The sequence below is a fragment of the Lathyrus oleraceus genome, chromosome 6 (genome assembly GCF_024323335.1).
Source record: "Lathyrus oleraceus cultivar Zhongwan6 chromosome 6, CAAS_Psat_ZW6_1.0, whole genome shotgun sequence".
Taxonomy (NCBI): domain Eukaryota; kingdom Viridiplantae; phylum Streptophyta; class Magnoliopsida; order Fabales; family Fabaceae; genus Lathyrus; species Lathyrus oleraceus.
In genome coordinates this window covers 96,042,141-96,114,229 of record NC_066584.1, presented here as the reverse complement: position 1 = coordinate 96,114,229, position 72,089 = coordinate 96,042,141, and the positions used below count along the sequence as shown (strand labels likewise).

General features: G+C 35.1%; 1 protein-coding gene across 2 annotated transcripts; it reads left to right on the top strand.

Moving 5' to 3' along the window:
- Positions 1-40,604: 40,604 nt before the first annotated feature.
- On the top strand, positions 40,605-46,482 carry LOC127091728 (uncharacterized). 2 transcript variants are annotated; one of them, XM_051030416.1, is made up of 5 exons: positions 40,605-41,062; positions 41,791-41,879; positions 42,068-44,032; positions 44,758-44,941; positions 45,743-46,482. In XM_051030416.1, exons 1-5 carry the CDS (start codon positions 41,011-41,013, stop codon positions 46,357-46,359), a joined length of 2,907 nt encoding a protein of 968 aa, XP_050886373.1. In that variant the 5' UTR covers positions 40,605-41,010; the 3' UTR covers positions 46,360-46,482. The 2 variants fall into 2 exon arrangements, with proteins under 2 accessions (XP_050886373.1, XP_050886374.1); XM_051030417.1 differs by lacking the exon at positions 40,605-41,062 and adding an exon at positions 41,178-41,683.
- Positions 46,483-72,089: the final 25,607 nt, after the last annotated feature.

The window sequence follows — 72,089 nt, the reverse complement described above, 5'->3', positions numbered from 1 at the left end:
TATCACAACGGTTACTTTAAACGACCGTTCTTGTATGTCTTTTAATAAAATATAAAAGTGAAGTTGTACAACAACAACAACAACAGTAGCAAGAACAAGAAGAACAAAAATAAGAACAACAATAACTATAACAATAACAACAAGAAAAAGAACAACAACAAAAACAAGAAGAAGAAGAAGAAGAAGAAGAAGAAGAAGAAGAAGAAGAAGAAGAAGAAGAAGAAGAACAACAACAACATTAACAACAACAACATTAACAACAAGAAGAACAATAATAAGTATAACATCAAGAACAACAAGAGTAAAAATAAGAAAAACAACAACAACAATAAAAAGAATAACAAGAAAAAAGATAACTAACATTGCTAACTTGAATCCATGTTTTCCTTGTCTCATTCAAGTTGGAGAAGAGGTGATGGAGTTCTGAAATTTATTAATGAAAGAAATGATGTTTTTGAGTTTTGTTTATGGAAGAAATGGTGTTCTTGAGCTTGGTTTAGTGGAGAAATAGAGTGTCGTAAATGGAAGAAGATGTTTGGAGGTAGAAGATGAAGTTTGTCTAAGTTGGAAGTTCATCTGAGTTTTAGGTTTCATGCGGATCACTAATGGTAGTGTCTTGAGCATTGATACTCACTAAATAGATGCAAAGATTTGTTTAAGAACGGTGAAGAAACTCAATAAACACGCTTACTTTAATAAATAAAATATAATAAAAAATTGTACCTATCACAGCGATTACTTTAAACAACCGTTGTTGTGTGTCTTTTAATAAATAAATAAAAATAAAGTTGTAGGTGCTAGGATTCGAGCTCATGACCATGCGCCACTTTTCACGGCGGTTGGAAGTTCTAACCATGGTGAAAATGGCTTATAAATAAATAAAAAACAAAACTGTAGGTGCTACAATTTGAACTCATGACTAGATGCCACTTTTCACCACGGTTGGAACCTACGTCTGTTGTAAAATTTCTTTTAGTAAATACAAAGAAAAAGCGCCTAACAAGAATTATTACCACGGTTAACAAAAATGTTGTTGTAAAGTGGATGTTACAAAAGGTCTATTTTTTAGTAGTGCACCTTTGGAACGTTGTTGGCGCATTACATAGTCCGAAAGACATCCTTCGATACGCAAAAACTCTGAATGGGCATGTGAATACGGTTTTCTCTTGATCAGTGGGATCTATAATAATTTGGTTGTATCCCGAATATCCATCCAGAAAATAGAAGTAGGTTTGTCCGGCTAATCTTTCAAGCATTTGATCCATAAATGGTAATGAAAAATGATCCTTATATGTAGATAGATTTAACCTTCAATATTCAATACACATTATCCATCCCATAATAGTACATGTTATGATTAATTCATTTTTTTCATTACAAATAACAGTGGTGCCCCCTTTTTTTGAAACTACCAGAAATAGGATAAATCACACATGCTTCAAGTAACTTAAGGACTTCTTTTCTTATCACTTCTTTCATTATTGGATTTAAGAGTCGTTGAGGTTGAACAACCAGTTTAAATTCTTCCTCCAGTTTGATTTTATGCATGCAGTATGTTGGACTAATCCCTTCAAATCTACTACATTCCACCCCAATGCTTCTTTATTTTCTTTTAGTACTAGTAACAACTTTTCTTCATCAATTTTTGACAAAGTACTACTAATAATTGCAGGGTGTCTATTTCCTTGACTTAGAAAAATATATTTCAAATGCTCAGGGAGTTCTTTTAGTTCGGGTTCCATCGGTTTCTCCTTACTACTTCCTCTTAATTCTTCAAATTATTTATAAGCACGATCGAGTTGTGCTGCTTGCAATTGTAGAACCAACTCATTTACCTCAATATCATCATCATCTTCTCCTGTTTCCTCAATAGATTATACTAAAACCTTTTCTATTGGAGATGAAGGATTTTCTTCTTGCGAAACATTTTCTATCAATTCGTCAATCAAATTAATTTGATAGCATTGCAAATCCTCACGAGCGTGTTTCATGGCTTGAAACACATTAAATATTAACTGCTCTTTATTGAATTGGTGGATCAATTATCCTCTTTCCACATTGTCATACCCTAATTTTACCCCTAAGCGTCCACCTATCATATCATTTGCATTTCCACCAAGATCACAAGCATTATATCCTAATAACTATCACCTCTTTGGGTTTACCTTTAAGGGAAATCATCAAGCACCCTTTGTGTTTTATTTTTACCTTTTACTTACTTTCCTTCTAACTTTGCTAATCTTCTTCAAAATATAAAAATATGTGTTGTTTCTTTTTTTCTTGTTGTACAAGGTAGGGACTTGCAATCAAAGGATCAAGCTTGTTTTCTAAATTAGGGTTGTGATTCCCAAGGTCAAGGTTTGGTCAACAAGTGGTGCACAATAGCTTTCACTTCAAGGCATGACCTATAATCTTAGGTCACATTCATGTCAAGCTTCATTCAACATCATTTGATCAAGAGACGTTCAAATTTGGTGCATGTGTTTCAAAGTTGATTCAAGTTTGGTTCATGTGTTTATTTCCAAGCCATATTCATCCAATTTTCAAGAAATTATCAAGATTATTCAAGGGACAATAAAGTTTCCTTCATTTAGTATTCAAGTGTTCATCATTGGGCCTTTGGATGCAAGCAATGTCAATAAATCACAAGTTAGCACATGTTTGGTTGACCTAAAATCAAGTATGGCATATCACTTGGTCCAAACACCATAAGTCTCTCATTTCCCAAAAAATTTGGAACTACTTCTAGCCAAATGTCACATTTGAACTCCTCTACAAGTTTTCTTCAATGGTCAAACATCAATTTTGCCTCTAAGTCCATCAATTTTGGAATTGGCCAAGATGCCCATGTGTGCACAAAAGTAGGCCCAAGACCTGGTCGACCTAATGTTTGGCCTAGAATTTCAGGTCACGACCCCAACTTTCCATCCATGCCATTTTCAACTCAAGCATCATTTCAAAGTGATTCTTTATGCATCTGATTCTTCACCATGAGGAGAGAATTTGGTACAAAGAACATCTCAAAATGCATGAGTGGATTTGATTTGGCCTAAGCTCCAACATGGTACCATGGACTCTGCTTCTTGCGTAAGTTTCAGGTCACGAATTCCATGCCATGTTCAATTTGGGACCACCTGCATATGTGTAATCTCTTTTGGAAAATTAAAACACGTCTGAACAAGTGAAAAACAACTTGTTTTCATCATCAATTCACGCATTTCATGTTCCATTTCACACGATTGGCAAACCCTCAAAGTTCTGACCTAATTGACACGAATTTGCTTTCATTTCACACGTACCATGATATCATTTCATTCCCTATAAATAGAGGAAGAATTTGCCTTCATTTCCAAGCTTTGATAGCCAAAGAAATTCTGAAACCATTTGAACCTAATACCTCAAAAAACAAGTTAACCACTTCTTTGATTCAAGCTCTTTTAGCTTCATTTCTTCACCCAGAATCACTCATCGACACCTTCTAAAGCCAAATGAAGCGTTTTCGTGGCTTGGAACTCCTTGGAACTTGACTTCCAAATCCACCATTGTTGACCTCTGATGCTTCAACGAGAAAGGTATATATGAGTTACATTTCTGAGTTAATAAGTTACTAGTGTGTTCTTCGTAATTCATTGATCAAAATCCCTCAATTACCTCTGATTTATTTTTCGTATTCATCATTTAATTTTACTTTGAAGAACTAGGGTTCTTTGTGTTCTTGAGAAAATTCTCTTTACTCAGAGCTAATTAATGGTTCTGAAGCAAGGAGCCATGGACGATGATAGATGTTGAGGTTGAATCCTTGTTTGATTCATGCTAAAATCACCTAGTTTGTGATTCGCATAAATTGAATCAAAGTTGAAGATGAAGTGTACATGCATGCATTTTTTCAAATAACTAGTTGTTGGCGCCCTAATTCAAACATTTTATTTTCATTTTTTACTTACGTTATAATTTTATTTTGATTGATCTTTAATTCATTTTGATCCAACTTTTTACAGAAAATCCATAAAAATATTTTGTATCTCATACATTTTTTTCATAAGTTTTAAAATAATTTTAGCATTTATTAATATTTTTGCTTCATTTTTCAATTTATTTTTAAACCATTTTTAAATATTTTTGCATCCAACTTTTTAGGTTCAATTATTCATATTTTTCTTAACCTCAATTTTCTTAACCATTTCTTTTTTGTTTTGGTGCTTGATTTGAATTTTCTCTTTATTTTTCATTAAAAATCATTTTAGTTTGCCATTTAATTCACTTTTTGCTTGATTTATTGTTTGACTTTTGTTTGACTTGAGTTGTTAACTTGGTTGATAAATGTTTCTACATTTTCAATCATCCATAGATGGTCTCTTATGTTAATTCAATCTTCTCTAATTCAATATATTGATAGATGATCACCTGATCATATTTTTGAAACTTTGAGTTAGTGACAGATGATCCCTAAGTTATCAGCTTGACTTGTTTGGGTCCCTTGACTTGTTTGATAGTGGATCCTAAGTCAAACACTTGAGTTTGCTTTTCATTTTACCCTTTGTTCTCTTCTTTCTTCTTTGAATTTTGAACAATTGTGCTTCATGCCTTGAGAGTTTGATTTTTGTATCAACACTCTAACATGATTGCCACATACATTGCTTGCCTCATGATCACTAAGTTGTTACATCTAACCTCATAACATTTACATTATTCTCTTTACATTTATGCTTTTTACATTTATGTCATTTACATTCATGTCATTGACATTCTTGCCTTTTACTTTTTGCTTATTTTACTTTCATATTTCAAAAGAACAAAAACATGATAAACTGGCCAAGACCCTAAAAGCTTTAACCTAATTTGTGTTACTATCCCTTGCTTGAGGAGTATTTTGGACTTTAGACCTATGGACTTAGTGTTTTCCCTTGCTTGTAGTATGTCTGATACTTTGTGATCCCTCTGATCCTCAATTCAAGACTTGGATGTTTCCCTGTGGCTTTGTAGCTTTGTTTGTTCATTTGAACCCTATGATATTCATCTGATCATGTGCTTATTCATCTTGTGGCTTAATCCAAAGGTAAAGTAATGCTTGTTTTGACTAATGTCAAATGCTTGCTCCATCTGGTGGTTAGCACACTTGCACACACAAAGGTTTTCTCTTGGGATACCTTACAATGAGACCTTTTATTTCATGTCATTTACTTTGTGCTTTATATAGTCTCTTCTTCTCCCTCTTACTTCTTCAATTTTTAAAACTTCTCCCTATTTCAAAAAACTTCTTGTTTTCAACTTCACGCCTTTTCTTAATAAACCTTGAATTTGTCAAGTGATCTAGAAAATCTTTTTCTCAATAAATTCTAAAACACTTAAGCATACTTAAACTCCTTTCAAACTTCTAAAAAAAACAAACCTCGTCAAACTTCTTTTTATGTCCTTGTGCATTTTTCTTTAAGAGACTTTTTTTAAAAGATTGGATATTATTCTATTCTTATAGTGATGCAAACCACTATACTTCTACAATATGTTTAGAAGTGACTTACATTTTCCACTTGAATGTTGAGACGTGCTTGTGAGAAAGTCCAAGTAAAAGTTATCCATATCAAGATGATGCAAATGCTCATTTCCTCATACTTGTGGGTAGTAAGTTGAGTTTTCCACTCGAATATGATAAAATGTTTTTTCAAATTAAAATCAATCAACAAACAACCCAACTTTTTCATAAACACAAAGTTGCAAGTGGTTCCTATGGAGTACCATAGATGTGAGAGGTGTCAATACCTTTCCCATGTATAACCAACCCCTATATCCAGATTTCTCTTTTACTTTACCTTCTTGTGGGTTTTGTTCGACCTTTTTCCCATTCCTTTTGGAAACAATAAAGTTCGATGGAGACTCTTGCTTTTTTCTGAGTTGAGTTAATCAATAGCTTAATCTATAAAAAAATCGGATGCGATAGCTAGCGAATCTGCTGGGGATAAGTCTCTAAGATGATTAAGCCTAGCTTATTTATCTGTGTTTATGTTATTGCTTTTTATTTGCTATTTTTGTGGGTGCTTGGTGATCTTTGTGTGGTGAGACAAATCCCCTACCCGGACTTGAGTGCACTTAAGCTAGGATGGTGGTATAGTCATGTTGACCTTATTGGGGTTAGCCTTGTTAGGTTGGAATGAGAACCCCGCTCAAATGATACCCCTTTGGATGTATTAATATCTTACGATTAGTCGTAATGCCGTTATTATTTTTGACCTGGGAGTCCAACATTTTGAGAGACCTTAGAATACTTTAACCCGTCTTAGCCTTTTAGGATGTAGTGTGGTGACCTTTTCGGTGTAGGCCTGGTCTGGTTGATACACGATAATATACTCATACAAGGTTCTCTTGAGAATATTATTGGTCTACGAACAAGTCGTTAAACGGGTAATACCCGAAAGATGGATTTTCGACTCTGGGAACTTTTTTAGAACCTGGTTACTGTTTGAGACATACAAAGCTATAGAACATGCCCTACGGGATGGTTGTCACCCTGTCCACCTGACCCCATGCTCGTGTTGTTAAACCTTTAAACCCCCCCCCCCCCCCCCTCCCCCTATTTGTGATTGTGGCATAATCATGCATTCATGCATTCATAAACATCTCTTTTTCATCCGGTTTTCAAGGAACTTAGGAACTTTATTTGCAAACATCGTAGGTAATTTAAATATGGACTCTGGAAGGAGAAACACTCATTAGTCCCGTTTTAAACATCCTGAATTGAAAGAGTTAAGGAAGTCGGGATCTTTGGTGGCTTGTCCTCCTGATTTCAAAGACCGGTATGGAAGACTTCTGACTGTGTTTAATATTGATGTAGAATACAGAGTTCTGAACACCTTGGTCCAGTTCTATGATTCAGCGTATATGTGTTTCATTTTCCTTGATTATCAGCTTGCACCTACTTTGGAGGAGTGTTCCTATTACATGGGTTTGCCTATATCATATCAAATACCATTCAGTGGTTTATATGAGATTCCTAGGTCTCATGTCATTGGAGAGGTTGTGCATTTGAGAAAAGGGGAGATTGATGCTAATCTTGTGACTTAATGAGGTAATCTTGGTCTACCTGCTAAGTTCTTGATGGAGAAGGTTGATGCTCTTGCTAGTGCTGGAAGTATGATTGCATTTGAAGCTTTTGTCACTTTGCTTATCTATGGCATAGTCTTGTTTCCTAATATTGACAACCTCATGGACATAAATGTTATTTGTATCTATCTGACTCGGAGTCCAGTTCCTGCTTTGCTCGTAGATACCTACTATTATATCCATCACATAACAAAGAAGAATGGAGGAACTGTTATGTGTTATGCATCTTCACTGTACAAGTGGTTTATTTCGCACTTATCGTAGTCCAACTTATTCAAGGATAAAAAGAATTGTTCGAGGTGATCTCAAAGGATCATGTCTCTCACCAACACATATGTGACTTGGTGTTCTAGAATTTATGATGACGTGAAGATTATTTACAGTTGTGATGAATTTCCTAATGTAACTTTTCTTGGTACAAAAGGAGGTATCAAATACAATCCGATTTTGGCTCAACGTCATCTTGGGATGCTATGAAGGATAAACCATGCAATATTCTTGTGGAAGGGTTCTTCATTCAAGAAGGTGTTGATGACAAAGGATTGAAGGAGAAGATAGTTTATGCCTGGCGTAAGATTCACAAAAAAAGGAAAGGATGAATTAGGAAATAAATATTATGTTGCCTTGGAGCCTTAGACTCGGTGGGTGTGTAGTGGTAAATTCATGATCATCAAGCTATGGATAAGTTTAACATCAATAAAACCAGAGTCGTCGCCGCACTTTTATTGTTTCCAAAAGAAAAGGGAAAAATACGAACAAAACCCAAAGATGAGAAGTTTTCAAATTAAAACTAATAAAATACCAGATATTACAGGTAAGGGGGTTGGTTACACAGAGGGAAGGTGTTTGCACCCAAAGTGTCCTAAGTACTCCTAGGGAGCCCTTTTTTATGTGTGCATGTGTTTTTGGTATAAATGATATTTGAGAAAAAATAGAGTGTAGGGATGAGAAAAGAGTTCATTGATTATATTTTTATGTTTGACAAGACCTTCAGACTTGTGCCTACGTACCAACATAAAAATAAGGGATCAAAACCTCGTAGTTCGTGGTAACAATTTCAAAGTTGGTGAATTGCTTTTAACAAAAGTTTAAAGGGCGCAAAAGGGCCAAAAATTTGAATGGGGTTGTTAGTTCTTTTTGTCTTTTTTTTTTGAAATTTTAAGTCAATATAATTAAGTTTATTTACAAATTTGATTTAAGAAAGAGTTTGAAAATCCATTGGCATAAGGCCAAAGTTTCTATTTAAAATAAGGTCTAAGTTTGAAATCATAAGCAAAGAAAGTTTTTGAAAGGAGGGAGAGATTTTGAAATTTAAGAAGTGGGAGGAGATGAAAAGACTATCCTAGCATAAATTAAAAGTTAAGAGTTGAAAAGATCTGACCAATGGGATGCAATCCAACAGACAAGAATGTCATATAGAAAATGCATTTTCCCTTTGGACTTTGGATCAAGCAATCATCAAGGAGCAATTAGCAATATCCAAACATCATGAAGATCAAGGCATCAAATAAAGATAGCCACATCCAAGCAAGCAACTCCAATAGCTAGCAATCTTCATTTTATTCCAATGTATCAGATGAAACATTCCTTGATCAACTCAGAACAAAGCATCCGACACAAGATCAAAATAACAATTAGTACAAAGACAAGATTGCAGATGAATTCAAACATAGTCCAAGGCTTGCATCAGATAAAGACTTAGTTCATAATAACTTGATCTCAAAATGTTGGCATTGGCCAAGTCCTTTAAAGCATAGGTAATGTTGCCTAATTCTAAGTTCAAGAGTTCAGATCAAGCTTAACAGTCCACCAGACATTTTTTAGGGTTTTTGTTATTATTAAGTATTTTAAGGTCTTAAGACCACAAACAAAATCAAAATGCATAAACAATGTATATACAATCACAAGATATAGCTCAAATGAGCAAATTGAAAATGACATAAACATAAACAAGTTAAATGGAATGTAAACTGCAATGAATGATAAATGACTGAAATTTAAATTGCATAAAGTAAATGACTTGAAAGTAAAGCAATATTAGCAAGAGTTAGTTAAATGTTAGTCAATGGTTAGTCAAGTGTTAGTGATGATTTTTTTTATTGATTAAGTCATTCTTTGGAGAACACTCAACCATTCTTTCACAAGCATGAATCCTTAAACCAAGACATCTTCCATGAGAAGGGCTCCAACTTGGATAATTCAACAAGTATGCCACTAACTCTCATGAAAGGAAAAAAAGGTCAAGTTTCCATACAATACCATGAAAAATGGGAGACTTGCAATCTCACTTACTAGAATGATATGCCTTTAGGATCAAATTTAGTTCTATGTTAAACAATCGTAATTGGACTTATGTAGAAGTCACAACTATATAAGGTCGGGCAATAAAAATTTAGGTGTTAATGTATGTCATAGATTTGGTATGAAGAACCAAACTCCTAATACATACCACACACTAAAAGAAAAGATCAAGAGGGGGGGACCTATCTCAGTCATACTTGTATTGGTTCATCTGACACAAGGTCATTGATGAACCAATTAGCCTTAAGACATTAGAGATTTCATTGGTCAAATGAAGGAATGAGAAAGAATGGGGATGAATATGAAGAGGGAGGGGAAGATAGAAACACAAATTGACCAAGGGAGGATTTTATCAAATCAAAATCATTCATTCATTTTGGGAGATGAAATGTACATTTCATCAATCCCCTAAATCCAATGGTTTTGATCCAACAAAAGTCAAATCAACCTTGACCAAGGCCCAAACAAATAGTCAAACATCACAAGACCATAAAAATGGCTCAACATAATTTTTACATATTTAATCAATTAAAAATCAATTTAAAAATGAATTAAAATGCATTTTAATTTGTTCAAAACCTAAAATTTCTTCAAAACACCAAATAAATGGCCAAGAGATTTATCCTAGGTCAAACAAGATCAAAGCACCTTAGATAAAAAATTTCATGATTTAAAAAGTTAGAAGTATTTTTAAACAATTAAAAATATGCAAAAAAACATTTAATTCATGAAAAATATCAAAATTAATCCAAAAAATAATTTTAATTTAGAATATGAAAGATAAAAATATTTAAATATTTTTGGTGAAAGTCCCACATTTTTTGGATTAAAAATGAAATTAATATGAATTAAACAAAATAAAATGATTAAATATAAAATTAAAAATTAAAATAAAAATGGAAAAAACAAGGGCCGTCAGATCTCCCTTATTAATTAAGGTGGAAGATCTGATGGCTACACATGCGTGTTCCATGGTGGTCATCAGTCAAAGAGATGTACGCGTGGTAATCAAAAGTAATGGTCCAGATTATAACATATAATCATGATCAGATGGCTAGGAGGTGTGCTAACACACCACCGGAGCTAGGGCTCCGGTCATCTTTTCCGGTGACCTCCACCGGACTGGTACAACTTCATCTCAGTGGAAAATGAAAAACAAGGACACTATTTCAAAGAGAAAATACTCAGGATCACGAATTTTGCCTCAATTTTCTCCAATTCCAAGTATATTTAAAGATACAGGGATTTGAATTTTGAGGATCATGAACTGAGTTGCTTCGATTTGACCTCAAAGAAACTCAATCTTGTTGCCTACATTGGCAGGACTTCGGCCAACCAAAAATCACAAAGAATGGTGAAGAATTGAGAGAGAATCAAAGAGATGAAAATTCTGGAAAATCACCTTCGAGTGAGCTTAAAACTTGCTTGATCTTGCTTCCAATTGGCCTTGGCTTGACTTCAGGAGCTTGCAAGAGTTGAATTGGATCAAGGAAAGGCTTGGATTCTTGGAGTTTCAATCTCAAACCAGAAGGAGATTTGAAACTCGATTTTCAAATAAAAACTTTCAAGATTATCCTCTAATGGTGAGGGTTTGGATTGCAGGTTCAAAGTTTAGGCAAGATGTCCTCAATTCTGAGCAATGAGGGTCTCATTTATAGGCAAGGCAATTGCTTTCTACACATTTCCAAAATTGGCCAAAAATTGCAATCTCTCTTGCATGCTTTCATGGGCATGTGATAGGCCCATGAAATGATGTGATAAGGTCCAAAGTCCCTCATGTGCAATGCTGAAAACATGTCATGTGATCATGCAATGGAAATTGAAATGTGAATGTGAATTTCATCCAAATGAAACCTTGAAGAGAAACAATGTGCAAGTCCTCCAATTCTTGGCCAAATGAGATGATCTTGACTTTTTGGAAAGGAGAGATTAAGCGAAACAAATTTCATGTTTAACACTTTTCCATTTGAATCTTGGATCATGATGAATTTTGAGGTGGAAGTTTGGAAAATCAAACATATTTGAAAATTTTCGAAGTACCAAGTCAAATGTTCACTTCTTCCACCTACAATAACTTTTGCTATGGCCTTCAAATGGAAAACGTTCCTTCAATAAGTTGTATATCTTTCAAACCTCTTCAATTGTGTCACAAATTTTACCTCATTTGGATTTGGCATGAAGGAGTTATGTATTTTAGAAGTTGAGGAAAATCACTTGTTCAGTGGTAATGACCCAAAATGACCTATAATATTTCCTCTTGGCACATGCACTTGCAAGTTGAATTTGAATTTCTTCAAACAATAAAAGTTGGAGAGGACATCTTGAATTTGATAATGGAACTTGAATGGCTTTCATCTCATAAACATTATGCAAGATATGGTCCTTGGAAATTGACCTGCTAACTAGGGTTCAGACAAAATGACCTATAATCGTTTACCATAATAAATGCCTTTCCAAGCAAAACTAGCTCTTGACTTCAATATTAAAGTTGTTTGGAATGTATTAAGGAGTAAGTTTCATCTTGGAATCATTTTCATATGACAAAAATTGTAGGAGATAGGGTCTAGGGAACCCCAGTTTTGAAGAGTTGGCTTTCTCTGGTCAACCACCATGAACCAACTTGCAAACTTGAAGTTATATTGATATTTTGGACTCATGGAGGATCATATATGCATAATATGATGTAATATGAAGCATCCCTTGAAATATTTGATTAAATGGTGAAGAAACGTGTTGAGGAAGTCACACAAGATACCCAGATGAATTAAGGCTTCCAAGGCAAACAAGCTTCAAACTCTTGATGATTTCTTGATCAAAATGATATGTGAAGACCATGGGCATCCATATATTATATCTATAGTCAATGTGAACCATCTATTGATTAGTCTCCTTGCATTGAAGGTCTCAAACCCTAGATATGAGCTTGATGGAGCATGGGTGAACACACACTTCCTAAAAAAGAAACAAAGTTATACATAGACATATTTTTGGTATTTTAGTTAGTAAATAATAAAAAAAAAGTATGATACAATCAAATGTGCTTAGTGATCTCTCCCAATGCAAACCCAATGAATGAGGGGTAAGGAGGATGCCAAGGTGTGATCCCAAAGACAATGCATATGATGAGATAGCATGAGGGATCTTAGGGTCAAAATTAGGGTCTTATAGCTGCCCCTATTTAAGGACATTCTAACTGAGGAGGTGAAGGTTAAAATCTTCGTATCAACTCAGTAGAATGTACTTAATAACAACAATATAAACAAATTTTGGTCCCTAAGAGACCTCATGATGCATATGATATGAATGTTAATATAATCTTTGTGGGGAATATTTTGCCACAAAGAAAAATAATCTAGAGAGACTGAAAGTCCACAGGAGCATAATGCATTCTATAAGGAACACTCACTGGGGAGACAGAGGCTCTGGGGGATAAAAGTTATGCGTAGGCCAGGCTACAACTTGAAAACTGCTGGAGACGCAAGGGGAATTTCCATGAAAATAAATCAATGAAAGGACTCGGTTGGGGATAAAGGAAAATCTGTAGGGGAAACAGGTAGATCAGAACAAAGCTGAAATACCTGAATCAAACTCAACTGGGGAAGAATGAACTTCATCACAGGAGTACCAGAAATATATTATCCAGTACCGGTTAATGGGCAGGAAGATAATATACTCTGACAAAGGGACATCCGTTTCTGGTTAGGGTAAACATATCAAGGATGACTCGCTGAGGAAAAAGAGGTGTATTATTTGCCTGTTACTGGGTAAGAATAGTCTGCTAAGGAAAAGATCAAATAGGATTTACAACTACCAGTTACTGGGTAGAAGACCAAAGAGAGATTATTTGTCACTTAATTAAAGTGAACATATCAAGGATAAACTCAAAGGAAGAATATCCTTCATCGGTTAGGTTGAACATATCAAGGATGGACTGCCGGGGAGAAAATAGGAATTATATCTACCAGTTACTGGATAGAATACCAAAGAGAGAATATTCATCACCAGTTAGGATGAACATATCAAGGATAGACTCGGAGGTGAAAGTAGGATTTACAACTACCGGTTACTGGGTAGAATACCAAAAAGGGAGAGAAAATATGTCACCGGTTAAAGTAAAAATATCAAGGATAGACTCTCTAGGGAAAGTAGGGATTGCAACTACCTTTTTACTAGATAGTAAACCACAAAGTAAGAATACTCCTCATCGGTTAGGATGAACATATAAGGGTAGACTGCTTGGGGAAACGTGAAAACGAATTCGCTGGGGAAAGTAAAGGAAGTAAATTACATTTACCAAGTATTGGGCAAAAGTAAAGTACTCAAAAATTGAGAAGAATATTACCAGTTACTGGGTAATAGACTCTCAGGGGACCAAAATATTCATCTAGGTAGTAACTAGAAAGAAACGGTCAGACAAAGACTCAACCCAATGAGGATATAACTCAAGGGGAGTGGTTCCATCCAAATAGTTAACTGGGGAGGAAACTGAAATAATGATCGTCCACGAGGAAATAAATCAGTAGGGAAATGAGAAAGGTTAAACTCTTTCTACTTAAGGGGGTCGACGCTCTACAAGTGAAGGAGGATAGACACACCAAACCTGCATGGGGGAAATAATATCACCGTAGCAGAGGATTAGAATAAGGGAATCAAATGCAATAAAAATGCATAATGAAATATATGATGTTGTGTTTTATGCATGAATATGCATATACATGATCATAATGCTGACAAAACAACACCAAGGATACAAATATCACAGATTTGAATCATCACTGCAACACTCGACTAATCTCAACAAGATGGAAACACCAACTGGAGAAAATGTTGGGGATGAACATAAGTCATCTAGCTCTGAATAACTCAACCATGACAAGGGAAAGAGAAAAAGATCTGTTGAGGATTCAAATTGTCAACGCTGCGGAGAATTTTAGATTAACACCATATCAAATGGGAGACAACACTGCAGGGGACCAAACCAAATACTGCTCAGAATCCAAAACTGCCAGAAACAAGGGATCTTCAATATCTGAAGATGAACTCTGCTGGGGAATACGAGAGATAAAATTATGCATGGGGATCTAAGCAAGGTCGTTGCATCCCTCAAGAATCATCAAATTCCCTTAGGAAATTACAAAATAAACCAATTCCAAGAAAAATATAACCAAATTTGCTAAGCTGCCAAAGTCATGCAACACAAATATGTGAATGGGAACCAAATAAAGGTTCCAGACCATCGAAGTCACAAACTGGATGATATCAAAAAGGGGTACTGCAGATGTGGGATATAGACTGATCACCAGCTCAACTCTACTGGGGATGTAAATCTACAACTCGACTGGGGATACCTGACGAACTGTTGGGGAAAAAAATACTAAACCAACTGCTTGGGGAAGACCAACAAGGCTTCTCACTTCAAGACTTACCTGTTCTCAGACTGCTATTGATATTCCTTGCTGAAACCGATTATTCTTAAAGTAATTGTTCTTATTATTTTTAAGAAAAATATTTTTTATTCATTAATTTATTTCAAATTTATCATCATAAAAATTCAATTTTATTTAGCATAAACAAATAAGAGTAGAAACAATTGGATAAAAAGCTCAACTTTATTTAATAAAATGGTAGTCTGTAAATGACAAGACTCCATAAATCTTTACAAAGTTGAAAATGGTAATTTACATGGAAAAGGGCTACATTGAATACAATGATCACTACTCTTCCTACCAACTTCAATATCCATTGTGCTTTTGTTTTCAGTTGAGAATGATGAATCAGACCCAAATGACTTGCTTAAAACTGCCTCTATGACTAGGACCAGCCGAATGCATTTACTTGCCATAATCCCTAATTTTGCCTAGATTGCCCCAAGGTGGGGTACTCAATCTACCAGAATAATTTTTCTGTTTTATGTCTCTAACTTTTTCCTGGATCGCCCTTGCGGGTTTTCAATCCACCGAGATGCTCATTTTTGCCTAAGCCTCCCTTTCAGGTTTTCAACTTAGCGAGTTATTCTTTTCTTTTTAGGCGAAGTATTTCTTGATTGCATCGACATTCACAGGACGAGTGAACTCTTCACCATCCATAGTTGTAAGAATCAAAGCACCGTCTGAGAAGGCTCTTTTCACAATATATTGGCCTTCATAATTAGGAGTTCATTTACCCCTAGCATCAGGTTTGAAAGATAGAATCTTTATGAGCACGAGGTCACCTTCTCTAAACATACGAGGCCTGACCTTCTTATCAAATGCCTTCTTCATTCTTTGCTGATATAACTGACCATGACACATGGCAGTCAATCTTTTCTCTTAAATCAAATTCAATTGATCATATCTGGTCTGGCACTATTTAGCTTCTGTCAACTTGGCTTCCATCAAGACACACAATTATGGGATCTCAGCCTCTACTGGGATCATAACTTTCATGCCATAAACAAGTGAGAAAGGGGTTGCCCCTGTTGAAGTGCGGATGGATGTACGGTACCCATGCAAAGCAAATGGGAGCATCTCATGCCAATCTTTGTATGTCATAACCATCTCCTGAATGATCTTCTTGATGTTCTTATTCACAGCTTCAACAACCTCATTCATCTTGGGTCTGTAGGGAGAAGAATTATGATGTGCAATCTTGAAGTCTTTACAAAGAGCTTCCATCATGTTATTGTTCAAGTTCGATCCATTATCAGTAATGATCTTATTTGGCATACCATACTGGCATATAATATTGTTCTTGATAAACCTTACAACAACTTGCTTGGTTACATTTTCATACAATGCCGCTTCAACCCACTTTGTGAAGTAGTCAATAGCCACCAGAATGAAACGATGTTTGTTCAAAGCTTTAGGCTCAATCATGTCAATCATATAGATTCCCCATATGGAGAAGGGCCATGGAGAGGAAATGTTCAACAGTGTCAGAGGAATATGAATCTTATCTGCATAAATTTGACACTTGTGGCATTTCTTCACAAACTTGTAACAGTCAGATTCCATTGTCAGCCAATAGTAACTTTCTCTCAACATCTTCTTTTCCATAGCATGTCCATTGGAATGAGTATCAAAGGAACCTTCATGGACTTTAATCATTAATAAGTCTTCTTCGTGTCTATCCATGCATCTGAGCAGAACCATATCAAAGTTTATCTTATAAAGCATATCACCATTCAGGTAGAAGTTGCTAGCTAATCTCCTTAAAGTATTCTTATCTTTCAAAGATGCCCTAGACGGGTAAATCTGACTTTGGAGGAAACACTTGATATCAAAATACCATGGTTTTTCATCTTTGATTTATTTAATAGCAAATACATGAGCTGGCCTATCAACACATCACAGTCAAATTAGGAACTTCTATCCAAAATTTCTCCATAATCATTGAAGCCAACGTTGTAAGAGCATCTACCATCCGGTTTTCATCTCGAGGGATATGATGAAACTTAACCTTTGTAAAGAAAGTTGAAACCCCTATCGCATAATCTCTATATGGTATCAATCCAGGTTGATTCGTCTCCCATTCACTTTTGATCTGATTCACAACCAAAGTTGAATCTCCATAGACGTCCAGATATTTGATTCTGAGATCAATGGCCTCTTCAAGCCCCATAATGCAAGCTTCATACTCATCCATATTATTTGTACACTTGAAAGTCAATCTAGATGTAAACGGAAAATGAGTGTCGTGAGGAGTAATAATCACTACCCAAATATCGTTACCATACGAATTAACAGCTCCATTAAATACCATGCCTCAATGGGAACTAGGTTCTGGCCCTTCTTCAAGCAATGGTTCATCAGAATCTTTAATCTTCAAGTACAAAATCTCTTCTTCAGGAAAATCATATTGCACTGACTGATATTCTTCAATCGGTTGGTGAGCCAAAGGGTCAACCAAGACACTACCCTTGATGGATTTTTGAGATCGGTATTCAATATCATACTCAGATAACAACATCTGTCAACGGGAAATCCTCTCAGCTAAAGTAGGCTTCTCAAAAATGTACTTGATTGGATCCATTTTGGATATCAACCAAGTAGTATGATTTAACATATACTGGCGCAGACGCTTAGCAGCCCAAGCCAATGCACAACATGTCTTTTCAAGCATAGAATATCGAGTCTCACAGTCGGTGAACTTCTTACTGGGGTAGTAAATTGCATACTCTTTCTTTCCAGATTCATCTTGCTGACCGAGAACACAACCCATACTTTCATCAAGCACAGCCAAATACATGATCAAGGGTCTTCCTTCAACAGACGGAGACAGAATCGGAGGCTTAAGCAGATATTCTTTGATACTGTCAAAAGCTTTTTGGTAATCCTCGGTCCAATCACAAGACTGATCTTTCCAAAGAAGCTTGAATATAGGCGCACATGTAGCAATCATATGCGATATAAATCTTGAGATATAGTTCAAGCGGCCGAGAAAACCTCTAACTTGTTTCTCAGTTTTGGGAGCAGGCATCTCTCATATTGCTTTGACCTTGACATGATCAACTTCAATACTCTTCTCGCTGACAATAAAGCCCAACAACTTACTAGAACGAACACCAAAAGTACATTTTGTATTTTCTCAAACGCTGGAATAACTTCAACAAATGCTCAACATGTTCTTATTCATCACTTGATTTGGCAATCATATCATCGACATAAACTTCAATCTCTTTATGCATCATATCATGAAAAAGAGTGGTCATGGCTCTCTGGTATATCGCACCAGCATTCTTTAAATCGAAAGGCATCACTCTATAACAGAATGTTCCCTAGGGTGTAATGAATATGGTCTTCTCCATATCTTCAGGTGCCATCTTGATCTGATTATAACCGGAAAATCTGTCCATAAAACAAAAGACTTTGAATTTAGTTGTATTGTCTACCAACATATCAATGCGTGGTAGAGGAAAATCATCTTTTGGACTAGCTTTATTCAAATATCTATAATCAACACACATGTGGACTTTTCCATCTTTCTTTGGAACAGGCACAATATTGGCCACCCACTGCGGATACTCGGAGGTTACAAGAAAACCAGCATCAATCTGCTTCTGCACTTCCTCTTTGATCTTAACTGCCATATCAGGATGAGTTCTCCTCAACTTTTGCTTGACCGGCGGGCATTCTGGCTTCAACGACAACCTATGCTTCACAATCTCAGAATCCAACCCAGGCATGTCTTGATAGGAACAAGCAAACACATAAGAGTAATCTTGAAGAAGATCAATCAACCCATTCTTAGCTTCTGGACCCAGTTGAGACCCAATTTTGACTTCCTTCACATCATCCTCGGAACCCAAGTTGACTAGTTCAATCTGCTCTTCGAACGGCTGAATAGCTTTTTCCTTGTGCTCAAGTAAACGAGATAATTCATCGGATACTTCTTCGTCATCAATCTCTTCCTCAGCTTCAAACACAGGGAAATCAACGTTTGGAGTGGGAGTAGGATCATTGTATTCAATGGGTTTGAAAACCAACCTGCATAATGATTTGATATTTTGATTTTAGAGAAGTGGAATGCATCCAAATATTATACAAATGGAAGATTATTATTTATTTCTGTTTTTTGTGATTACCATTTTCAGAAAAGCAAAAAGTAAAAATAAAACATCTTAGATGTGGATGAATAAAATTGTATTTTATTGATGAAAATGATAAAAGTGCCCAACAATGTTCACTTCTCCCTTAGGCATAGGAGAAGGATTTTTATTTAAAAAAATGAAAACAAATTACTTAGAGTGATGAATAACAGTAGGAACATCAACGACAATCCAATTGCTGCAAGTTTATGTGAATTCATGTGCTTGCAGGTATCTAGTCTACATTAATCTATTTGGTTTTTATGTTTATAATGCTTTTAAGAGAAGTCTTCATCATCCCTGTTGTTCAAGGCTTGTGGGTTCAGATAATATCATCTGATATATTGATCAATTAATGGTGTTTGATATATTGTTGATCAAGTGATGATGCTTGATATATGGATCAAGTGATGATGCCTAATATGTTGATAAAGTGATGGTGCTTGACATGTTGACCAAGTGATGATGCTTGAATATCAAAATATGTTGATGAAGATATGTTGATCAAGATGAAGCATGAAGATTATCTGATGTAGTGATCACGTGGATATGCATGAATATCAAGTTGTGTTAATCAAGTTATTTGTGCATATATATAGATACAACACCTTATATCAAGAGGTTTTCAGTGAAGTCGGCGAAGATCTCTAATCAAGCAGTTTGTCGAATGATGGAGGTTATTATGAAGAGTTATCTCAAGCCTCATCAGAAAAATATTCAAGGTTTCAATTAAGGGCTAAAGTCAAAGATAATGTGGCAAGGAACCAGAAGTTTTAGAGTTATGAGAGATATAAGTGTGAAAGTCCCCCTATCAGTGTCGAGTGATTTGTATCAATAAAGGTATAATACTAAATCTCGAATTTACTAAGGAAAATCACACACACAAACACATACACACACACACACACAAACACACTTTCAACCCTTCTAAAAGCCTTTCTTATTTTATAAAAATCACCTAAAAATATTTTAAAAGTCTAGCTAATTGATTAGGAAAACTGCCTAATCAATTAGAAGCATGTTTTATAAAAGGATAATTGATTGTTCCTATTGGATGGTCAATTATTTAACTTTGTAATGCCTATGATAAATTGAAGGAGTCTCTTAATGATTGGAAATTTCTAGAAATCAAAACATTCCATTTTGGGGTGTAGTAATCGATTATACATTTGGGCTAATCAATTATCAACATTGCAAAGTCCATGTACTGTTTCCATATTTGAGCCACCTTTTCCCCTATAAATAAATGGCTCCTTTTCATTTCTCACACACCAGAAAATGTAATTGAGATACCTCTCTCTCTCTCTCTCTTAATCTTCTCTCTCTCTCTCCCTCTCTCTCTCTCTCTGTGTGTGTGTGTGTGTGTGTGTGTGTGTATGTGTATGTGTGAGGTAGTCTTATCTGGTATAATGACATAATTGTAATTTCTCATTAGGAGAAAATTTGTTTTGGTTGTGAGCGAAACCAATAAAAAATCTCTTGTGTGGTTGTTGAGGTGAACCAAGTAAAATCTCTATTTGGTTGGGGGAGGCATCCATTATTAAAACTCTCAGTCGGTTCGCGAGCTTAACCAACTATTAAAAAGCTCTCAGTCGATTCATGAGCTTAGTCTGCTATTAAAAAACTCTTAAGCGGTTCATGAGCATTTCCAACTATGAAAAATCTCTTTGTTGGTTTGTGGGCTTAGCCTATAGTTAAAAAACTCTCAATTGGTTTTGGAGGTTTTCGTATTTAAATCTTCTTATTGGTTGAGAAGTTAGTCATTGAAAAACTCCAATCCTTGTATAAGGAGATTCGTGGCCATATCCTGTTAAAAAATCTCAACATATTAGAAACTCTCAAGAAGTAATTCTTGGGGATAGGATTATGTCACTTCATTAGACTGAACCTCTAAAATTATGGTGCCTTTCTCTTAACTTTTTAATTTCCAGTCATTTATTTCCGCTACAATTTTGTTTTCTTATTTTTGCTGCTTTTACACTGTTTGTTTTACAAAAGCTTTTTAAAATTAGATTTTGTAAATAAAAAAAATTGAAAATGGATTTTCAATCCCACACAATTTACCTCTTCTTATGTTTGAAGTCTCATGTCCAACAGTTTGTTGTAAAACTTAATAATAAAGAAAGCTTGTCGGGGTTATATTTCATCATTCTATCCTCATGTACTATCGGGATCAATAATATGCATTTCTAATCAGCAATTAATATTACCACATATCACGTTCTTTCGTTTTTTATTTCTAAATCAACAAGGTGAAATCAATCATATTGCCTAATAGAAGATATCTCAGTATATTAACCAATATGATAGCATTAAGATTCGATAGCATTTGTGAATGCTAAATGTAAATCTATCTTTAGAGTTTAGCATCTAGCTGATGAAAATCTTTGATCAAGGAAAGAAAAGTACTTCTCAATATTGATTCAAAACCATGAAAACATGTTCTAGTTTTATATTATAAAATAAGCAATAAGAATGAATATGATCATCAATATTAAAGCATAGCTAAAATTACATATAAAAAAATCATGATCAAGATTGATCCATGAGTATTCAGACGACTAACCCCAACAAAAGAGAAATTATCTACCCTTACTCATAGTAGTTCTACGATGATGATCTAGAAGTAAGAATTGGAATAACATCTGCGTCGATTTCTTAGACAACACTTCCACTTTCAATCTTCCCTATTCCTTTCTCTCATGTTGTGTTTATGAGTTTTTGGTGTAACACAGTGGTAAAATGGTAACAAAACTTATTGTTCATATGAATGGTTGTGACTACTATTTATAGATTTTTATTGAGGTATTCTTTATTTATGAAACCTTTAGCAAGCCTACTTTTCCTCACCTATAAGTCATGTCAAGCTCATCCTCAAGGGGCCTTTTGGCCGCCATACTTTACTTAACGAGTTACTCTTTCTTGCCTAGTGAGAAAAACTTTCCTTCACTCTAAAGTAACTTAGCCAAGAAGTATTGAACCATTTTACCTCACTTAACAAGGTTGAAACTTTCTCTAGCGAGCCAACCCTTGCTTCCTCATGAAGTAACTTGGCCTTGAAGCAATCTTGAATTGCCTTGCTTCACCTAGTGAGGTTGTTGTCTCGCCTAGCAAGTGTCTTTCTTCACTATGAAGTAACTTGACCTTGAAGTAATCTATGAGCTGCCATAACTCACTTAGCGAGATCATGTTTTTGCTTAGCGATAAAGTCTCTAGATTATCTTCCTTGCTTTTTTCTTGTACTTGGCTGGGCGAGCCCGTGCTTCGCCTAGAGAGGCATCTTCTATCTAGTTTTGATATTTTGTGATTTCATATGTTCTTTGTACTTGTACTTTTGAATAACACAATTAAGATATTTGCACAAATGTTTTAGTGTCTTTTTATAAAAAAAAATTAAGGGGGGGGGGGGGTGTCATACGAGTACTTGTGAAGTAAATAAGTTCTTATGCACTTTAAGTAAATTTGGCACTTAACATTTTGCCATATGACAAACATCATAAGGTATATGATCCAAAATAGAGTAATTATATCTCTTACTCTAACATTTTATTCTATCATGAGACAAGTGGCCTAATCTCAAATGCCAAAGTTTATTATCATCATATTTCCCAATATTTTAAAAACCGGACCGGAGATCGAACTGGTAAAACTTACGGTTTAAGATTCAATTGGTTCAACCGGTTCAATCTACGGTCGAACCGTTTATTAAATAAACTAATAATATAAAATTAAACTTCATAAATATATCACACATAATCATATGTTCACAACTTAATAAAATAAATATTTCAAAAATTCATTACAAATTTAATATAACAATATTGATAATACATATAATAACATAACATAGTTCTACACTTCATTTTTCAACATTCATTTAAGAACAATTTGACCAAATTAAAGAATTATAATAAAAAAATTAAACCAATTCAAATCAAAATTAAAATAATAGAATATAATAACTAAAATAAAGTTCAAATAATTAAGAATATCTAAATTAAATAAGATACAATACCAAAAATAAATAATATAATATACTTTATTAAACAAAAAAAATGAATTTGAATTGAATTACGACAAATAAATTTTAATTGACAACAACAAACAATATTGACTTGAACGACAATCAATATTGAGTTAGATATTGTGACTATGTTTGAAAGAGACGGCGTGATAATAATAAAGTGTGGTTGAAAAAAAATTATAATGGAGTGATAAAACTTAGAAGTTTGTTTGATTGTAAAAAATAATGGAATTTTTTTTTTATGATTGGGAATGTATTTTAAGTTTTGATATTAACATATTCAAATTTATAAAAAAATTTAAAAAATGGCCAATTTGATAAATTTTTTTGAACCGGGCGGTTTTACAAAACTAGCTCCGGTTCTTTGGTTCGAATGGTTTTGGACGGTTCAATCCGTTTTTTCCGATTTTACTCCGGTTTTGATCCACTAATGATTTTGAAAGGTTAACTCAACCGGATTCATCTCCGATTTCCGGTTCAACCGATCGGTTCTATCCGGTTTTTAAAATATTGGTATTTACGTCATGAATACTAACACTCAAATTTATCTTGTTAGGCTTGAAGTAATACAATCCATCAAACTCCTTAGTCAAACCAATCTTCCTTGTAGTTCCTTTTTCCTGTAGAATGCATGAATCATCTTTGAAATATATGCTACAATTACCTATCTTATATAATATTGACACAAATATCATATTGTCATTAAAACCAGGTAGATGTAACACCCTTTATATGATCAACTTTTCATGCAATTTGACTTTACTAACTATATGAGTTTGAATACTATTGTCATTAGGAAAACCAATAGATGTATGAGGAATTACTTCATTACGTGAAAGGAACCAATCTATAGAGTTGAAAATGTGATATGTTGCTCATGTATCTAAGATTTAATTGTAGTTATCGTCCTTAGATTTGAAATCATGGTCAAAGTGTTTACTTGCAATTCTTGCAGAATAACATATGATATTTTCTCTTCTAACCGTATTAGTTATATGCTTGACTCCATCAACATTATTCTTCTCGAACAAGGCAAGAAAGTTATCATATTGATCTTTAGTCAAAGACACATTGCCCTCATATGCAGTTTTCATCTTTAAATCAACAACATCTTCTTGAATGTCAGCTCCTACATTGTTAGCATATGCATCCCCTTTGCAAATCCCAAACTTGGTGGATAGTCAAGATTTCAATATCATACATCAACTATATGATCATTTTTCCCACAATGTGTTAAAACCTTTTATCTAAAAGAGTTGCATCAACCTTTTTCCCCTTGATAACCACCATATCCTTTACCTCGACCAAATCCATGATTGGACCCATCGTTCTTAACAACATTGGCTAATGCACTTATCTCTTCACTTTTGGCCTTTGAGTGTGCATTAACATCATAGTTTTGTTGCCTCTCTTATTATAAGACTATTTATATGACCTTATTGATAGTTGGAAAGGTTTTATCAACAATACTTGAGACCTAACATTTTTATATTGCTCATTCAATCCCATAAGGAATATAATGATTTTATCTTAATTCTTGAACATTCTTGCATTGCGTATAGCATGACATACACATGCATTAGGACATGTACATTAAGCATATGTCTAAATTGACCGAATTCCTCACACATAACACACATTTCAGTGAAGCATTTAAAAAAATTTAAGTCTCCTTGTTTGAAATTCAAGATATCTTGATATGAAGCAGAAATACGAACCATATCTCTTTACAAGTATCTTTCTTTAAGATCATTCCATACGTATACAACAGTTTCGATGTAAACCACACTTTCAACAACTATTGGCTTCATTAAATTGATTAACCATGAACGAACAAGGTTATTGCATATCTCTCATGCAACAAAGTTAAGATCATCTTCTTTTTGAACCGGAATCAAACCATTTACAAGTTTGAACTTGTTCTTGGAGGCAAGAACACATTGCATCCTCTTCGTCAATCCATAATAACTGCTATCTACTTTCGGTTGTGTCGTGATACACACAGATTTTGAATTCTTTTATGATGAAGGTAATACATAATCAAGTGCAGCATCTAGATTTGAGGAAACATTTCCACTATTGTTGTTAGTGCTATTTCTCACCATTAAAATCACATGAAGAAGAGTTAGATGAAAGGAGACTCTATGATAACATAACATAGTTTCTAACTATGTGATCAAGTTTACAGAAAATGTAAAAATGTGATTGAGTGAATGAAAGCATTGGTTCATTAACTTTGCAATGAAAGCAAAAACAAGCTTATATAGAAGTTTGGTACAAGAGCTAGTTAGTTAGAGAACATGGCAGAAAAATAATTGTCTAACAAACTAGTTAAGTGTATGTTTGCTTTATCTTTTGGAATAGTCAAAGCAATTTTAGAGGTATATAATTGATTTTGGAATGATATTGAGGTGTTTGGTTCTTTCAAAATAGATTGATTCTGCTTCTATAATTGATTCTACTTGAAAGTAGAATTTGTAACTTTTGAGTTTAACGTTATTTTTACATTAAAATTTATTATTCAACTCACTTTTACATAAATTTGTTCAAACATAAATCATTTTATATTCAACTCACTTTTAACCAAAATCAATTATACGAAATCAATTTACTCAAAATCAAGCACGCACTAACTTTATAAATTGGGTAACTTGTTGAGCAAGTTACTTACATAACTTTCATTTATACATTGCCATTATATAATAACTTGATGAACAAATTACTTACTTTCATCTTCATCTATTGTTTTTGAGTACTCCAATTTTTTATGAAGCTTCCAAAGATATCCGTGTAAAGAACATTAGTCTATCTCTTGAAGGAAAAAAAAAGAGTACATTAACTTTCAAATCACGGCATAAGCAACTATATACAAATAATACCAAAAAAATAAACCTATATATAAAAACTTGTGAGTTTGTCATGGTCTGTAGAGTAAGCCAATTTACTTTCAAAATTTAAAAGATTCTTTCGTCTACGTGACTTTGTAATCTAGCCACCTTCCTTGTCTTGTTTCTTTATTTTCTTTTCTAAATTTGAATAAACGTGGAGGATCGATGCATCCTGGATTCTTACGGTAATATTAAAATAATAGATTTTGTCCTTGTTAGCTAAAAATAATATAACTTACCCAATTGTCACTTAAAAACCGCAAAGAACACATTGTCTGCTACAACAAATGTAACAATAGTGGAAACGCACGTTTGTATATAAGCGATTAAGCAAAATATCAAAGTAACTCGATTGAATAAATTTTGGTTTAAAAAAGGTGCATAACATACAAAGCATAAAATTCTAATGAAATCCTAAATGATATTAGGAGCATTGGAGCCATGACATGTTTCCCCGATAGATTTGATTATTTTGAACTCTTGAATAAAGATATCATCACATCATTCTTGATCCCATGCAACGATTGATTCACATTCAATTTGACATTGTGAAACTTAATTTTATTCTGCAGAGTCAAACAATATTAATAATGCTAGTAATGACAACGAGAATTAAGTCTTTCGGTTGAGAACTCCATTTTCTTTTAATGATGTAAAGTAAGGTTATAAGAGATGGAAAATTTAGAGACATTTGAATCGAGAGTCGAATTTAGGTATTATACATATTTTTTGTTTCTATTAAATTATATATCTTTCAAATTTAGTCCTTTTAAAATTTGTGCCAATTTGTTGTCATATGTTTTATAAAGACAAATGCGTTTAATTCTTTATAGAGACTTAGTTTAAAATGACTAAAATACTAAAATGGTCCTGGCCTCTATACACAAAAGATCAAACATGCACATGACTTTATCAATATTTTAGTCTCTATTTGAGTAAAGCACTTCTCAATTTGATCGATCTATTAGTTTGTGTAATTTATGTTGAATTGTAATTCCTATTGTCGAAACAGATTGCTCGACAGAAGTAAGGAAATGTTGAATCACGTAGGTGTCGAAGTGTTGAGGAGTTAGCCTCGACATGAATTTGGTTTTAAACCTAATTTTGTAGTGTTGGCAGAATTAGGTATTTTAGGCTTTTGTTTTTGGGTTTTGCTTAAGGAGCAAGCAAGCAAAATCTATAAATAGATAGTAACCCATATTATTGTAAATACTTAAATTTTGCAGTTGCAAAAGGAATAGAGAAGCACAGTTTGTGAGCAGAGAGAAACTCTGCATAATCAATTCATCTTCTTCCTTCTCTCGATAAACCCTAATCATTTTCTTTTCTTATCTTCATCATCATTGTGCAGCGATACAATCTTGCAACCAAGGTTGGTTGATTCACTCGAGTGAAGAGTGAAGAACAAGAGGGAATTCGATTAGTGAGATTGAATATTGTTCATCAAGATTGACTCGAAATTATTCAAAGTTTTGAGTTTAATTCCAACATCTGGTATCTAGAACACTGACTTAGCGATTCTTAAAAGCATAACATGATGAATCATCCGAACGAGCATTTTTCGGTGAGTCTCCCAATTTTGAAGAATCAGAACTACGAGAAATAGTACAAGAAGATAAATATTGTCTTTTGTTATCAAGATCTTTGGGATCTTATGAAGGAGTGAGTGACACCACTTGCAGCAAATGTGACAGATGAAGAAAATGTTGCACACAAAGAATTGAAGAAGAAAGATTATAAAGCTCTCTTAATAATTCATCAATGTGTCGATTCTGACAATTTCGAAAAGGTTAGTGGTGTTGAATCAGCGAAAGAAACATGGAAAGTTTTGGAAAAATCATTTGGAGGCGGAGAAAAGGTGAAAGAGGTGAGGTTACAAACTCACATAAGAACGTACGAATTACTTCAGATGGAAGACAATGAAAGCATAACTGATTTTTTTATTAGGGTTACAAAATTGGTGAATCAAATCAAGGTATGTGGAGAAGTGTTAACATCAAGATAAGTTGTTTCAAAGATCTTGAGGTCATTGACTCTAAAGTTCGACCACGAGGTAGTGGTCATAGAAGAGTCGAAAGATTTGTCAGCATTGATAAAGGAAGAGCTTCAAAGGATGCTTGAATCTCATGAGCAAAGAAATGCTGAAAGAGTTGCAGGCAAGTCGAAGAGTGATGTGGCTTTGCAGGTGCAATCAGCAAGAGAAAAGAAAGGCAAAGAGAAGTGGCTCGACAACAAAGATAAAAAAGGCTACAATAATTCAACTAGTCGAAATCATCAAGAAGGAGGTTGGTCGAATCAGAGAAGACCATCATACCAAAGTGACCAAATAGGTGGTGTTATAGGTAGAGGAAGAGGTGGTGGTCAAAAACCTGAAAAAAGTCATATTCAGTGTTTCAATTGTCATAAGTATGGTCGCTACTCAAACGATTATCCTGAAAAAGAGAAGAATCATGAAACTGATGCAAAGTTTGCAAAGCATGAAGAAAAAGAGATGTTATTGATGGTCACAACAAGAGATGAAGAAAGATCCCAGGACCAATGGTACTTGGACTCATGATGCTCATCACACATGACTGGTAGGAAAGATTGGTTTGTCAACATGAAACCCTCAATGAAGAACATGGTAAAATTTGCAAATGACATTACTCTAGCAGCTGAAGGTATTGGTGATGTTCTGATTATGAGGAAAGATGGCAAGAGGTCAGTAATTTCTAATGTATTGTACATATCAGGCATTAAAAGTAATTTGCTCTGCATATGGAAGTTGGTCGAAAAGAACTATAAAGTGTCGATCAAAGAAAAGATGATAAGAATTCTTGAGTCTGGTGGAAGGTTAATCTTGAAGGCACATGTGTCTTAGAATAGAACCTTCAGGATTGAATTTAATGTGATGGAGCACAAGTGCCTTACAGCTAGCAGGGATGAATGGATATGGCAATATAGACTTGGTCATCTCAATTTCAAAGACATCAAAGATCTGAAGAGAAGGAATATGGTTTCAGGGTTACCATAAATTGACATTCCAAATGCAGTGTGTGAAGATTATGTCCATGCGAAGCAGCACAAGAGCAACTTCAACAAGGATGCAAGAAGCAAGTTGGAGGAAATTCTTGAAGTCGTATACTCTGATATGTGTGGTCCTATCCAAGTGGATTCTATTGGAGGTAACATATACTTTGTCACATTCATAGATGATTTCAGTCAAAAACTGTGGACTTACCTGATCAAGAAGAAAAGTGAAGTGATTGAGGTATTTGTCAAGTTTAAATCTATGGTCGAAAGCTAAAGATTTTGAGGACTGATGGTGGTGGAGAGTATGTGCCAAAATACTTCAACAAGTTATGTGAGAAAGAAGGGATTATGCATAAGGTGGTGCCACCCTACACTCCACAACAGAATGGAACGACGGAAAGGAAGAATAGAACCATCATAAATATGGTGAGAAGTATATTTAAAGGTAAGCATCTACCCAAAGAATTATGGGGAGAAGTTGTATCGACGACAACATATATTTTGAACAGATACCCGACGAAGAAGCTATAAGGAATTACGCTAGAAGAATGTTGGTCTGATGTCAAGCCTAGCTTAGGTCATTTGAAGGTATTTGGATTTATAGCACATAGACATGTGTCTGATTGGTTGAGAAGAAAACTTGATGACAACTCGAGTAAGATGATCCTAATAGGATATCATTCGACTAGAGGTTACAAGTTGTTCGATCCAGTGAACAAGAAAGTAGTGATCAGTAGGGACGTGATCATAGATGATCTTAAGGAATATGATTTAACTGAAAATTTAAAGAAGGATTCAGTGAGAATCTTATGTGAAGAACTAGCAAGTGAAGTCGAATGAGAAGTTCGACAGGAAGAAGTCAGAGGTCAAGCAAGAATAAGCAAACCTCAAAAAACAAGACACATGCCTTCAAGGTTTCAAGAATGTGTGATTACATCAGATGATATGGTCAATGATGAAGGTAAGTTGGTGCATTATGCTTTCTATACAGATGTCAAACCATTCAATGCAACTAAGACACTGAAGGATTCAAAGTGGGTGAAAGCAATGAATGAGGAACTGAAGTCCATCAAAGATAATGTCACTTGGTCACTTGTCGAATTGCCTCAAGGCAAGAAGTAAATCAATGTGAAGTGGGTATACAAGGTGAAGTTGAATCCCAAAGGTGAAGTAACTCTACACAAGGCAAGACTTATGGCGAAAGGATTTCTTCAGAAGGAAGGAATCAACTTTGATGAAGTTTTTGCACCCATTGCTAGGATCAAAACAATCAGGTTGGTTATTGGTCTAGCAAACATGAAAAACTAGCACACATGTCAGATGGATGTGAAATGTGTGTTCCTGAATGGCCAATTAGATGAAGAAGTTTATGTTGCACAACTAGTTGGGTTTGTGAAACAAGGCGAAGAAAGAAAGGTATACATGCTACATAAAGCCCTATATGGACTTAAGAAAGCTCCAAGAGCTTGGAATAAGAAGATAGAAAGTTTCCTAAGGGAAAAGAAATTTATGAAGTGCACAACTGAGCATGGAATATATGTAAGAAGAAGCAATAATGAATTTCTTATACTATGTATTTATGTCGATGATCTGTTAATAACAGGAAGTTGCAAGAAGGAGATCGAAGATTTCAAACATGACCTAAGTGAGGAGGTTGAAATGTTATACTTGGAAAATCTCTTATAATTCCTTGGCATCGAATTCTACAAGAGTAGTAGAGGCTTGATGATGAACCAAAGAAGATATGCGGGCAAAATACTCAAGAGATTTGAGATGCAAGAATGCAACCCAACTTCGACTCCAACTGAGCCTAGATTGCAACTGTCAAAATACATAGATGAAGATGATGTTGATCCAATGCAGTACAGAAGACTCATTGGATCACTTTGATACATTGTTCACACAAGGTCTGATCTAGCATATAGTGTAGGCATGATGAGTAGATTCATACAAAAGCCAAAGGTATCACACCTAGTAGCAACGAAGAGGATACTAAGGTATCTCAAAGGAACTATTGACTATGGAATTTTGTTTCTTGCAGTTGATGAAGGAAAAGAATGCAAACTAGTGGGATACGCCAACTTAAGTTGGTGTAGTGATGCTGAGGATAAAAAATCCACAATTAGATATGTGTTTATACTAGGTGGTGCATCAGTTGCTTGGAGTCCAAGAAAGGAACCAGTAGTGACACTGACGTCGTGTGAAGCTGAGTACATAACTGCTTCTCTTTGTGCATGTCAAGCAACTTGGATGGTGAATTTGGTCGAAGAGATTACATGGAAGAATCATGGAGCGATTACTATGAAGATCGATAACATGTCTGCTATCAATCTGGAGAAGAATCTGATAGCGCATGGACGAAGCAAGTACATCGAAATGAGGTTCCATTAACTTCGAGAGGAGGTAGCAAAAACAAAGTTGAACTTAGAATACTGCAGAACTGAGAATTAGATTGTAGACACCATGACAAAGGGAGTGCAAGTCAAAGTGTTTAAGAAGTTAAGGTCTATGATGAATGTAGATAACTTAGACACAATGAATTAGGCGGTGTATTGAATTGTAAGTCTTTGTGTCGAAGTAGGTTGCTCGACATAATCAAGGAAGTGTTGAATCACCTAGGTGTCGAAGTATTGAGGAGTTAGCCTCGACATGAATTTGGTTTTAAACCTAATTTTGTAGTGTTGGAAGAATTATGTATTTTGGGATTTTGGTTTTGGGATTTGCTTAGGAAGCAAGCAAGGAAAAACTATAAATGGGAAATAACCCCTATTATTGTAAACACTTGAATTTTGCAGTTCCAAAAGGAATAAAGAATCACAGTTTGTGAGCAGAGTGAAACTCTACATAATCAATTCATCTTCTTCCCTCTCTCGATATACCCTAAATTTTTTATTTCCCCGATTCAATTTTCTTTTATTGTTGTCACCATCATTGTGCAGCGACACAATCTTATAACCAAGTTTGGTTGATTCACTCGAGTGAAGAGTGGAGAGCAAGAGGGAATTCAATCGGTGGGATTGAATCTTATTCATCAAGATTGACTCGGAATTACTCAAAATTTTGGGTTTAATTCCAACAATTTAATGGTGCTAGCAATGCTCGTGTGACATGTTAATTATCACATGGCTGACAACTCAATTGTAAAATTGATTTATGTTTCTATAAATTTCTCTAAAACACATTTTTGATTCTATTAAAATTTTAAATTAGTTATTGTTTGTATCCAATGTTTCTCGGATAGATACCTCTATTAGTTTATGCAATTTATCGATGTTAATAGTATTTATGTGACAAGTTAAATGTCACGTGATTGGCATTTTTTATAAAAAAAAAGGTACTAATTCAGTCTTCTTTCAATCATTTTATTATTTATAATTTTCTTCATCATTGTTGAATCTTCTTCTTCATTTTCCTTTTTTTTATATTCTTAGTTTTATTATCCAATTATTTGTGTTGGTTACTATTACTAAATCTTCAATGCAATTATCTTTTAAAGTAACAAGAAACCTAAACCAATTAATGTATTTCCATGGTTGTTCATTAAAGGTGGGAATATAACATGCCAATTAACAAGGGCCTACGACCAAGCCTATATAGTCAAGACCAGATCATATTTTTTTTTAAATAAAAAAGACTTGGGCTTTTTCATAAGTCTATTTAACTAAAAAGATTAAGCCACATGCCATAAAAAATCTCTTAACCCTATCAAGCCGACCTATTTAAATAAACATGAATAACTTTATCATTGCTACATTAAATTTTGTACTTTGAATTAAAATACGAAAAATAAATCTTAATTATCATGAAGAACTTGTGAAAATAACTTTAAAAAAATCTTATGAACAATATTATAATTTGTTGTCAAAAGTTATTTTATAAGTCCTCTCAAACAAATAGTATCACAAAATTTATGCTAATAGGTAAACTCGAATGCGTCAATGAAAATAAACATTAGCCTTATTGATCTTTTAAATTGGTAGTCTATTTTACATTAGTTGAATTGTTTATTTATCAATTTTTAAATGAAGTAGGCTTTTAAGTAGGCTAGAAGGCTAATCAGGCCTCCAAAAAAGCTAGGCTCATGTCTAAAATATAAGTCTATGATAGACTATAGCTCAGACTTAGGCTTTAGATTTTTTCACATGTCAGACTCAAACTTGGCAAAGGCTAACTCGACCCAGCCTATTGTCATCTCTATTGCTCATACATGTATGGACTTATTAAAAAATATATAAAGATAAAGATTAATTTAATAGTATATTGTAGATTCTATGGACTAGTTTGATCGCACATTATAAAATCAAAGAACTAATATATTAATTGACAATGTGTATATTATATTTATCCAATGAGCTAAAATAAGAAACAAACAAGCACATGTAAGATGTTAAGAGAGCCATAAATTAGAACTTCATCATGAGCACAATCCATAAAAATTTTAGATGTTACGTGAGATGATATTTTAAATCTTATTTAAGATAAATCAGGGTGTACATAGGTTGAATTGGATTGATTTTGACCAAACTTATTATTCATCGTCCAAAATGAAAATTTAGAATAAACACCAGACCAAACTAACTAGTTCATTTATGAGTCGAGTTGAGTTGGATCGGGATTGAGAGTTGAGTTGCAAATAAAAAATACTAATATTTTTTCATGAATTTATTTCAACTTTAAAAGAAAAATCACTATTGCAAAAATCATTTTTTCACAACGGTTGAGATAGAGATTTAACCACAGAAGATGGTCTATGATAACAAAAGGTGTGATAGTAAGTGAACTATTTTCCACCACAGACTATTGAAAGTAGTAAAAAATTGGATAGCGCGTTACTTTTCACCACAATTGAAATATCCAACCATGGTGAAAAAGTAGAAAGATAATTGATTTGATACCCAACAACATCATTTTTGGATTTTCTTTAAATTGGATGGCGTGCTACATATAACCACGGTTGAAAACAACTGTCCATGGTAAAATATTTTATTTATTTTTTAATTATATATTTTTTAATTTTACAAAAAACTCATTATTATAACTTGTATTTTTGTGAATCTGAAAAAATCAGAAACATCAAAATAATACATTTGTGAATCAAAACTAAATTGACAACTACTATGAACAAAAAATATGCACCAAAACGATATGCATTTTACACAATATTATATCAAACAAAAAAAAATAACCAACATAAAATATTATTATGCAACCGAATTAACCTTTCTTAACAATTTGTTTTTTAATTGTTGTATTTAACAATATATATTTAAATATCTATTGTTTTTATAATTAAATACAACATTAATTATTGGTTTATCAATAATATTTTTGCTTATTTATTATAGAAAGAGAAAGAGATGAAATAAAATTATAAATAATTACATAGGGTTATACATGGGTTGGTTTGGGTTGAGTATGACCAAACTCAATATTTAATTTATATAAGACACTCTATTTAGATGAGGTAAAATAACACCCGTAATACCAATACCAATGAGTCGGTTTGCATAAATCCACTATTTTTGGGTTGGGTTAGGTTGACTTTGAGTTGTGGGTTGCCACATAATTTTTCTATTTTATTAATATTAAATGACTAAATGATGAGTCATCATATTTTTTCATAAAAAATATTCAATATTCTTATCTCTTTAAACAAAATTAAATATCTTATTTTTATTATTTTTTAACATCATAAAATAATAAATGATAACATCAACTAATAAAAAATATCATAAAATACTAGCAGTAAATTAAATTTGCATGACAAAATTATATTAACATCAAAATAACAAAAGAGAAAAATATCCAAAATTAGTTAAAGTCATGTTTTAATTTAAAATAGAAACAATTAAGATGATATTCATCAAAATTATCTGAAACAATAATGTTTGATTAGTGGGTATGTGGATCTTTTTGAGTTTGAATTTAGTTTTATCTGAAATCCAATTTTCTGAATTTTTTTGAATAGATTTAATCGAATTTTAAAGGTTGATCCAATCCATGAACATCCCATATATATATATATATATATATATATATATATATATATATATATATATATATATATATATATATATATATATATATATATATATATATATATATATATATATATATAATATATATATATATATATATAATATATATATATATATATATATATATATATATATATATCATAAGAGAGATATAAATAATAGTATTAAAAAAAAGTAACATTTGACTTAATATATATAAAAAGTTAAAAGATTAAAAGCAATGGGTAATAATTTATTACTCTCTCCAATATAAAATATAAATAAATAAGGTCTGAATGTCAAATGTATTTAGTCTAAATGTTGAATCAAATATATTATATTTTTGTTTATTTTTATTTTATTCCAGAAAAAATATTATTAGTTTATCTAAATTATCAGTTACTTTGCAATTTCTTTTTATAAAAAATACAATTCAAATTTTAATTAATCAAAATTAATTTTTACAATTGATAATTATTTTAAGGAAATTTATCTTTTTGTTTAAATGAACTTATTTCTATTTGGCAAGACAACTTTTAAATTTTAAATTTTAAATTTATACTTTATATATTAAAAAAAATTGATAGCTAACCAAATTTTAACCAAATCTATAAGTCTTACATCAAATCTTAATCGTTAATAGAAACTAGTAGTTTCTATATATAGTTAAGATCCGTAAACACCGAATATAAATCTAAAAGTTTTACACCAAATCTTAACCGTTAATAGAAATGAATAAAACAATAATTTTTTTATTTAATTTAATATGGCCGTTTAATTCATTTCTATTAATAATTGAGATTTAGTTTAAGACTTTTAGACTTAGACCTAGTATCAACAAATCTTAATTATCATATTCTCTTTGTTTGTCCTGAAATAAACGTCATGGGGGAGAAAATTCTTACTTGGACTCAAATGCAGCATACTTCTACTAATTTGAGGAACAAGATTAGTTGGATTATCCGACGTAGCAAAGACAAATATTATAAAGTTGTGACTCTTAAACTTGCAGCAACGGAAAACTATCTATGCAGTTTGGCACTACATGAATGACAAATTTTTTGCTAATGATGTGAATAATACTAATATAGTAGACACCATCATTAATACGATTGTTTATAGGGGTTAGATCAATACGAAACTTAGGTCTCACTTAGCTAGGTTGATGATGAACTAGCTATTGTGGTTTTTTTTTGTCCGGATTGATTTGTGGGTTGGATCCATGCGATCGTTTTGTACTTATGTTTTTGAATTAATCTAAGTCTTATCTATATATATATATATATATATATATATATATATATATATATATATATATATATATATATTTAACCATTAGATGAGATTCAATTCAAAGGTTATGATTTGGAGTAAGTTAAAAAAAATTACTTTGGAGTAAGTTAAAAAAATTACTTTTGGAGTAAGTTGATCCCCTCTCTCTCTCTCTCTCTCTCTCTCTCTCTCTCTCTCTCTCTCTCTCTCTCTCTCTCTCTCTCTCTCTCTCTCTCTCTCTCTCTCTCTCTCTCTCTCTCTCTCTCTCTCTCTCTCTCTCTCTCTCTCTCTCTCTCTCTCTCTCTCTATAATATATATATATATATATATATATATATATATATTATATATATATATATATATATATATATATATATATATATATATATATATATATATATATATATATATAAGTCAAGATCTGTTGACATTTAAAAGTCTTACAACAAATCACAATCGTTAATATGAATAAATCAAACGGTCATATAAGTAATATAATTTTTAGGAAAAAGAAATGATATTTAATAAGATAGTTTGATTTAGTTCTATTAACGGTTGAGATTTGACATAAATCTTTTAGACTTAGGCTCTGTTTGGCAAAACACATTTTTGAGCTAATGCTTATAGCTTATAATCTCATATGGCAATTTAGATCTGTTTGATATCTGTCTTTTCATCACGAGCTTATAGTTTATTTTATTAACTTATAGCTTATATATATATATATATATATATATATATATATATATATATATATATATATATATATATATATATAAAAGTAACTTTATAACTTGTAATTTTTTCTTTTAATTTTATACATGTAAGTTTATTTGCCATATTCTATAAGATGACTCATCCGGTATCAGTCATTTGTTTGAGCGAAACAAAGCCTAACATCATAAGTTCATTTATACTCATTTGAATTTTGTACTCTACTCTTTTTTTTTAGTTGTCGTGTGTGGAATAATTCCGTTCCTATTTATTTTTCACTTTTTATAATTTAATGCATTATTAGTTATTGAATTTTCATAATACATTTGACTAGGGTGTTAGAACAAGATTTAGTTTTGCGTCTATATCTTGAGTTTTGATGATAACAATGTAGTGTTTGTGTGAGAGTAATTTTGATATCATAATAATTTGTTATTGTGTAACTTTAAAAATCATTTCTGATTATAAGTTTATGACGTGCAACATCTTCTGAACATTTATTATGAATTCCACTTTTGCGCCAATCACTCATGAGAAGTTCTGAAAGACACCATGTTATTGTTGCAATGTTCTTTCTGCTTCTGTGCTGATTCACTCCTGAGAAGCTCTGGAAAGACGCTATGTTGCTGCTGCAATGTTCTATTTACTTCTGCTTCTGGATGTGACTCTGGTTGTCAAGCTTCTTAAGAATGGCAAGCTCATGAAGTTTTGTTACTCAACTGAAGACTTTGAAGATCTCAAGCCAGACACTGACGTGGTCAAGATTCTAACTGAAGATTATGAAGTTCTGTTACTCAGCTTAAGACTCTGAAGATCTAAAGCCAGACACTGACGTGGTCAAGGTTCTGACTGGAGATTCTGATTTTAGCTTTGTGTTTCTTCTTTTCATGCTTCATCAACTATTTCTCAGAAGCCAATGAATTTGAAGGTAAGATAAAAGTGGATACGTGATCAAATAGTATATGTTACAAATCAAATATTCCTTCCACTACCTGAAATCGTGGGTGAATGACAATACTGTTCTTCACACTTGTCATTAATTCGTTAGTGGACAACTGCATTAATGGTATCCTTGAATTACTCTCCAATGGTACTTTTCTTATGTTATATAAGTGGGATTTGGAGACATGGAGAAAGCTGCTAACACTAACGTTACTGCTACAACTTGAAAAGTATGTTTTCTATGTGGAAAAACTATCAACTTTTTTCACAGTTTTTCTTTAAAATTTTATTTTCATTTGTGTAAAATTTACTTGTGTAGAAGCAACTTGTAACACAAAAAGCTTTATTCAAACTTGTTTGTTTTTGTTTCCTTAAGGAGACTAGGTTTTGGTTGGATCCTTAAGAAGACAAAGAAAATTGTTCTTTGTGATTTTTTTTAAGGAGACTAGATTTAGTCGGATCCTTGAGAAGACAAAGAAAGTTGTTCTTTGTGGTTTTTCTATAATCTGTTGGATTATAGTGGATTAAATCATTGTGTATAAGGCAAAATCACCTTGGTGGATGTACTGGATTAACTTTGATTTCAAGCGAAGCAGGATAAAAATCCTTGTGTATTTCTCTCTTTGATCTCTTGTTTGTGTGGAGATTTTGAGTTGGTAAAAAAATTTTGTTTTTTAAAAACCTAATTCAAACCCCCATTTCTTGTATTTTTCACACCTTCATAGGGATGTATACATGTTAGGTTGGACCGGATTTGACCTAACCCGTTATCTAACTCATTCAAATTTCAATGGGTTGAGTTTCTCGTCTAACCCATAATTTCATTGTCTAAACTGATCCGAACCGACCAGTTCATTTATGGGTTGGGTTGGGTTCGCGGGTTGTGTTTCAAATACAAAAATATTTTTTAATGATTCTTTTTGTCGGTTTAAAAAATATAACACAACTCAATACAATCATACTCATTTACAACACTCAAATTCGATGAAACACATCATATAATATCTAATAAAATTCATCAATATGACATTAGCACTTGATAATAGTATACAATTCAAGATGACATTAACACTTGAAAATAATATAAAGTTCCATAACATACATAAGTTATTTCTCTAACACGTTATTTCCATTAACACATTATTTCCATAATATACATAAGTTAGAAATGACACAAAAGAAAATAAGAAACAATATTTAATTTTAGAATTATGTAAACTTATTGATGAAGAATATTTTTTTAAAAAAAAATTATGGTTATTATTGAAATATTAATTTTATATTTTTATTTAAAATAATAATAAAAATAAAATAAAAATTACTAAAACCACATCAATAAGTTGGGTCAAGCAAAACTCAAATCCGATATCCGAATCAAAATTATATGAATTATTATGGGTTGAGTTGGATATACACGTAAGTGAATGAATTAGAGAGATTTAAGAATTGATTCGACATGAATAAGTGATTTCGTGGGTTGCCCACACCCTTGAACATCAGTATATATGATTGATTTTCATATAAAAATATATGAATTAATATCATAAATAATATATAATTAAAGATATTATAGAAAAATATTAATATCAACAAAATAAAACCTATTGTCAAAACTAAAAGGTATTGAAAGTCTCCAATAGTTTTTAATTTCTCCAATATAAAATATAACAAAAGAAAAGGTTAAAAGTCAAGTATTTTAAGTTTAAATTTTGAATCATATAACTTTTATTTTTAAAATTTATTTTTCATATATTTTATTTCATAAAAAAATCGATTATCTCATTTAAATTATAAATCATTTTGTAAGAAAAACCAATAAATTATAAATTATATAATAATAATAATAATAATAATAATAATAATATAATAATAATAATAATAAAATAATAATAATAATAATAATAAATTATTGATGGTGAATATTTTGCCGAAGTTTAATAAACACCCAATTGTTGGGTTAATCCATATCAATTAGTGAATATGATTGAAAGGGCATAAGTGAAATTACAACCATAAAATTATTTTAAAAAGAGCATCCGTTACAAGTGAAGTTTTATTAAAATTTGTCATTTTTTTTCTTATTTTATCCTATTTTTGACAAGTCTTGTATTTTTTTTTTTTATTTAAAAAATAAATGTTTGACTTTTCAGTTATTAATTATTAATTATTTTGTTTGAAAATTTTGGACAATGTTTCTAGACATTTGACATTTTTTTGGTAAATTTTATTTAAAAATATATTTCAAAAATATACCATAAATAAAACACATAAACCATGCCTCTTAAAACTGCTGAGTTGAATGACAAAATTCCATGTATTCATTTTTAAGAGATAAATTTTAACTATTTAGTCATTATAAAAGAATATAAAAATATAAGCTTTGTTTGGTAAAAATAGTATTTGTTGATAAATTAGCTAATAGTTTATGATTGATCATTGATAATTGATAATTTATAGTTAATGATTAATGCCTGATAATAATAATAATCAATAAATTAATTGAAGTATTCGATAAAATTAATATTTTAATTAATTATAAATATAAAATAACATAAATTGAGCTGGACCTATCATGATACATAATTATTTTATTTTAAATTCTAATAAGTTATTATAAATCGAAAAGATAACCATAAAATAGAAATCTCCTTTGTGTGGGTAGAAGTAAGAAAAAGGAAGAAAAACAGTAGAAAATGGCATCCAAGGCAGTGACACGTGTGAAGACAATGGTAGTAGCCATCCTTCACACGCACCACACCACCCTCTAGCAGCCCGCCCAGACTCCACAAAACCTTATGTCATCAGTTCGGCAGTATTTTGAAAGTTCAAATATAAACCCCACTCTCTCACTCTCTTTCTCTCTCTTACACCCACTCTCCCCTCTCCTCTCCCCTCTCCCCTCTCCAGTAACGGGTCTCCATTAATGCTTCTCTCTCCACATTATTTTCACCCCCACTCCCACTACTACACTTTCTTCTACTCTATCCGTAGCTAAATTCCCCCACATTCCCATTCCCATTCCCCTGTCTCCTCGCGTCTATCACGCTTCAACTTTTTTCCTTCCTTTTCTCTATAATTTCAATTTCGAAAATCACCTCACCATTCTTTCTCCTAGGGTTTTCTACTTTTCTTCTCTCTTCATCTTCATCATCTCAATTTCTTCGATCTACATGATTCGTTATGGACAAAATCAAATCTCGTCGCACCAACTCCAAACTTCATCTTCCTCAAGGTCACTCTCTCTAACCGTTTCAGCTTCATGTTGAACTTTTTACATTTTCGGTTCAAATTCATTTTCATCCTTTACTTTATTATTTATTTATTTTTACTGTTTTGAACTTTACTTGCATAATTTAGTTATTTAATTTCATTCTCAGTATTTTATTGATTTTTGGTTTTGGTTTTATAGTTTGATTGCAGTTTCTTTGTTGCTTAATTATTTATTTTGATTTTCAATTTTCATCATGGATCAGTCTTTTTGTACGATCGTTTTTAACTCAAGTATACTAGAGTTCGAATTTTGTAACTGTGTGAAAAAGCTAATCGGAAGTCGAATTTTATTTTTGGTGATAAATAATCGGAAGTCAAATTAATAATGATTTTGCGGACCGAAATGTTTCTGCTTTTTAACTTTTCCGCCGGTTCTGTCGGCATGATTTTGTTAATATTCATTATGATTTTTCTTTTGGATAGCATGTACTTTGATTACACTTTACTTCATGTTTCAATGGAAACACAGTTGAAAATTTGTTGTTGTTGTTATACTGTTATTATTGATCTGATCGTTTTATTTTCAGTTTTGATGAAAATCTATAACAAGTTGCTGATTGTTTCCTTGCATTGATTGATTCTAGTAATTTAGAACAGTATTTACTCATCAGCTGTTATTTAATTGTTTTATGTATCTGCTTGAGATTATTCATTATATGCTGATAGTGTTATTGTTTAATTCATGTTCAGGGAAAGATCAGAGTCATAAACAGCCACATCATCAAGATATGCCACCTGATTCTAGCTCTTCCAGTGGTGGGGTCGGAGACAAAGATTCGGTGAGCTGGTTTTTCCTTTTTCTGTCTTAGCACTTTCACAGTTGGTTATGAATTTATGTTATAGCATTCATGAATATGGAAAGTTAATTTGTTAAATCATCAGGCTGTTTCATTTATGTCACCGCGTCAGTTTTATAAAAGGATAAAAGAAGTACTAACAATTATAGCAAATGTGCTGAATTTTGCAGTTCTCGTTTAAATTTGGATGGAAATCTTCTAAACAACCGGTTGGAACTCCGATTAAGAAGTTATTAGCTGAAGAGATGTCACCAATGACTGAATCCAAGAGAAGATCCCCAGGTGTTATAGCCAGATTGATGGGTCTTGACGGGCTTCCTTCCCAGCATCATGTTAATAAGCAACACATGGATCTGCATAACTCAGTGGCTTTGGAGAAAACTCGAAGCAGAGGAACGCCAAATGAAGGCCGGTCCTCTAGGAGAAGCTCAAGGGATCAGGAGGAATTTAAGGATGTATTTGAGGTCTCAGAGATCCCGAAGGTAGAGAGTGGTAGGTATTCGTCTTCAGACTTGAAGGGTCATGAAGATGAAGATGAAATGTCATTCATTGAGCAGAAGTTCATGGATGCCAAACGCCTTGCAACTTATCAGGATTATCAGTCTTCAAAGGAATTCCATGAGACACTTGAGGTTTTGGACTCAAACAAGGATCTTCTGCTGAAATACCTCAAGCAGCCAGATTCTTTGTTTAAAAAGCATTTGAATGATCTACAAGCTACACCTTTTCAATCACATTCCGGTCATGTAGAACCATCCAATATGGAGAACTTTGAACATGGTTTAAATTGGAGGTTAGATAAGGAGGCACAACATGTGAATTACAATAGGTTTCATCAGAAGCACTCTGATGATTATCACAACCAGTTTGACAAAAGGCGTGTGATGCAGAATTCACCAAGATCATCAAAGCACCGGTTTAAGGGTAGCCGTGAACAATCTGCAGTCCCAACAAAGATTGTTGTCCTAAAACCGAATATTGGAAAACTACAGAATGGTACCAAAATTCAATCATCACCTTGTTCTCCGCATAACTTTCTGTCAGAACATGGAAATCAAGTTGAATTTTCAGATGTCAGATTTAGAGATACTGAACTGTATCAAAAAATTAATTTGCCCGACAGTTCCAGGTCTTTTAGGCACAATTCTTTAGAATCTACAGAAATTGCAAAAGAAGTAACTAGGCAAATGAAAAACAGTCTGACCAGAGGTTGTATGATGTCTTCCTCTTCAAGATTTAAAGGATGCACTAGAAGCGATAGTTCAAGCAGTGCTTCTGGGAACGAATCTCCAGAGGAAATAAAAGCAACTATGGGTGACCCATTTGACTTAAGTAAACGTAGCAGGCGGTCATCGCGTTCTAGCGAATCATCTGTCAGTAGAGAGGCAAAAAAGAGATTATCAGAGAGGTGGAAGATGGCACACAAATCTCAAGAGGTGCAAGGCTCGAGCAGGAGCAGCACGCTGGCTGATATGCTAGCATTCCCCGGTAAGAAAATGAAGGGTACACGGTTCGACAGCATGTCAAGTGGAGGAGGTTTCTATGATAAGTTTACTCGCCATGGTGAACCTTCTGGATTGGTTGAACCACTGGGTATCAGCAGCAAGGATGGTTGGAGGGATGCATGTATTGGAAGTCTGTCGAGGTCGAAATCTCTTCCTGCTTCATCTACTGTTTTTGGAAATGCTAGAACATTTGTGTGTGCTGAAGCCCTTCGTAATGATCGATATATGGGGCCAAAGGACCTTAAACGGGAGAGAAGAAGAGCTACAATGAGTCTTGATCATAGACATGGTTTGAATTCTGGAAGCACAATATCTGGTCACAAGAAGTCTTGGTCTTTGCTTTCATCGAAGCAGGAAATTAACGAGTTCTCTCCAGACTTAAATGCAGTTCAAAATAACATAATGATCAATCTTGAACAATATTCACCCAATCTAGAAGTTCATTCTTCTGAAACCTTTGGCCAACGCCTTAGAAATACAAGTGTTGTTAGTGATGATGTCGTGGATGTAGCAAACGGAAACACAGTTGAGCCTTTTGAACCTTCTTCGGATAAGGCGCTTACTGGAACATCGTCATGTGTCTTAATAAAAGGAGACAGTAGTGTTGTTGAAGACAATTCAATGCAAGAGGTTTGGTTTCTAGCAATGTTATTTTTACGATAAATTTATTTATACTTCACAAAAGCCATGGTCATCTCAATTTTTTGAAACCATTTAACTCATCTTTTGTGTTGTGATTTGACTCTGAACTTTATATTCACCTCATATCACTTAAGCCAATTAACCAATTAATTTCTCATAAAGATTATGAAATTCAACAAGTATAATTAGCCCAAAACCTCTTGCTTTAATTTACATACGAAATTGCCAAGTCAATATCTAACGGCTTTGTGCTAGCTATTTGTATATCTAATTTGTGAACCCTTATGCATTTGTTAAATTCTTAATATCCTTCACCACCTGTTTGATGCAACATTCCTTTCTTATCTTTTTCTGCTTCTGTCTTACTATTTTCCTATTCTTAGTTCTTTTATGTTATGATCATACAGGTCTTTCCCTCAGATTTTGATTATTTTTTGAACTTAGTGTCAATCAAATACATCATATAAAGTTTTTAAAATATTCTAATGTTTCAGATGTTATTAATACAGAACTGCCCATTTTTGTTGCCACTAAGATTTTGCACACCTGTTTTGATGCTAGCTGCATCCATACATTTTGTGAAGTAATGAGAGGATAGTTCTACTTTCTCAATGATCATGTATTCTTGCCAGAAATTACTAACTAGTTTGAATATATCAAAGTTCTGTTAAGTGTCTTGTTTGTTTTTACTTGATATTGTTGTAATATTTCAGGAAGTATCAGCTGGTTCTACTGGTGGAATTTCAGTCCTCTCTGAAGCACCTGCACCTGGACTTGAATCTCCATGCTGTAAAGATGCTGATCAGCCCAGTCCAATCTCAGTTCTAGATCCTTCTTTTACAGATGACGTGTCATCTTCTTCTGAATGTTTTGGAAGTGTCAGTGCTGACCTACAAGGTAAGGAAACTGGTATTTATTTTGATAGTTCTTCAATGTTACTGCTGTGTTAGACCTCACCTTATATTTGGATCCACACTGTTTACTTTAGTTGGTCAATCCTCTCTCTGCCACGTTTTTCTCATAATTTCCATACCAATAAACTGCAAGAGTTAAACTATTTTGTGTAATCGTAAACTTTATTTATTAATATTCTATATATGAAGGTTAAATCTTTACAGTTTTATGATCATATAGAGAGATTTAACAATAGGCTGAAAAACAAATTTTTATGTTTTTCTATTTTAGCTTGCACACATTCTTGATCATAATAACTAGAAAGTAGTGTGTAATGTAGAAAGTGGGAAATAAATTGCTATATTCAATCTTAGATTTCTTCTTTGGCAAATTTATTATTTAACCATAACAAAGTGTTTTTCATGCGCAAAAAAAAAAACTGCAGTGTCGAAGATCCAATAATAAGCTCTTCAATCTCTGGGCAATCCTGTTAGTGCCTGAGGTCTTAGTTATATTATAACAATCTAATGCTAATCATGTTATATGTGATGGTTGTGATTTGAGTAGCTGTTATATTTGTTAGACCTGATAAATCACCAGCACAAATGAATTTGTGCTCATACTTTCAACTATATTCTGCTTCAAAACTATCATCAATTTCTTTGAGCTTTATAACCTAAGAGATGTTTCTTTGAAGGATTGATTAGATTTCTCCTATGTATAAGTCCGTGTCTAATGCTTGTGCCTTTTTTTTTTCCGGTTACCTTGTTGTATTGAACCTTTACTGTTGAATATTATTCATAGGGCTTAGAATGCAACTCCAGTTGCTGAAGTTGGAATCTGAAGAACATGTGGAGGGACCTATGCAAATTTCAAGTGATGAAGATGGCCTGGAAGCATCTGCTGAAATGTTAGAAGAAAATGCATTATGGAAAACCGAAGATAGCTGGGAGTCTTCTTACATTACTGATGTCTTGTCTGAATCTGCTATCGTCAAGGCTCAAACTCAACATATTTTGGAAGTTTGGCATTCTCTAGAATGCCCTGTGAGTCTGTCTGTGTTTGAAGAGCTTGAAGAGAGGTACAGTGATTGGACTATTTGTTCAAGGTCTGAAAGGAGATTGCTTTTCGACCGCATCAATTCAGGAATTGTCAAGATTCATGAGCAATCTACTGACCCACAACCATGGGTGGTGGGTAATGCAGGCAAAACTTTTGGATCAAAAAGGATTAATGGGCTCCAAGATGGTATTTTCCAGATGCTAGGGAGCCAAGGAAAGGTAGAAGATGATGATGTCCTGAGTAAGTTGCTGATTGTGGAATCTCAATGGTTGAACTTGAGAGATGACATTGATGTAATAGGAAGAGAAGTTGAGATATTGATATTAGATGATTTAGTGGCAGAAATAGTTGGTATCTAGAAATTTTGTACCCTGAGAGCATAGTTGTCCTTAGAATGCTTCCTAGTGATGTAAATCAAGTAGGGCAATAGTAATTTCATCTAAAGATGAATAAATGGATAATAATATTTTTATTTGGACAAACTGCATGCGAATAAGTTTGACTGAAATTGGAAGAGAGCTAGCCATGGTAGATCAGCTTAGTTTTCAACCTGAAATAATTGGTAAAAATCATGAAATTGGATCCATCTATGTTTGGTCTTCACTGGCCTCCCTCAAAAGTGGTTTTTCTCCCAAAACCATGCAGCAATCATGTCTGACAATAATATCTTGTCAACGTTTGGATCACCAAGTGTTGCCTCAAGTGTTTTTTCTCTCAAAAATGTGCAAAATAGCGCCTGACAATAATATCTAGCCATTGACCCAAACATCTTGAATCAATTAATTTATGTATTTTTTTTATGGGAAGGCTGATTGCACCCTATCTTGAATCAATTAATTTATGTATTTTTTTTATGGGAAGGCTGATTGCACCCTATGTGTACATGTTACACTTTTGAAAACTCGAAAATATCTTTTATGCATTTCGAGATGCATCTAAGGGAACACTCAAAATCATATTAGATTTTGTTATATATATATATATATATATATATATATATATATATATATATATATACCAAAAACTTGATAACTTCTCAACAAGTGTACCGACAGTGTCGAAGTAATAAAAAACTCGAATCCACGTGGATTGCTATTTAAGAAGACAATATTGTGCAATGTTTATAAAATACTCATTTGGGGGTGGATTTCGAGTTTTAATTGCGAAAAGAAAATAAAGTGTTCTGTCAATAATATGAAAGTGGTCAGATTTTGTATTGAATCCCCTATTTCTCTATTATTGATGTTCAATGTATTACACAAATGATATCGTCATTATAATTCCACGACGAACTAACACAACCACTATACACAATCCCTTGGTGTATAACTCACTAATCTATATTAGAAGTCTCATATCCCTATTCAACTGGCGTAAGTGAGATTAGGCGATGCAATAGAACGTTAATTCATAAGCCACTATTCGAGGTCTCCTATCCTTATTGAACCAACGTAAGTATGACAATTGCTCTAGGTCCAACACATGGACTAATGGTCAGTATTTCCTATGTTTCCAAATTCAGATTAAAAGAGTATTTCACATAAAAAGTATTACGGACAAGAAGCAATTGAATAGAACTCAAATTGTTCATGCAATAACAAATATAACACGTATCCCAACAATATTAAAATAGGCTCATCCTACAAAACCTATCCTAGAAGAATTAGCTACTCATAATAAAAATTACAATACCAAATAAAAATAAGAGGTTTGCATAAGAGATCCTTTGAAGAACTGACCTCTAATGGCTTCAAATGCGCTCCAAATATGCCTTATGGTGTTATAAATCGTCACTTGCAGTGTAAATCGTAGAACCCTTGAAAAGATGGCAAAAACTCATTTTTATATAAGTCAAATCAGTTTAGAACGCGTCAGAATAGGTCCATAAAAAGACCTATCACGTGCGTGATAGCTTGCATCGCGTGCGCGATGCTAACTTTGCTTTTCTATCACGCGTGCGATGTTGCGTGATGCTGCGCGTGATTATTCCAGTAGCTACACATTTTTGCTTCTTTTTCTGTCTGATTTTCACTAAGTCCTTATTTTTTCATACTTAGTCATATTTGCATCTTCCTTTAACTTTTATTCTTCATTTTGCTCCTTTTTAACTTGTTTTGATCCGTTTCTTCGATCGAAAATATGCAATGACAGAGTGTCATCATAACCACAATAACAGAAAAACACGTTGCATAATAACAATTGAACATCACCATATGAAGTTTCTTTACCAGACCATCATTCCAGCTTCGAACTTCAATCCGACAAATTCAGAAAATATTCTCAATCTTTGACAAGTACTCAATCTGTCTTTCATCTCACCATGACTCGTTCAATTGATAGGGTAGTCTCTCAATCAACATGCAAAATCATTTATACTGAGTTTGATCATGTTCTAATAGAATTCGTCAAAGAAATCAAAACACACGCATTTGAGGGTTTTTTCGGTTATATTGTGGCTTACGTTCAGATAGGATATATTTGGGAAAATAGGCTTAAACCTTTGGAGTTAGGTACCTAGTTCTTCTCTTGTCATCATACGAATCTTTTCCTTATTAAGTAATGATACTAGAGATCCTGCTATTATGATCCTCAACATTCATTCTGCATTCTATTTCTTTTTTTTGAAAGAGTTGTTTTTATCTCCTTATGTTCTCAATTTTTTTTAATTTTTGACTATTATTTTCCTCTAGCACCCCAACCTCAAACTTAAACTTTGCTCACTTCCCAGAGCAACCCTAAACTTATTTTTTTTCATACAACTTAAGAACTAAACATTTCTACCTAACTCTAAAGGGGTGGAAAGATAAAATCTTTCAAGTCATATGGCTAATAAATAAGGCTCAGTTAGTGAAAGAAATGTCAAGCTCAAAGTGGTTAGCAATGAACATATCTTATTACTACATGGTGGTTACAAAGGCTCAAAGTTCAAAACAAACAAATGCCTCAGTGTGTGTAAATCAAACCAGACAAACTGAATCGAAAATAGTTCAAACATAATAAAGCAATAATACATGGATACACGTGGAATAAAAGGAATAGTAAACAACGAAATTTATTTGGCTCAAACCTTACTAGTTGAGGTATATGAAGGTTGAGTACAAGTCTCTTTATTCCCTTTTCATCCTTTTCCTTCAATTTGTAAGTCGCTTTCCTGATGATCAAGTTTCCTTGGATGGTACTTTTGGTTCATTTGTTCAATGATACACGTGCAATTTTTGTAAATTTGAAAAAAACAAACAAATGCAAACTCATTCATTAAAGACAAACATAAATAGTGTTTGAAAGGCATGCGCGAGTGAATAATTCCTCTTATCGAATCTCACTACTAACATACAACAAATTCCGTGAAAACAAAGAAACTAATTATGACAAATGGGTTGCCTCCCATGAAGCGCTAGTTTTATATCATTAGCTTGACGACTGGATTCAAGGGTCCAAACGTATTAGGAAAACTTTTTCATTTGGAATTTTCCCTCCATAATAATACTTTAACCTTTGTCCATTTACTTTAAATCTCCTCATATCACCAGGATCTTGAATTTCAATGGCACCACTTTGACAAACTTCTGTAACAACAAACGGTCCTGACCACTTGGATTTTAGTTTTCCTGGAAACAGTCACAATCTTGGATTAAACAGTAAGACTTGTTGTCTGACTTGAAAAATTCGCCTCACCAACTTATTGGCATGATATGTTTTGGTCCTTTCCTTGTAAATTAAAACATTCTCATACGCAGATAATCACATATCCTCCAATTCATCAAATTTCAGTAATCTCTTCCTCCCAGCTAGCTTTTCGTCAAAAATCAGGAATTTTACCGTCCAATAAGCTTTATGCTCCAGTTCTACAAGGAGATGACATGCTTTAACATAAACCCAAATGTTTTTTGAAGGCTATTCTATATGCCCACAAAGCATCCAATTTTTTCGACCGATCTTTTCGTAATGCTGCCACTATTTCTCCAGAATTTGTTTCAGTTGTCTGTTCGATACTTCGACTTGGCCATAGGTTTGAGGGTGATATGGTGTTTACACTTTATGTTTAAAATTATATTTTTCTATAAATATTTCCAAATACCTATTGCAAAAATGTGTCCCTCCATCACTGATTAATACCCTAGGTACACCGTACCTGGCAAAAAAATTATTTTTCAAAAAGTCAGTAACAGTTCGGGCGTCATTAGCACTGCAAGCAATTTCCTTAACCCATTTGGTAACATAATAAACACAGACAAGAATATAAATATACGAATTTGATTGGGGAAATGGACCCATGAAACCAATTCCCCGACAATCAAACGATTCTACCTCAAGCATAATATTCGAAGGCATCTCGTCTCATTTTGAGATGTTACCAGTTTTATTGCATTCGGGGCATGCAGACACATATAACTTACAATAATTAAATATAGTAGGCCACCAAAACCCATTTTATAGTATTTTTGCTGCAGTTCTCTCACCACTATGGTGTCCTCCATATGGAGAGCTATGATAATGCATAATGTTGCATGTTTCTTTACCTGCATCACACATGCGAAGTAAACCATCAGGACTTCTTTTAAACAAGTATGTATCATCCCACAAATAAAAATTTGCCTCTTTATAGAAGCGTTTTATTTGCTGCCAAGTGTATTCTTCTGGTACCACATTTGTCGCCTTATAATTTCCCATGTCCGCAAACTAAGGTTTTTCACTAATTGCCATTAGATGCTCGTTGGAGAACGTCTTTGTAATACTTTGCTTATTTCTGGTAGCTTCAAAATTCTCTAGCATGGAAAGGTGATCTGCGACAACATTTTCTATCCCTTTCTTATCTTTAATTTCCAAATCAAATTCTTGCAGCAGAAACACCCATCATAGCAATCTTGATTTTGAGTCACTTTTATTGAATAAATACTTCAAAGTTGCATGATCTGTATAAATAATAACCTTTGAACCTATTAAATTCAGGAGAATTTTTTCCAAAGCAAATACTACTACTAGCAATTCTTTTTCAGTAGTGGTGTAGTTAACCTAATTTTCATTTAAAAATTTGCTTGCATAGTAAATTGCATGGAATTTTTTTGCGTGTTGTTGGCCTAGTACTACGCCGACAATATAATCATTGGCATCACACATAATTTTAAAAGGTATCTCCCAATTTGGTGACACAATGACCGAAGCAGTTATCAATTTATTTTTTATGACAGAAAAATAATGTAGGCAATCTTTATCAAAGTTAAATTAGTTTTCTTTGATCAATAGGTTACATAGGGGTTTTTCAAAATTTGAAAAGTCTTTAATAAATCTCCTGTAAAAACCTGCATGACTTAGAAAACTCCTGACTCCTTTAACATTTATGGAAGGGGGAAGTTTTTCTATCACTTCAATTTTGGCTTGATCGAGTTCTATTCCTTTAGCAGAGATTTTGTGACCGAGAACAATTCCTTCAGTTACCATAAACTGACATTTTCCCAATTCAACACTAAGTTTGTCTTAGTACATCTCTTTAGGACATTATTTAATTGATCAAGACAATAGTTAAACGATGTACCGAATACAAAAAAATCATCCATAAATATCTCTATTGAGTTTTCAATCATATCGGAGAAAATAGAAAGCATGCACCTTTGGAATGTTGTTGGCGCATTACATAATCCGAAAGGCATCCTTCGACACGCAAAAACTCCAAATGGGCACATGAATGCTATTTTCTCCTGATCAGCGGGATCTACGGCAGTTTGGTTATACCCTGAGTGTCAATCTAAAAAATAGTAGTAGGCTTGTCTTGCTAGTCTTTCAAGCATTTGATACATACATGGCAAGGGAAAATGATCCTTACGTGTGGTGTGGTTTAAACTGTGATAATCAATACACATTCTCCATCCTGTAACAATACGGGTTGGGATTAGTTCATTTTTTCATTACCTATAACAACGGTGCCTCCCTTTTTTGGAACTACATGTACTGGGCTTACCCAAGAACTATCAGAAATAGGATAAATGGTACATGCTTCAAGCAATTTATGGTGTTATGTTTTTACCACTTCTCTCATTATTGGATTTAATCGCCATTGAGGTTGTACGAGCAGTTTGAATTCTTCCTTGAGCTTGATTTTATGCATGTATTATGCTGGACTAATCCATTCCAGGTCAGATGCTTTCCATCCCAATGCTTCTTTATTTACTCTTAGCACTCGTAACAACTTTTCTTCTTCGACTTTTAATAATGTGTTACTGATTATTATGGGGTGCCTATTTCCATGACTTAAAAAAACATATTTTAAATGCTCAGGGAGCTCGTTTAGTTAAGGATCCATGGGTTTCTCCTCACTACAACCTCCTAATTCTTCAACTTTTTTTTATAAGCACGGTCCAACTGTGCTGCTTGCAATTGTAGCACCAACTCATTTACCTCAACATTGTCTTCGTCTTCACCTGTTGTTTTCGTCAATTAAATAGATTTGGTAGCATCGCAAATCCTCATGAGCGTGTTTCATAGCTTCAAACACATTAAATACTATCTGCTCTTTATTAAACCAGAAAATGAATTCTCCTCTTTCTACTTTAATCAAAGCTCTTCCCATAGCAAGGAAGGATCTTCATAACAATAATGGTGTTTCAACATCTTCCAACATATCCAAGATGACAAAATGAATAGAAAAAAGTAAATCATCAACCCTCAATAACACGTCCTCCAATACTCCATATGGGTGTGTGACTGATCAGTCGGCCAAAGTTAATGTCATTTTCGTAGGTTTTGGCTCTCCACATTTTAATTTCTTCATCATGGACAATCACATCAAATTGATGTCTGCCACTAAATCATAGAGTGCCTGGCCAATTTTCAATGAACATTTAGAGCATGGAATAGTAAATCTACTCGAATATGTTAGTTTGGCTGGTAGCTTGCGTTGAATGATGGCACTACATTCCTCAACTAATGTAACATTTTCATCATCCTTCAATTTGTGTTTACCATTTAGAAGCTCTTTCATGAATTTGGCATAGACGGGAATTTGTTCTAGAGCATCACAAAACAAAATATTTACTTATAATACTATGAGCATCTCCATGAACGTTTTAAACTTCCTTACTTCCATATCTCTTTTCGACTTTTTCTTAATAAAAGGGTAAGCTGGTTTGATGAAATCGGGTAAGACGGGGGTTGGTTCATTGATGATTTATTTTTCTCTCTCCTAAAAGGCGAGTCTTTATCAATGAATTTGTCAAGTGTCTTTCCCTTCACAATAATCTCGCTCGAAACTTCATCCCCTGTAGGTTTGGATTTTGGTTCCTCATCTTTCTCACTGCTTTGTTCCACCATTTTTTCTGCTTGTTCACACTAGGCACAAAGGGAACTATGTGATTTCTTAGTTCTATCACGTCACCATTTCCTCCTTCCTTTTCTAGTGACGTTATTTGCTGAGATAGACTAGACATTTGCCCTTCTAGTCTTCTCATTGACTCCTTGTGCTTTTCGTTCAACAAGCTTTGTAATCTATTAATCTTCAAAAATTCATTTTATGTTACCAGCATAAATTGAGTCAGTGTTTTTTCCAACAAGGAGATCTTGACTTCCGCATCTGTTTGTGGTGATCCATGATGGGAATTTATGGTTATAGCTTGTACTTCTCCTATAAGTTGTTCTTTAGCATAATTACTTGCAAAGTATTCTTCCCCACAATTAGCACACAGTAAAAATACTACCTCATTTGAAGACTCATGAGTTGTACTTGCTACATTCAACTTATGATTCAACAATTACAACTTTTTGAGAAGCTCTTCGTAGCCTCCTAATGTCAAATCACCCTGAGATATGCTCTTTGTTTTCACATACTTAAGGCCTCATGTATTTGCAAAGTTATACTCATTTAAGCTCATTTTCTGTATCAGCTCTTTTACCCGAGGTTCGATCATTGTTTTGATCGTACCTTCGACGGATGCATCTAAAAGCATCCGTGCTTGTGTTTGTAAACCCTTGACAAAACTTTGCATTTGTTCCATACTGCTCATATTATGACTAGGACATTTGCATAACAATAATTTAAATCTCTCCCAAGAATCATAGAGAGATTAAGTTTCTTGCTGCTCAAAGGGTGTAATTTCTGCTTTCGTCTCTGTGAATTATGATATAGTGAAAAATATTTCTAGAAATTTTCCTTCCAATTCTGTCCATGTTTTGATTACTTCATTTGGAAGACACAATAGCCAATCCTCTGCTTTCCCCACCAAGGAGAAGCTGAATAATTTCAGTTTAACCTGATCCTCTGTAATACCTTATGGTTGGCACATCGACGCTGTCTCGTAGAACCACGCTAGGTGTTCCCATGGATCACTTGTTGTGTTCCCTCCAAATTTCCTGTCTCTAAGATCTAAAATCACATAGTATTTGATGTTGAAATTTACGGGAATTGTTGGGACAAAACCCAGAGAAACCTGGGTTGCATCAGGAAGCCTACAGTAGTCCCCCATAGTTTATGTTGTTTGTTCTACCATGATGGCTTTTCTATGCCTTAGACCTGCAATGTGCACCACATAAATAAACACCCACAATAATGTTGCTTGACAATAATAGGCAATAATTAAAAAAATTGATTAAATGCTGTAAAAGTAAAGTAAAAGGAATTAAAGTGTTGCACAAGCGTTGCCTTGTTGAAATTATCAACAGTCACCGACAACGGTGCCAAAAGCTTGACGACTTCTCGACAAGTGTACCGACTATGTCGAAGTAATAAAAAGATTGAATTCACAAGGACTGCTATTTAACAAGACAATATTGTGTATTGTTTAGAAAAATACTAATCTAGGGGTATTTCGAGTTTTAATTGCGAAAATAAACTAAAGTGTTATGTCAATAATATGAAAGCGGCCAAGTTTTGTATTGAATCCCCTATTTCTCTATTATTGATGTTCGATGTATTACATGAATGATATCGCCACTATAATTTCACGGTGAACTAACACAACCATTATACCCAATCCCTTGGTGTATAGATCACTAATCTCTACTAGAAGTCTCATATATCTATTCAACTGGTGTAAGTGAGATTAAGCGATTCAATAGAATGTTAATTTATAAGCTACTACTCGAGATCTCCTATCCCTATTCAACCGGCGTAAGTATGACAATTGCTCTAGGTTTAACACATAAACTAATGGTCAGTATTCCATATGTGTCCAAATTCAGATTAAAAGAGTATCTCACATAAAAAGCATTATGAACAAGAAGAAATTGAATAAAATTATAATTCAAATTATTCATGAAATAACAAATCAAACATGAGACCCAACAATATTAAAATAGGTCCATCCTACAAAACCTAACCTAGAGAGAATTATCTACTCATATTGAAAATTACAATACCAAATAAAAATAAGAGGTTTGCATAAGAGATCCCTTGAAGAACTGGCCTCCAATGGTTTCAAATGCACTCCAAATAAGCCTTATGGTGTTATAAATCGTCACTTGTAGTGTAAAATCGCAGAACCCTTGAAAAGATGTGTAAGACCCTAATTTTGACCCTAAGATCCCTCATGCAATTTCATCATAAGCATTAACATTGGGATCATACCTTGGCATTCTCCTTACCCCTCCTTCATTGGGTTTGTTTTGGGAGAGATCACCAAGCACTTTCTGATTGTATCATACTTGTATATTATCATTTTGCTAACCAAAATACCAAAAATATGTATTTGTATTTGCCTAACTCTTTTGCAGGTAGGGCATGATCCCATTGATTTATCAAGTTCATATCTAGGGTTTGAGACCCTCATGACAAAGAGCACAACCATGAATTGATCCAAGAATGGTTATGAGCATCATATATGAGTTCCATTGATTCCTACATGTTATATTGATCAAGCATTCTTCAAGAGTTTGAGGGTGATTTGCCTTGGAAACCGTAGTTTGACTGGGTATCTTGAGTAACTTCTCCAACAAGCTATCTCACCAATTGATCAAATTTCTCAAGGTACACTTAAAAATTCATCATATTATGCATATATGATCTACCATGAACCTAGAAAGTCCAAAGAATTGAAGGATAGCAAGTTGGTTGATGGTGGTTGGCCAGATGAATTCATCTGATCAAAACTGGGTCTCCCTAGACTCCATCTCCTACATTTTTCACCATATGAAAATGATTACAAGATCAAAGTTACTCTAAATGACATTCCAAACAACTTTAATGTTGAGACCTAGAGCTAGTTTTTCTTGGAAAATCATTTTCTATATTGAAACATTATAGGTCATTTTGTCTAAACCCTAATTTGAAAGTCAACTTCCCAAGGCCATAACTTACTCAATTTTTATGATATGAAATATTTACAAGTTTCACAATAAAATTCAAGATGTCTACTTCAACTTTGATGTTTGGAGTGAGAGCTAATTTAACTTTTATGAGCATGTGATATGAGGTTACATTATAGGTCACTTTTGACCTATACCATTGAACAAGTGATTTTTCCAAACTTCAAAAATGCATAACTATATCATTCCAAATCCAAATGACATGAAATTTGTGACTATTTTGAAGGTCTTTGAAAGAGATACAACTTTGATGAATACACTTTTCTCATTTGAAGCTCACATAAATAGTTAAGCAAGGTGGAACATTGAGATATATGGCTTGATACTTAGAATTTTTTTTGATATGTTGAAATTTCCAAACTTCCACCTTAAAATTCATCATAATACAAGCTTCAAATTGAAAAGTGTTAAACATAAAAATTGTTCCTATTGATCTAACCTTTCCAAAAAGTCCAATTTCATCCATTTTGGACAAGGTTTGAATAGGCTGCGCATGGCTTGAACATTGCATCATCATTTGGTAAAAATAAAACTTCAAGCTTCCATGTACAATTGCCTAGCACTCCAATTTGATTTCAGACTTGTTCACACTCAATTATGGATCAAATGGAATGATCTCATGGGCCTGTACACGCCCATGCACACATGCATCACTCATTGCCAATTTTGGAAACTCAATTGTAAGGTGCAAATATCATGTGATTCAGCTATAAATAGAGCTCCCTATGCTCAGAATTGAGGACTCCTTCGTGCCAGCTTTGATCCCAAACACCAAACCCTTCCATTTGAGAGGATAATCCTGAGAATTTCCTTTGGAAATTGAGTTGGAATCTCACTATTTTGAGATTCAAAACTCCAGGGATCCAAGACCTTTTGTGCATTCTAATCTACTTCTGCAAGCATCCTGAGCAAGATCAAGCACGAGCCAAAGCAAGAACAAGTGAATCCAGACCTGCATTGAAGGTATTTTACAGGAAATTTCATCTCTTCGATTCTCTCTCAATTCCATTCAATTCTCTTGGATCTTTGGTTGTCTGAAGTCCTACCAATGTAGGCAAGAAGATTGAGTTGCTTAGAGGTCAAATCGAAGCAACTCAGTTGACACACCTCAAAATTCAACTCCTCATATCTTTCTATATATGTGAAGTTAGTTAAAATTGAGGTTAGATTCATGCTTTACGCCATTTTTTCTTTCAGATCATGTCCTTCTTTTTCATTTTCTTGATGGTGATGAGTGAACCAATCCGGCCCGGGTCACCGGAGAAGATGACCGGCCTTTGGACTCCGGCGATGCGCTGGAAGTGTTCAGAGCCATTGATCTGTTTTAAATTGTTTTAATCTCACACATTGGTTCTGAATGCCATCCCTGTGGCGCATTGACTTAAGTCCACGGCGGAAAACACGCTGAGGACCACTTGATCTGCCACCTCAATTAATGAGGGAGATCAAATGGTCCACGTTTTTTGTTATTTTTCTGATTTTCTTTTATTCATTTTATTTTCATTAATTCATATTAATTTTAATATTGATCCAAAAAATATGAGAGTTTCACCAAAAATTTCAAATAATTTCCTCTTTCATATTCTTAATTAAAATTATTTTTTGGATCATTATTAATATTTTTCATGATTTAATTGATTTTGCATTTGTTTTCAATTGTTTAAAAATACTTTTAAGTCTTTAAAAAATCTAATTTTTTTTCTCCAAGGTCCTTTGACCTTGTTTGACCTCTGATGAATCTCATGGCCATTTCTTTGGTGTTTTGATGAGGTTTTAGGAATTTGACAAACCATATTTAATTTAAATGCCTTATTTTAGTATTTTTAATTTGAATAAATGTCAAATAATTTTGTTGACCAATTGTGATGACTTGTTTGAGTTTGACTCTTGTTGTTGGGCCTTGGTCAAGGTTGATTTGACTTTGTCAAGTTAATATCATTGGATTTAGGGGATTGATGGAATGTACATTCCATCTCCCAAAATGAATGGATGATATTAATTTGGTAAAAGTCCTCCTTTGACCAATTTGAGTTTTGATCCATTCCCCTCCCTTTCATCTCATTCCCCTTCTTTATGCATTCATCTCATTTGGCCTATGATATCTCAAAGTCCTAAAGCTAGTTGATTGAAAAATTAACATGAGTATGGATGAGATTAGGCCACTTCTTTTGCATACTTATTTTTGTGTGTGGTATGTTTCATGAGCATAGTCCATTATACTATGTCTCTAACATGCATTAACACCAAAATTCTATTGCCCGACCTCAAATAGTTGTGACTTCTACATAAGTCCAATTACGATTCTTAACATAGCGCTAAATTTGTGACACAAAAGGCATAGCATTCTAGTTAGTGAGATTGTAAGTCTCCCTCTTTTATGGTATTGTATGGAAACTTGGCCTTTTTTCATTCCTTTGGAAGATGTCTTGGCTCAAGGATCCATGCTTGTGATAAGTGGGTTGAGTGTTCTCCAAAGAATGTCTTAAAATGAAAAGCAAAAGCAAAAACAATACTAACTTCTAATTCATTAACGACTAACTTTTAATTTCAAGCCATTTACTTTAATGTCATTTAATTTTAGCCTTATTCATTTACCATATTCATACCATTCTAATTGTTTATCATAATGCAATTTTCCCTTTGTCCACTTGGACCATATTGTGTGATATATCTTGTTTGTGTATACTTTGCTTGTTTGTGTGGTCTTTGACCATTAATGTACATAATAACAACAAAAAACCCTTAAACACTTTTGTGTGGACTGTTGGCTGGATCTTGGACAAATAGACTTAGAACTTAGGCAACATTCCTATGCTAAAGGATTTGGCCAATGCCAACTTATTGAGAAACCAAGTGCTTGTAATTTGAAACTTCATCTGATACATCATTCAAGATCCCTCTGAGTTCATCTACAACATGATTATTGGGAAGCTGTTATTTTGAACCTGTGACTTGTGGAATCCATCTGTTACATGGGCTAATCTGAAGAAGATCATGGAATGGCTAAAGCTTGGATGTGGCTATCTTTATGTCTCCCTCCCTTTTCAAAATCTTCTTTGATTGAACTTATTTTGTTCTAAAATTTGACCGCTTTACAGAAAGATAGAAACTTTGGCCTTATGCCATTGCATTTTCAAACTTCTTTTCTTAAATCAAACTAGTAAATAAACCTAACTATACTTGACTTAAACTTTCAAAAAAAGCCAAAAAAGAACTAACTCATTCAAACCATTTTTAGGTCTTTGTGCCTTTCAAACTTAATTTTTATTAAAAGCAATGCATCCACTTTGAAATTTGTATCACAAACTACGAGGTTTTGATCCCTCATTTTTATGTTGGTACATAGGCACAACACCGAAGGTCTTGTCAAACACAAAAATATAATTAATGAATTCTTTTCTTATTCCCCCATTCTATTTATTTGTAAACATCATTTTATACAAAATACATATGCACACAAAAAGGGCTCCATAGGAGTACTTAGGACACTTTGGGTGCTAACACCTTCCCTCTGTGTAACCAACCCCCTTACTTGTAATCTCTGACATTTTATTAGTTTTGATTTGAAAACTTCTTACTTTTGGGTTTTGTTCGTACTTTTTCCCTTTTCCCTCGGAAACAATAAAAGCGCGGTGGCGACTCTAGTTATTTGATCTCTAGCTTATCCATAGCTTGATGATCATGAATTTACCGCTACAAGATGCCCCAAACTCCTTTTTATATTAGTAAAATCAGTCCAGAATGCGTCAGAATAGGCCTAGAAAAGGACTTATCGTGTGCGTGATAGCTTGCCTTGTGTGCGTGATGCTGACTTTGCTTTTCAATCACGCGTGCGATACTGCGAACGATTATTCTAGTAGTTTCATGTTTTTGCTCCTTTTCCCATCCGATTTTCACTAAGTTATTATTTCTTCATACTTAGACATTTTTGCATCTTTCTTTGGTCTTTGTTCTTCATTTTTGCTCCTCTTTAACTTGTTTCGATCTGTTTCTTCGACCGAAAATATGAAATGACGAAGTGTCATCAATTTCCAAAATTCTGGGGCATATTTTGGGTTTTCACCATGGTGAACTAGCACCCCATGGGGTGGATAAAGTAACCCCCTTTCTTGAAGTGTTCTTTGGGTCAGTTTATGGGTAATACAATAATTATTACCGCTGATAGAATCTATTTTATCCTTGTCAAAGTCCATTAGATTTTATTTGATTGTAACTATTTGGTTTCTCAAATGAGATCTATCTTCCTCCTTTGCGATGTTCCCTTCCTTGTTACAAAGCTTGTAAGCGAAACCTTTGTAGTCTGTTAAAATTTTAATTGTGTTCATCTTCATCAACTTTGGGACCACCAAAGCATTAGTGATTGTTTAAGCTTTGGCCATCATCGGGTTTTGACACGTTATATGGTTCCACATTGCCTCTGCCATTATTTAGTTGTCTCAATTTTTGAAGGTATCTCCCATGTTTCACTCTTCTTTTATGACCATATTCGCATCCATGTTGATGAAATATCTTGTATTGTTGTGCCAGGTTTTGATATCTTCCACGGGATCAGTTTTGGCCTTGTTAGGGTTTTGTTGGCGATCTTCATTATTCTTCGATTTTCCAACTTCTATGCCTTTTATTAAGTTTTTTTATCTCATATTATTATTTTTATTTTTCCCAATGCATGTGCTTTTTATTAGGTTTCTATTTGTTTGTATAACAACTAATTGTTTGCGAGGTACCATTGTTTTAGTTGTTACATACCTTATACTCTTCATGGTTCTTTGAGATTCCAGAGCACTCCCCTTTATACTCAGTTTTACCATTGATTAACTTTATCTCTTGGCTTTCTCCACTATTAATCCACTTGTAATGATTTATGTTATTGTTTTTGTAATGACTCATTTTATTAATCAAGTATTGATTGTTGTTGTAAGTGCTTTAATGGCTTTGATCATTATACTTGCTTTTCTCTTGGGTAAAATTTCTGTTTCCATTGTCTTTATTTTAATTATTAGCCTTGTTACTTTTCCTTTTAATATTGCCTTTTGTCGCAACCTGAAAAATACAGTGTGCGAAAAAAACAACCGGCGAAAGAGAATGACAGAAGAGTCGCCACCGTGCGTTATTCATCCCAAGGGAGGGAAAGGAAACGCTCGAAGTAAACCTGAAAAAAGGAAAGGACAAGACGGGGTCTCGCAACCAAATCTTGGGTTCGGGAGTCGGTTATGCGAAGGGAAGGTATTAGCACCCCTACGCATCCATAGTACTCTACGGGATCCACTTTTGTGGTTTTTGTCTAAAGGGTGTGGGTTTACCTAATGCTGTTTGCCAAAAAAAACAAAAAAAGGGTTAAATGAAAATGACTCGCGCGGATGTTGCATCCACTGCATACGTATCTCATCTGAATATGAGAATCAGAGTCTTCGTAGCTCGGCTGACCTATGGGTTGGGGATGTGTGCTCGCTAAGACATCGCGTCTTATGCCTACGTATCTCATCTGGAATGAGAATCAGAGCAAACCGTAGTTCGGCTAACTACGGGGTTATGGATTGGGTTTTGGACGAACAACGTTACTACGCAATCTACCGGATGCTCGACCTTTGGAGACTTACTCGCCTGTAGTAGAAGGAGTAAACGTGTTGCTTTGGGTTTTAGGGTTTGGGATGCTCGAGGGCAAAAAGGCAGTCCTTGACGAAGGAACCGCGCTACCTGCAGGGATATGAATACAAAACACAAAACATGTATCTCAAAGTAAAATGCCACCAAGGGGCTCAAACATTGCCTCCTATCGAGGTCTTCCAGCTAAGAAAGCGATAAAGTATGAGAAAGGGAAAAAATTACCACACGGATAAAGATCCGAAGCTATAGCAGTTAAAGGGGCAAGAAACCCTGAAATGTCTCCAGCTGGACCGTCAAAGGAAATCAGTCAACACGAATAATCAGAATAAAACTCCAGGGGGTATCCCACAAATAAAGTGGGAAACCACGCGAGTGTCTCTGCGAAAGCCATGTGAGCCCTCACAAAACTCGACAAATGGTTAGAGTAGTAGGATGAAATCAAGAGAAAACAATGCCATGGAAACACAAGACAGGTTAGAATAAACAAAATAGGGTAACCCAGAGTTGCCCCTAAATCAAAATGTAACCACATGAATAATTCCATCAAAATTCACAAAAGGCTCACAAAAAGGTATCAAATTCACCCATAATACCTCATACATTTAGAGCATTCAAATAAAAGGCATAAAGATGATGGATATAGGGCAAACCTGATTGGAGAGCTTGATTGAGTTGCGCCCGTGAGGTTTACAAGTTGAGTTCCTTTCAGGGTTTGGAGGTTGCTCTGAACTCTGTTGGCTTTTCTCTCACTATCTTTTCCTCAGGGTTTTGCTTCTCTTCCTTCTTTTTCCAGTGAATCTCCCAGTGTAACTCCAAGTGTAACTCCAAGTGTGTTTTCCTCTACTGAAACTTCAGTATTTATAGACTGATTTTCGTGGGTAATGGGCTCAAATGAGGGAGACCCAAGTCCAAAATAATTTGTTATATTTTATTTATTTATTTTATTTAATTAATTAATTAATTAAATTTTTTTTTTTCGTTTTTTTTTTTCGGGAAAAATGAAGGGTAAATTTTGGGGTATTACAGCTGCCCCTATTCAATCAACTGGAGACCCGGAAAGAAGATGGCAGCTGCTTTCGTACTTTCGAGGTATCAAGGGATTGAATACAATAAAAGCCCAAAAATTTGCACTGAAGTGAAGTGAAGTAACAATGTCTGTCAGAATCAGCAAAGAGGTGGTCTTGAAAGAAGAATTCGTCTGGTACGGTGAGAGTCAGTTTGAATATCGAAAAAGAATATTAAACTGGATACCAAAATAAATGGTAACACAGAAATAACCATGGCTTGAATGCCGCTCATCAGTCTGAATACTAGAAAGGATTTCGATCTGAACATCGGAAAATGGGCCTGAATGCCACAAGTCGCATCGACCTGAACGTCGGAACCTTCTTCGATCTGAACATCGGAAAATTGGCCTGAATGCCACTTCGATCTGAATATCGGAAAATTGGCCTGAATGCCACTTCGATCTGAATACCGGAAAACTGGCCTGAATGCCACAAGTTGCATCGACCTGAACGTCGGAAACTTCTTCGATCTGAACATCGGAACACTGGCCTGAATGCCACTTCGGTCTGGATACCGGAAAACTGGCCTGAATGCCACTTCGGTCTGGATACCGGGAAAACTGGCCTGAATGCCACAAGTTGCATCGACCTGAACGTCGGAAACTTCTTCGATCTGAACATCGGAACACTGGCCTGAATGCCACTTCGGTCTGGATACCGGAAAACTGGCCTGAATGCCACTTCGTTCTGGATACCGGGAAAACTGGCCTGAATGCCACTTCGGTATGGATACCGGAAAACTGGCCTGAATGCCACTTCGGTCTGGATACCGGTAAAACTTCATGCCTGTCAGCATTGGCAGAAATAGGGAATGATAATAGAGGCGGCGCATGGGCCAATGACACTTGCTGGGGATAACAAAGGTAAGTCATGAACAATCTTCAGTCTGAGTACTGGAAACAACTTCTAGCTTATCACTTGGGATACCGAGAATGTTTTATGCTTACATGCGTATGTTTGAATTTTTCAATGGCGTAATGCTCCATGAAAATGGAAATGCTACACGATTTGGAAGGATGCAATGCAATATGATTCTACATGCAGGGATGCGAAATGCTGGGTAGAATGCCAAGCTGAGACAAGGGATCTGCTGGAGAAATGATCACCATCTTCTGGACCCTGGCAAGGCTGTTGGAGATGCACAGCGCAAAGAACTCTGTGGGGAGATGACTAGCCATGCGGTGTTCTGGCCATACCGAGACTCTGATCGGGGAAAGAATGGCATTGGAAGCCCGCTGCTGAGGAAAGCTACAATGGTTCTGGCAACCACGATTTGCGAGAGATGACTCAGCAGGGGGAGCAAACACTGATACGGTACCGAGGTTCTGCTTCAAGGAAAGAAACCATGGATCTGGCATTGGGATTATCGATCTGGCATCGAACTCTAAGGAGCAGCCACTTCTGCTGGGAAGATACAGTCTGGCACTGTCAACTCCGCTGGGGATATATAGTCTGGCACTGTCAACTCTACTGGGGAGTGTATGTCTTGAAACAACCGCTTGGGGAAGTACGGTGGTGAGAAACTGCTGGGGATTGAAGAATCCAACACTCTGATCAGCTCTGCAGGGTCAAGACACTGAATTCGTCTGTTGGCGACTTCACTAGGGAAAATTCACGATCATCTGCAGGAGATTTTAAGGAAATGCCCCGAGGGTATCTGTTCTGAATAGACGATCCAAAGCACTTAAAATTTACAGCAATTTTAAATGTTTATTAAGCCTGTACCTGTAAAGCCCTTATGTGTCATGATGCAATGTTTATCAAAAATTCGAACGTCATTTTTGCAAACAAAACAGTAAAATGAAAATGAAAACAGAGATATACTGAATAACATGATTTTATTGATTGAATGGCCTCTGAATAGGCATTTACATTAGGAAGCAATCCCTGGAAAGAGGTAATCGCACAATAGATAAAAACAGAAATTAATCTAATGGCAATGTGAAATGGATTTCTATTGGGTTCCAATTCTGCTATGACTTGCTCGTCTTCAAGATCCTCCAGATAATCAGCCTTCTGAAAGAGTGATTGGACTGTTTCCTATCCTTCAAAAATTTCCAGTCATTGGCACGAGATGAGATTCAGAACTACTCAGAACGCAGTCATTCGCTTAATCCCTAACTTTTGCCTGGATCGCCCTTTTCGGGTTTTCAATCCACCGGGATACCCATTTTTGCCTAAGTTGCCTTTTCAGGTTTTCAACTTACCGGGTGTTCAATCTTTTTTTATTTTTGTCCCTAATTTTTGCCCGAACCTTTTCATTTTCTTGGTTCGTCGGGATGCCCATTTTTGCCTGGACTACTCTTTTTACTGTCCAGCGGGTCTATTTTATGCGAAGTATTTTTTAACTGCGTCTGAGTTCACAGGGGAAGTGAAGTTTTCACCATCCATAGTTGCAAGCATTAAAGCCCCACCATCAAAAACCTTGGTGACGATATACGGTCCATCATAGTTAGGAGTCCACTTGCCCCTGCGATCTGTCTGAGGAGGAAGGATCCTTTTCAAAACTAAATCTCCGACTTGGAAACAACGAGGACGCACTTTCTGATCAAAGGCTCTCTTCATCCGACTCTGATACAACTGCCCATGACAAATGGTTGTCATTCGCTTCTCTTCGATAAGACTCAACTCATTGAACCTTGTCCGAATCCATTCAGCTTCGTCTAGCTTGATATCCAACAAGACTCTTAGAGAAGGGATCTCCACTTCAACAGGTAGGACTGCTTCCATACCATACACAAGGGAGTAGGGGGTTGCCCCAGTCGATGTATGTACTAAAGTGCGGTACCCATGCAAGGCGAAAGGCAACATCTCATGCCAATCTCTGTACGTGACGACCATCTTCTGCACAATCTTCTTTATGTTCTTATTTGCCGCCTCAACAGCGCCGTTCATCTTAGGGCGGTAAGGGGAAGAGTTGTGATGCTGAATGTTGAAGTTCTGACACAACTCCTTCATCATTTTGTTGTTGAGATTAGAACCATTATCAGTAATGATTCTTTCGGGAATCCCATAGCGACAAATGATTTCTTTCTTGATAAAACGGGCAATCACATGCCTGGTGACATTCGCGAACGACGCTGCTTCGACCCACTTGGTGAAATAGTCAATGGCAACAAGGATGAAGCGATGCCCATTGGAAGCAGTCGGCTCAATCTTTCCAATCATGTCAATACCCCACATAGCAAACGGCCACGGCGAAGCCATCACATTCAGAGGATTCGGCGGTACATGCACCTTATCAGCATAAATCTGGCACTTATGACACTTCCGAGCATACTTGAAACAATCTGATTCCATGGTCATCCAATAATAACCCGCTCTCAACAATTTCTTAGCCATTGCATGTCCGCCGGCATGAGTACCGAAGGAACCTTCATGAACTTCCTGCATTAACATGTCCGCCTCGTGTCTGTCCACGCATCTGAGCAAAACCATGTCGAAGTTCCTCTTATACAGCACATCGTCTTTGTTCAAGAAGAAACTGCCTGCCAATCTTCTCAAAGTCTTTCTGTCATTGTTGGATGCCCCTGCAGGGTACTCTTGATTCTTCAGAAAGCACTTGATATCGTGATACCAGGGCTTGTCATCGACTACCAGTTCAGCAGCAAACACATACGCGGCCCTGTCAAGGCGCATCACATCGATCCTGGGAGCATGGTTCCAACAAATTACCTTGATCATGGAGGATAGAGTAGCAAGTGCGTCTGCCGTCTGGTTCTCATGACGAGGTATATGATACAATTTTACCGTTGTGAAGAAAGTCAAAAGTCTTCTCGTTTAATCTCTGTAGGGGACCAGAGTGGGCTGGAGAGTATTCCAATCACCATTCACTTGATTGATCACCAGAGCTGAATCTCCGAAGATGTCCAAAGTCTTGATTCTCAAATCAATGGCTTGCTCAATACCCAAGATACAGGCCTCGTACTCAACTTCATTATTTGTGCACTCAAAAGTCAAACGAGCGGTGAAAGGTATGTGGGCACCTTTTGGAGTTGTAATGACAGCACCAATTCCACTACCTCTAGCATTGACAACCCCATCAAACAACAAAGTCCACTTTTCGTTTGGATCAGGTCCCTCCTCAACAACTGGCTCTTCACAGTCTTTCATCTTGAGGAACATGATGTCTTCATCAGGGAATTCAAACTTCATTGGCTCATAATCATCAATCGGTTGCTCGGCAAGGTAGTCTGACAGAATACTCCCTTTGATGGCCTTCTGTGACGTGTACTGAATATCATACTCTGTTAAAATCATTTGCCAACGAGCGACCCTTCCGGTGAGAGCTGGCTTCTCGAATATGTATTTCACTGGATCCATCTTAGAAATCAACAAGGTAGTATGGTTCAACATATACTGTCTCAGTCGGCGAGCAGCCCAGGCCAAAGCACAGCAAGTTTTCTCAGGCTGCGAATATTTGATTTCACAGTCGGTAAACTTTTTGCTAAGGTAGTATATGGCATGCTCTTTTCGACCAGACTCGTCATGCTGTCCCAATACACACCCCATCGAGTTCTCGGTCACTGATAGGTACATTATCAGAGGTCTCCCAGGAACTGGAGGTATAAGGATCGGAGGTTTCTGTAGATACTCTTTTATCTTCTCGAAAGCCCTTTGACAATCTTCATTCCACCTGATAGCCTGATCCTTCCTCAACAATTTGAAAATTGGCTCACACGTGGTTGTTAGGTGAGAGATGAACCTTGCAATGTAGTTCAACCTCCCTAAGAAACTACGGACTTGCTTCTCTGTTCTTGGCTCTGGCATTTCCTGTATCGCTTTTACTTTGTCGGGATCCACCTCAATCCCTTTTCCGCTAACAATAAAACCCAGCAATTTTCCCGATCTCACCCCGAAAGTGCACTTATTCGGATTAAGTCTCAGTTTGAATTTCCTCAAACGCTCAAACAGTTTCTGCAAATTCAACAAATGTTCTTCTTCTGTCTGAGATTTGGCAATCATATCGTCCACATAAACCTCGATTTCATGATGAATCATATCATGGAACAGAGTCACCATTGCTCGCTGATATGTTGCTCCGGCATTTTTCAGACCAAACGGCATCACCTTGTAGCAGAAGGTGCCCCATGGGGTTATGAAAGTTGTCTTTTCCATGTCTTCTGGTGCCATCTTGATTTGGTTATAGCCAGAAAAGCCATCCATGAAGGAGAATACTGAGAACTGAGCTGTATTATCTACCAAAACGTCGATGTGAGGTAATGGGAAATCATCTTTAGGGCTAGCTTTGTTCAGATCCCGGTAGTCGACACACATCCGTACCTTTCCGTCCTTCTTAGGTACTGGGACGATGTTTGCAACCCATGGCGGATAATTGGTGACTGCTAGAAACCCTGCATCCAACTGCTTTTGCACTTCTTCCTTTATCTTGACAGCCATCTCTGGTCTTGTTCTTCTGAGCTTCTGCTTGACCGGAGGACAACCTTCTTTGAGAGGCAAGTGGTGTACCACGATGTCTGTGTCCAGCCCAGGCATGTCCTGATAAGACCAGGCGAAGATGTCAACGTATTCTTGCAGCAATTCAATCAGCCCTTTCTTCACATTGTCTTCTAAAGCAGCCCCTATCTTGATTTCTCTCTTGGTGTCCTCGGTGCCGAGATTAATCACTTCAACAGACTCTCGATGCGGTTGAATAACCCTTTCCTCTTGTTTCAATAACCTGGTAAGTTCTTCAGGGAGTTCACAATCTTCATCATCCTCTTCTTCAGCTTGAAAGATTGGATTTTCAAAGTCGAAGCGATCCATAGCAGAACCGTTATCAATAGGATCCGGTGATGTGCATCTGCATGAGTGATGGTATGTGCTTATGAGTGTGAACAAGAAGTGAAAACTAAACAAAACATTGCCATTTTTTTTATTTTGAAAAACTGCAAAAATAGAAAGACAGGGAACGAAATATTTGAATGCAAAAATACGTCCTTTATTTATGATAAAAAATGCAAGTGTCACATAGGTGGGCCCTACAATGAGTCATTACGCCCTGGGCGGAACGTGAGACTTGGATATGCATGAATAAACAAAGAAAATTACTCTTCAAGAAGAGTGACTTGGATAATCTCTTCAGAAGACCAATTGTTGATGACTTCACCCGGGATCTTCGGACGCACCCAATTGTCAATGTCACAATCACTATCCCCCTCTTCTTCGTCGACTGCAGAGACTTGACCATACCGAATGATGCCAGCACTGGAGAAAGTGATCGGCCCCTGAAGTGTTGTAGAAGTCAAAGCTGGCTGATATCCAATCCCGAACTTATCTTCTTTCACTGGTAATTCCAACAGACGCCCCCAACCGGGAGCAACACCTGAATCCACCACGGCCCGTGCCTGCTTAAAGGATGAGATAGAGGCACCCGCTTTAGCCTCTTTCACAGACTCTTGGACGGACAAATCTTCAACCTGGAGGATACCTTTGTCGAGCAAGGCCTGGATACCCTGCTGTAGCTTCAAACAACCTCCGCCCTGAGTAGCACAATCCAAACAACCTCTCCCACAACCGGGGAAGACATCGGCCTTCAGCAAGCATCCTTTGATATCCAACAATGGAGTCTTCAACTTCAACACATCCTTAATGGGCTTGGCTTTTCCCTCTATCATATTAACGTTCGCACCACCATGCTGGGGCATGGGATTGTTGACGACATTCGGAGCTGGTGCAAGGTCGATGGCCTTTGAATCTATGAGGTCTTGAACTACGTGCTTAAAAGCTTTGCAGTTCTCAATGTCATGGCCAGGTGCCCCAGAGTGGAAGCTACACCTAGCGTTGGCGTCGTAACCCACCGGAAGTCTACCAACAGGAGGAGCCAGAGTGCGCAGTTGCACAAGTTGTAGTTGTTGAAGACTAGAAAGCATCTGAGCGTACGACATTGGAAGGGTGTCGAAACGCCGGTCCATCATCCTTTGCCTCTGTTGATAAGCGGGTCTGTTACCTGGTTGTTGCTGCTGTTGATACTGAGCTGGTTGACGTTGTGATTGTTGTTGTTGTAGTGGTGCTGTAGCTGGAATGGTCACCCCTGCGGCAGTACCTGTTATGCAAGACATGCTAATGAATATGCAAATGCAATGACATGTTTATCAATTCCAAAGGTATTCTACCCCCTTGATTCCAGTCTCACATTTGATAAACAGCGTAAGAAGAAAACCCCGACTAGAATCAAGAAGAAAATTTAAACCCCCTTGAAAAGGATAAACATGTGTTAAATGATATGAATGCAAATGATGTGATGATGTGAATGCAATGCAGTGGTATGTCAATCAGGATTGCTATATCTGCTTGAACATCTGTCAGGTTGCACTGTCTGGAGAGAAATTAAGAGCACACCAAACAAAGGTCATGGGATGGATCATGTTATCCTTAATATCAACCACCCATTTTGGCGGATTATGGTTTACACCTTATCAACACCCGAGTTTCATTGATATTAAGGATACCTGATCGGATCAACCATGAATCAAGGGTTTGTCGCAAGTCACGAGCATGGAGTTTAGGTTAAGAACCACCCAAAAGGAGTGTACTAAGGTTTAAACCTGCCAAACATGTTCTACAAAAAGGTTCCCATAGTCATAATCCCATCTTTCGGATATTATTAGAGGAACGACTACTCGTATTCCAACAATATTCTCAAGAGAGACTCTTATGAGTGTAGTATCGCGTAACAATCGTATCAAATCTTACATTTGAACGACTTTCGCACTACGTCCTACGAATAGGCCAAGATGGGTTAGGTAAACAAAGGTCCTTGGCTTCTTAGGTCTATATTGGAACAAGTAATGTCTAACCACAACTTACTTATGTGACATTATTGATCTCAACATGACCTCCACCAAGTGAATGGGCTTGCAAGTCAACTCGCTAAGGAATACTCCACACAAGTTGACAGGACTATGCCATTCTCCTATCTTAAGTGCACTCGAGTTCGGGTATAGAACTCATCTCACAAAGATCACCAAGCAGCCAGCCAACAGAAACAGATACAACAATGATATGTACACAATGTAATAAGGTAAAGCAGGTAAATAAATAACTGTACAAAAGCATGAACACCCAATAAACAAACAAACTACAAAAGCTAGGAGGGACTTGCTTAGGGAAGATGGACCAGCAAGAGGTCAACTTCTTAAAGTCCCCAGCAGAGTCGCCAGCTGTCGCAACCTGAAAAATACAGTGTGCGAAAAAAACAACCGGCGAAAGAGAATGACAGAAGAGTCGCCACCGTGCGTTATTCATCCCAAGGGAGGGAAAGGAAACGCTCGAAGTAAACCTGAAAAAAGGAAAGGACAAGACGGGGTCTCGCAACCAAATCTTGGGTTCGGGAGTCGGTTATGCGAAGGGAAGGTATTAGCACCCCTACGCATCCATAGTACTCTACGGGATCCACTTTTGTGGTTTTTGTCTAAAGGGTGTGGGTTTACCTAATGCTGTTTGCCAAAAAAAACAAAAAAAGGGTTAAATGAAAATGACTCGCGCGGATGTTGCATCCACTGCATACGTATCTCATCTGAATATGAGAATCAGAGTCTTCGTAGCTCGGCTGACCTATGGGTTGGGGGATGTGTGCTCGCTAAGACATCGCGTCTTATGCCTACGTATCTCATCTGGAATGAGAATCAGAGCAAACCGTAGTTCGGCTAACTACGGGGTTATGGATTGGGTTTTGGACGAACAACGTTACTACGCAATCTACCGGATGCTCGACCTTTGGAGACTTACTCGCCTGTAGTAGAAGGAGTAAACGTGTTGCTTTGGGTTTTAGGGTTTGGGATGCTCGAGGGCAAAAAGGCAGTCCTTGACGAAGGAACCGCGCTACCTGCAGGGATATGAATACAAAACACAAAACATGTATCTCAAAGTAAAATGCCACCAAGGGGCTCAAACATTGCCTCCTATCGAGGTCTTCCAGCTAAGAAAGCGATAAAGTATGAGAAAGGGAAAAAATTACCACACGGATAAAGATCCGAAGCTATAGCAGTTAAAGGGGCAAGAAACCCTGAAATGTCTCCAGCTGGACCGTCAAAGGAAATCAGTCAACACGAATAATCAGAATAAAACTCCAGGGGGTATCCCACAAATAAAGTGGGAAACCACGCGAGTGTCTCTGCGAAAGCCAT

Excerpts from the sequence above, each read along its gene's own strand:
- LOC127091728 (XM_051030416.1), top strand. The coding sequence starts at position 41,011 with ATGGACAAAATCAAATCTCGTCGCACCAACTCCAAACTTCATCTTCCT. Across the intron at positions 41,063-41,790 it reads CAAACTTCATCTTCCTCAAG|GGAAAGATCAGAGTCATAAA; the intron begins GTCACTCTCTCT and ends ATTCATGTTCAG. Across the intron at positions 44,033-44,757 it reads AAGACAATTCAATGCAAGAG|GAAGTATCAGCTGGTTCTAC; the intron begins GTTTGGTTTCTA and ends GTAATATTTCAG.